This window comes from Saimiri boliviensis, chromosome 11 (assembly GCF_048565385.1).
Source record: "Saimiri boliviensis isolate mSaiBol1 chromosome 11, mSaiBol1.pri, whole genome shotgun sequence".
Lineage (NCBI taxonomy): Eukaryota > Metazoa > Chordata > Mammalia > Primates > Cebidae > Saimiri > Saimiri boliviensis.
Genome location: NC_133459.1, coordinates 111,828,882 through 111,900,970, shown reverse-complemented (window position 1 = coordinate 111,900,970; position 72,089 = coordinate 111,828,882). Strand labels below are relative to the sequence as shown.

Sequence of the window (72,089 nt, the reverse complement as noted above, 5' to 3'; positions counted from 1 at the left end):
ACAACTGGAGATCATTACCTTAAGTGAAATAAGCCAGACACCGAAAGACAAACATCACATGTTCTCATTTACTTGTGAGATCTAAAACTCAAAATAATCAAAGTCTTGGACATAGAGAGTAGAAGTATGTATGCTTATCAGAGTCCGGAAAAGGCAATGCAGTCGGGAGTAGGGGTGGGGTATGCAGAGGAGATTGGGATGATTTATGGACACATGAAAAAATGGACTGAAAGAATGAAAAAGACCTACTATTTGATAGCATAACAGAGTGATGGTCAATAACAATTGTCCATTTAAAACAACTAAATGAGACTGTATCTGGACTGTAATACAAAGGTTAAATACCTGAGGGGATGGATACCCCATTTTCATGATGTGATTATTACACATTGCATCTTGTATTAAAACATCTTATGTACCCTCTAAATATATATACCACTACATGCTCACAAAAAAAAAAAAAAAAAAACCAAAGCAAAAATAGTATAACATACAAAAGGTAAGGCCATTTCTATGCTAAAATGAAAGAAAGAGCAAATTTGTGGTAAATTGTATAGCTTTTGTTCCCCTGGCAATGTTTATTCTGTAATTGGGTCTTTCTTTTATGTATTTTTAAAGTAAGCATCATTAAAAACATTTAATCAAAACATCATGTTTTTGTTTATTTGTAAGAAATTATATTTCAACAGATGTAGGTTAAAGATGTGCTAGTTTGGTTTTATTTTCTTTGTTATTTTATCTTCTTAATTTTCCTTTCAGATCATCCCTCAGCCTTGCTGAATTTTGATTAGAGAAAGAGAGGTCTTTGAGATGGTTTGCAGTGAGTGTTTCATGATTTGTGCAGGCAGGCAGGCAGTATTCTTTTTGTCTTTTTATCTGGCCAAGGACATCTACATGTTATATCAATAGGTGCACAAAAATTTGTCGATGGGGGTGGAACACAAGTTTCATTCTCTCCATAGACACAGCACTAAAAATATCAAATTGAGCACATTTCTACTTGAGAAGGCTCAAGATTTGTCCTTTCCCTGGGTTGTGCATGTTCTTCCTTCTAATATGCTTTAAAAAAAATGCCAGGGGAAATTTAAGCAGTGTTTATTAAAGCAGAAATGTATTGATGACATGTGTTGGAGGTTTTATTTCAATCCCTCGAGTTCTGCAATGAACAGATCTGTTTTACACTCAGCCCAGGCAGCCTGATTTACCCACTGGCCCTTCTGTCGAATACCTGGTGATTTTATTTCTCATCAGTGATATGGTTCTGTTGCCCCCAATAAAAGATACATGTTTAATTGAAACTTTTAAAGAAAATGTGAGAAAATCTTATTTAAAGAAGTTTATCACACATTATAAAGAAATTTTTGAGATAGAAAAAATTTTAAGAGGAAAAAAAGCCTTAATTTTTTAACTGTTTGTAGTGATGTTCAGTGACATTACTTCGATACAGAGAGTGTGATAAGGACTGTTAGCTGACTTTCTGAGATCAACCCATTTTAACGTACTTGTCCAATAATTAACTCAATACTAGACAAAAGCGGTCATCCAAATTCCAACAAAAAGTTCTAATACGAAGCCTGGTATGGGGCATTCAAGCCCATTGCAGCAAACAGGTTTCTGAGTGTGGCTTTTTCTTTCATGCAGAGAAGGGACTGATTAGTTTCCCAAACCATGAAAAGAAAATTATTTTCTTGTTTTTTCTTTCGTTCTTTTTTTTCCTTCGGTTTCTGAAACTGATTACTCTGTTGTCTTCATTATTCACAGATCCGCTTGCCATATTCGGTAACAAAGGCAGGGGCTAAACTTATCTTAGCTGTTGCCCACAATTTATGAAGAGATAATCCAGTTCGTAGGAAATGAGGTACTTCAAGTATTCGAGGAATGGCAAGTATTTGTTTGTCAGGATGGATTCAGCTTCAAATACGTCTCCTACTGATCTCTGGACTACCGCTCTTCGCCACGTTGATCCATGCAGGAATGATTGTGAAGAGTTTCCGGAATTTCTTTTACTATCAGAAAAAAAAAAAAAAAAAAAAAAAAAAAACCCTGGGATCATTTTGCCCATGGTCTATAGTGAAAAAAGCTGTCTGAGCATTTTGAGCTTATAGCTGTGGATAAGGTGTGTAATTTGTTTGGTGCTGAGTTCTGTGACATGAAAAGTAAATTACAACTGGGAAGGGTAGTGGGAAGAGGGATAGTATTATTAAGAGGAAAAAAAAAAAAAGGAAGAAGAAGAAAAGAAAAACTATTTTTTCAGCAGCAATGATTTTTAAGATCTAATTTCCCCCACCACTGAATTTGCTAGCTTGAGCCTACTCATCAGCTTCATTGCTACCCATAAAAGCACACGGATTTTAAGCTGATGAAAAAGGTGAACGTGGTGGGTTAAACCTTTTCCTCTGCCAATGCTATGAAAATATCTTGGTTCACTAGAAGAATTGCTGACAGATAAAAATGAATAGAATATCATTTGTATATTTTGTATTCATACTGGATAACAAATGCCTGTAAAATATTCCTAAAATTGTGCATAACCTTTGACTCAGATAAATCACTTTTAAGTATATAGAAATAATCGTGTGCCTGAGCCAAGGGTTTGCTGCCTAACCATGGCAGATTAAAATGGGTAAACTTAGGAAAAACTTGAATGTCCAATTGTGGTCTGAATGAACATATTGAGGTATACTCTAGTGGTATACAAAAATAGTATAATCTTTAACAGTAAAACATATAAAAGGTAAGTAGGGTGGACTCATAACTTCACAGCAATGGTACACTCTTATGCATTAAAAATGTGATAATACTACTCTAGATTCTGAGCATAAAGAAGTAAGGAAGAAAAACAAGGTCTATGGTCTTATTCAATTTATATTATGTATGGAAGAATTCATAGTGATAGAAAAGTACATTTAATATATGTTTTTAAGGGAAAAATGAGATGTTTAAACCTGGGTTTCCCAGGAAGGAAATCTAATAGCAGATGGTTTATTGCTTTATTAGCGAGTGCAATCCCAGGAAAGAGAAGTGAGAGAGCAGAGGAGTAAGGCAGGGAAGAAAGGGAAAGCCAACGGGTGGAGAAGGCATTATTGATATTGGTCACTGCTGGGTTAAAGTAATTACTGGTTAAGTGAGGCTGAGCCCTCCTCAAGTAGATATGTAAACCATCTCTCTAGACTCTGTGGGGGGTGGGGGCTGGGAGTAGAAAGGGGGAAGATGTGTCCAGTGGTTTCTATATCTATTGGTCAGTGTTTTTTTCTGGGGTGTTAATTCTTCCACACTTCCAGTTTATTCATTTGTGTATGGGCACTGAGTGGATTCTTCTGTGGGCATCTCCAAGGCATTTTAGGTATGCGTGTTTGAAGTAGGTCAGAACCCACACAAGAGATGCTTGGGTGTTTGATGCATATATAACACTGATCAACAGGTTATATAGTATACAATTACTATGATTCTATTTTTGATTTAGAAATACTTAAAATATTAACAATGATTATAATTGGGTTTTGGGAATATGATTTGTATTTATGTTCTTTTTTCTGTCTTTGCATTTTTTTCTTGCAATGAACATGGATTGCTTTTGTATTAAGAAGTTATATTTTTAAAATAAAATTTTGTCATTTTTCATATTTCACAAATTATTTTCTCCAATGTTAATTATTTACTTAACATTTGTCATTCTTCATTTTTAACAAATTATGATTTTTCTCAATATTAATATTATTTTCTCAATAATGTTAATTATTTACTTAAGTTCAGCCTAATTTATCCAAGTATTTTTTTTTTTTTTGAGACAAAATCTATCATCCAGGCTGGAGTGCAGTAGGGTGATGTCAGTTCACTGCAACCTCTGCCTCCTGGGTTCAAGCGATTCACCTGCTGTAGCCTCCCAAGTAGCTGGGATGACAGGCATGCACCACACGCCTGGCTAATTTTTGCATTTTTAGTAGAGATGTGGATTCACCATGTTGGGCAGACTTGGTCTTGAACTCCTGGTCTTATGTAATCCACCCACCTCAGACTCCCAAAGTGCTGGGACTACAGGCATGAGGCACTGCACACTGCCTCAAATATCTTAATAATGTAGACAAAGATGATCAACCCCAGCGAACTGCCAAACTGCCAAATTAATTACTAGCTCTCCATAATGTATATATAAATATAATGCTAATGATGTCATCATCATAGAATATGTCCCTGAATGCTAGGAGCATACAGTATAGCATATCAGAGGGTAAAGAAACATTTTCTATGAGTACATCTGAAGTATGAAGGAGAGATGGAGAATATGGGGGTTAGGATGCAATTTTAGACAGAGTGGTCAAAGAATATTTCATCAAGAGGTTGACATTGGAGAAAGAAGTGAGGGAAATGAGGGAGTGCTGTAGAGATAACTTAGGAGAAGACTATTTGGAGAGAGAGAAAAACAAGTACAGCTCCCTGATGTGGGAGTGTGCCTGGCATGACCAAGGAGCAACAAGGAAGCTGGAGTGGTGAAGCTGAGTGAGAGAGCAGTGGAACCATAATGCTTTACATAGTAGGTGCTCAATAAACATTAGCTGAATTGCATGCATCAGTATAGTTTTAAAATTGAGAAGCTCATAGCTTATATGCCATGTTTCTTCATATGTTTAGGTTTTAGTACAATGTATGGCAAAGAGTAGGTTTGCGGAATTAATAAATCGCTCTCATCTTTGCATTCTCCAAATTGTTAATTTATATTTTAGAACTGTTTTACAATTTTACGGTCTCCTCTATTATTACTTGCTGTGCTTTATTTGGTTTCCTTGGCCAACAATAAGCTGGGAGAGGGCAAGTCTGTGTGTATTTTGCTCAGTAGTGTAGTCCCAGTCTGGCAATACAACTTTTGAGAGAATAACTTGCCACCTTTTTAATGGGAATTGCCAGAATAGGTGAATTCAAGGTATAAATCAGATAATAAGCTGGAAATTAAGTTCACTTTTAAAAAGTTGACCCCATCACTGGTCTTGTAAGCAGAAATGTGCTGAGGTAAATTGTGGGTAGGGAGGAAAAACCATGTCAAAACTGTCTAGATGGCAGCATGATGGAAGGAAGCATACCCAAATAAGTTATGCCCATGTGCTGAGCTGGCAACAGTGGCCAATTTGCAGGAAAGTAATTGATGCTCTTTTTTCACTTGGGTGTATTTCACTCAAATATGCAGAATAAAAATAAACACATTTTTTAAAGGAAAATGGTGTGGCAGCCTGATTTTCTTCCATATTCATAGTTCGTGCCTCCAGGCTTTCAAATGAATTGTTTCTTTTAATCTGAATATTTTCCTCACTTTCTCTCCTTGTGCCAGCTAACCTACTAGGTTTTCAGGTTTCAGACAAATGCCATTTCCACTGAGAAGGCTTGCCTCTCTCCAAGACTAGTTCAGGTCTGCCTTTTTATATGATCTCTTCGCACTCTGATTTCTCCAGGAGAACTTTTAACCCTCCTGTAATTAAATAACAATTAGGAAATTACCTGTTCTGCTCTGCCTTCCCTATAGAAACCTAGTATAGTGTCTGCAGGACAGAGGCTATGTCTGTCTTGGTCATTTCCCTGTCTCCAAAGATTGGCAGGTGTTTTAAACAGATAATGCACTAAAGTTTATACAGATTAAAATTTTTGTTTAGATAAGCATAATTTTAACTAAAGTCACAGAAAAGATTCAGTGCCAGCTATACTTCTGCAGTCTTAATTTAAAAATACAAGGTGAACAGGTAACTCAAGGAAAGTGTTCATAAGTGGGAAGAAAACAAGTTAAATCTCTAGCCGCTGGAAGTACTTTGAGTTACCCTAAAAATATCATCTAGTATCTTATTAATACTCTGTCATGCAGATATGATCGAGTTAACTTACCTTGCAGAAATAATGAGAATCTGTCATATATCAGCTTCTGCTTCAAGTTGTTCTCTGATGCCAACTATGTGTGTCTTTTTAAAGATTATAATTCTTTATTTTTTATATTGGTTCGGTACAAAGTTTATAACAAACTACAGAATCCTATTACAATTACCAAACACCACATAATTTCTGTCTAATTATACAGAACTAATGTGCAACGTCTCTGTATCAATAATAAAGTGATTAACCTAAAATACCAAATTGGTCTGAGTTTCTTGGCTATTCTGTCATTACCACAGCCTGTTCTCCGTTTTGAACAATTGTACACTGTACTTTATAAATGTTAGCTCCAGATCAAGTTTATTTTTACATCAATCACAATAGGCTTAACACTCATCACCTTCAATTTTCTCACCTTTCCCCTTTGCCAGATGTGTATGTGCATGTATGTGAAAGGTGATATCTGCAATAGGAGTTCATTATAAATCAGATGAATTTATGGACAATTAGGAATGATAAGATACATAATATTATATTATCGGAGCCCTCTGAATTTACTTTGCTTCCTTTTTTAATATCAATAGATCTTGTAAGAGACACTTCCATTGTGTCTGACACTTCTGATGCTATGGTGTCAATGGAAGTATGTGTGAAAACCATTACCTTGTCAATTCCATGATGTCAATGGCAACTTGATGTCAATGAAAATGTATAAGGTTCTTCCATTATCATTGTAACAGCTTCTCTAGTCTTTTCAATGTATCAAGAGACACTAGTCTGTAAGAAAGACTAACTATCTGAAATTGCTGCCTGCGTTTCTTGAAATTAAAGCTATGATATTGTATGACTTTCTTCTTACAGCTTAGCATTAGCAAAAATATATAGGAACACCAATAAATAAAATAATAAGCAGTTATTTGGTGGCTAAGAATGTAAGTAGCTCACAGTTTTGAATTTTTAGAATTCAAATAACTGGTGCACATAACTGGGAAAATTCTTATTTACAAATGGAAGTAATGAAGAGAGCTTTAGTTGTAGACAATATATTATGTTGAACATACACTTTGATACACAAAAGCAGGAAGGTCACTGGAAGCAATTACTTTACCTAATATTATGCCCATCAAAAGCAGCAATGTTCCTGTTGTGATGCTGAACTGTTTCATACAGTGATTTCCTAGGAAGAGAGTAATCTTGATGTATCACTAATCTTAGGTAAATAACACTTAGATCCTTATGTAATAAAGTAAGTATGGATTGTATTATGCAATTCACACAGTTCATGTTTCTTTCCCATATGTATAGTGTGCTTTAACAAGGCTCACTTGCTTTGTTTATGACCCTTTAAGCATAAATTTTGGCCCAATTTACTTTGGCAAATATCGAGTATTTTTTAAAATACTCAAATGTATACTTTTGCCATGCAAAATACCTTCTCTCTGTGTGTGTGTGTGTCTGTCTGTTTTGCTCTCTCTCATAGTGGCAACATTTGCTTTACTTCTTATCATTGGAGACAATAGAATTTGAGCATATGCTTATAAAATATTAGGAAGTTGATTATTTTTAGCAGTTTGCTCATTAGTTCTTTGACACATAGAATTTTTAGAATGAGAAGAAATTTGAAAAAATTTAGAAATACATATAATGTATATGTGTGTGTATATGTGTGTGTGTGCATACTTTCAGCTTCAAAGACCTGACATTGTGAAAGTATATAAAGTAAGTTAATAGGTAGATTATACACATTCCAATAGATATGCTTTCATTTTTTAAAGTTATATATCCTGAAGTATTGAGAAACTACCGAAGAGAATTGTGTTATTTGAGCTATCTTAAAATAAACATAGGATTTTTTTAGGTGGAGAATGTGTGAAATGTCATTCCTGATTTGCATGGATGAATTGAATTGATGAAAAAAGTTATCAATATACATGTATATGTATTTGTGTGTCTGTGTATATAATCACATAACCATGTTTTAACTTGATTCATAGCCCATAAAACATACATCTCACTTTTAATTTGAGGCTTAAATATGTTATGTTTATATTATCTAAACCTAAACTTACCACTTTCTCCTAATCCTTTGATGGTTATTATTCTGGCATTTCAGTGTTTTCACAAAGGACAGAAAGTAATTAAAACTTTCAGACTTTAGAAGAATTCATGTACTGCTTGTGAACAATTCTGATGAAAATTTGAAAAGAGGAAGTTGAATTCACTGAATAGAGAAATTTTTTAAAAATTACCTGTGTATTTCAATTAATTGTGCACCTATCCTGACTCCCTATTTGTGGAATAATCACATTTTAAAGCAGATTCTGTGTGTGTGTGTATGTGTGTGTGCACACACGTGCGCATGTATGTGTGTGTAAGCATATTGAAGATTATAAAAACGTTTTAAAATGCTATTTCTATTACATAATAAAAGAAGATACCATTAAAAACTAATTCATCAAGCTCAATAGTCCATTTCAAAGGTGGAATCTCTGTCAGTTAATTCTGATGAATGTATAATGTACTTCTTCATTTTCATCCATATGCAAGGTTAGGAAGTAGGAAGAGAGGGGCTGAAGGGACAGAGAGGATGAACCTGTGTGTGCATCTCTCTCTCTCTCTCATCTCTTTCTGTATCTATCTATCCATCTATCTATCATCTATCTATCCATTATCAGATTCAACTGGGAGCTTGTTAGAAATGCAGAATGTAATGTATAGATGGCGTACATGTGAGAGACCTCATGTACTATAGATATCTCTACCTATCAAGAGATGGAGGGAGAAACTTTTAAAAAACAAGAGAGTAGAGAGGAGAACAAGAAGCTGTTGTTAACTGGAGGAAGCAAAATTAAATATTAGATGGGAATGTCTGTTCTCAACCACGAGGTCTGGTATCTCTCTGGCTGGAGAAGACCCACTTGGAAAACATGCTTTCTTTATCACAGTGCTCTATTTTTGCATTTGTAAATGTGAATAGAAAAAGCTTCACTAAGGAAGATGTTCTCTAAATTTATTTAACAATCTTCCAATTCTGAATTAGGTACATCCTTACACAGCTGAATCTCATGTAGGTAGCATATCATCACACCCCAAATCTAAGACCTTGTAGGAAATTCAGACAATATATTCATTAGAAAGACCAAATAGTAACATTGAAAAGAAACCAGACTTGCTCACCTCAGCATACGAGTCAAACTGTGCAGGGCTGGGGGTTAAAAATATCCCCAAAGCCTGGCTTGATTTTCCCTAGGAGGGGAGGTCGTCACTGGTTCCCTAGCATGAATAGTCTGGGTAAAGCTGGGAAACTTTTCTTGCATTAACTCATTGTCTGCTTTCCTAATCTCTGTTTTGTTGTTGTCAAAAGGCCAAGATGCTGAAAGACAACACATTGTAAACTAAATGCTGGCTTCCCCAGCTAAGTCAAGTGTTATTCCCCCAGGTCAAGGACTGTCGGAATCAATAGCACACCATTCTACGTAGTCAAGTATAAATGGTGAGTCAGTTCACATAATCCAAATTCATGTCAGCTGCAGAGGAACTACTTAAAAGTACCTTGCTGTCATCTATTTCTTAAAACTGATTAGCAGCAAATTACTGGAGACCATTCTGTCAATGCATCAAGATATCTTGATGCACTAGTGATTTGGGAGGGAGTTGTTTTTCTTCATATTTAGCTGCTTATCAGGTACTTTTTGATCCATATATATTTATTTTCAAGCACCATTTAGAAAATATTAACTAGAGTTGCTGCATCCACAGAAATTTTAAGTCACTTATTTTGTTTCCAATTAACAAATGTATTTCAAAGGCGGTGAAAACTGATTTAAAAAATCTGCCAGCCACTTTATAATACAAAATAATTTATCTCAAATGAAATTTAAAATTAAAAAATAGACTGTTTGCCAAGCATATAATAGTTAATACAGCTTTGGTTTTCTTTTTAAAAAGCATTCGTTAAATCTTTGACATATTCTACACAAACTAAATTTCAACTTAAGAATAATTTATATTGAGCTTAGTGTATCAAATTACTATCCCAACATTATCAGAAACTTAGGGTGTCACAGGGGCTATTTGATGTTATTTTATGTAGACTTAATAAACATTCTATGAAGTAGATATCATTATATTATTATATCCATTTTATGGATGAGAAGATTGACATGAAATTGAATAAATGGTCCTAAAATTTCCTGGCTATGAAGAGCTATGATTAGAATGCACATCCAGTTCAGTGTAATTACACAGTCAGTGTATGTTCAACAATTTCATTCTTTCTCAGAATTAGAAAACTGTGGAATCAAAGAAATACTCCTTTTATCGTGTTTTTGTATTCTGTGTAAATCTGATTCATTCTAGATTGTAGATTTTTTTTAAACTATTAATGTAAGCAGGAGAATGAAAATGGGGGAATCTTAGAGAAGTGGGAAAGAAAGGTAGCAAAGAACGTCAGATAATGGCATTAGTGGGGTTATATTTAGGAGTATAGTCCTTGTTTGAATAGCAAGTGTGGTCTAGGAGTCAGTAACATCAAATTCAACTGGGAGTTTATTAGAAATGCAGAATCTCATCCCTGCTTCAGACCTACCCAATTAGAATCTGCATTTTCACCAGATCGCCAGGTGATTAATGGGCACATTAAATTTTGAGAGCACTAGTTTAGGTGACTGATTTACTGAATAGAAGCTGAGTTGGTATTTTTACTTACTTTGGAGAGCTTGAGTTGACCTGCCGTGCTGTCTATAAACCTGGGGCTCAGTACTCTAATGAAGAAGGAGACTGTTAGGAGGGGTTGCCATGGGATTTAGAGCGGCTAAGGCACCAGCAATCTTTCTAGCCAGACTCAGGGGAAATCACATCAAAATAGTAGAGACTTGGCAAGCTGCCAACATTATCACAATAGCTTCTTTATCTTTCTTTTTCTCTTTCTGTCTAGACCTGTGTCTCATGCCCATATATGCTTTTGCTTCAGCTCCAGTCTGGGCATGAAGGGAACACAGTTGGATGATGTCAAAAGAGCGAATGCACAATGATAAAATAACAGGCAAGAGAAATTTTAAAAATAAGCAACCTTGGTGAAGTAGTGAACAAGTGTTTCATAAAGGAAGACAGAGGGAGATAGAAGGATAGAGTTAGTGAGAGAGAACATGCATGGGTGAAAATTTAAGAGAATTACCAAGACCTCTGAGAATTAATGTCTGTTTGGAATCTAAATTTAATATCTAATTTTGTCGCTCAAGCCATGAGGTTACTTTTTACTTCAATAGATAATTTTTATGCCATCAAGAGAAAGAAAAGACTTGGCTTGAGTAAATCTTTACTAGTAAAATATTTCTAATATATTAATAACTTTTATTGAATTAAAAGGGTGTGACATTAAATTATAACCTTAACTGTCATAATGATATGGCATAATAGCATAATTATGATTAAATTATTATCACTATTACATCTGTCACGGATGAATCTCCTAGATAGATGAAAAAATCTAGCATGTTCATTATTTTACCTTCCCAGCAAGTGTCCTACGGTGGTGTCACAAATTCACATAATGTCCTTGAAAGCTGGATTTTCTGTTAGAAATTCAGAGTTACACGGAAGTATGCAAAAATCCACAGATGGCAGAGTAGAATTCCTACTGAATATATATTTGATGAGATTATGTGTCTCATTTATTCCAGCCACAAATGAAATATTTTGCACTTGTGAACTGTGCCACAGTCAAACTTGTTTTGGTGGCAGTGTGTGAATAATGATGAACTGGCTTGAAGACTTTAAAGCTTAGCAAAGCCTTGCCCTTTTTACTCTGTAAACACAGATACTCTGCTACCCCTTGAAGCACACTGCTCTTGATGAGGTACCTTCTCTTTTCCTTTTCTCTTTTAAGTTTAGAGAATACACATTATAATCAAATATATGCCAAGGTCATCATTAATGATTTAAAAAAAAGGAAAGGAGCCGGGCGCGGTGGCTCAAGCCTGTAATCCCAGCACTTTGGGAGGCCGAGGTGGGTGGATCACGAGGTCAAGAGATCGAGACCATCCTGGTCAACATGGTGAAACCCCGTCTCTACTAAAAATACAAAAAATTAGCTGGGCATAGTGGCGCTTGCCTGTAATCCCAGCTACTCAGGAGGCTGAGGCAGGAGAATTGCCTGAACCCAGGAGGCGGAGGTTGCGGTGAGCCGAGATCGCGCCATTGCACTCCAGCCTGGGTAACAAGAGCTAAACTCCGTCTCAAAAAAAAAAAAAAAAAAAGGAAAGGAAAGAAGGCTTACACATTTATGGCATATACACAGAGAAAAAATTACTTCTACATGTGTTACATTTCATTTAATCCTTAAAACAATTTTTAAACTATGTATTAGGATGATGATTTGGAGATGAGAAATTCCAGCTGAGAACAATTAAATGATTTGCTCAATGCCACAGAGCACAATGCCACTTTTCCTGATAAATCAAGGTAGTACTTCACCTGGATCTTACTCAGTTTATTTTTAATATTTTCATTGATTTACTAAAATTTACTGACTACCTATTCTGTTCTAAATATTGTACTACATACTAGTGTACAATGATGAGCAAAGACAGACAGTATTTTTCATTTCTTGAAGCTTATTGTCTAATGAAAGGAGATGTGGGTGCAGGAAGTCAATTAGATACTCAGAAACAGAAAATGGAAAACCAAGTTATTCTCTAAAGGAAAGCTCAAGCCAGAGGATGCTGATGTAGACCTGGAGTCATCAGTATCTCCCTTCAAAATAAGCCTCACTTTTGTGAAATAGAAGGTGAGTGTGTGTGTGAAAAGGGTGTGGGCATTGGGGGGCGGAATGTTGTTAAACCGTGGGAGCAGCATAGCATGAATCAAAACCCCAGTAAAACAAGGAGCTTGACATTTTTGAATTAAAATATGATCAGGCTGGGTGTGGGCTCACGCCTGTAATCCTAGCACTTTGGGAGGCTGAGGCAGGTAGATCACTTGCGCTCAGGAGTTTGAGACCAACCTGGCCAACATGGCAAAACTCGGTCTCTGCTAAAAATACAAAAAATTAGCTGGGTGTGGTGGCGCATGCCTGTCGATTCACTTACTTGGGAGGCTCAAGTATGAGAGTCACTAGAACCCGGGAGATGGAGGTTGCAGTGAGCCAAGACTGTGCCACTGCACTCCAGCCTAGGCCACAGAGCAAGACTCTGCCTAAACAAACAAACAACAACAACAACAACAACAAAATCATGGTCAGTGTGGCTGAAGCATTAAAGGTAAGGGGAAGAGTAGAGCGAGGAGGAGTGGGAAGGAGGAAGAAACTTTTCTATGCATGGCCTCCCAAGCCTGTGAAAGGTCAAAGGCAGTGAGAATCCCCTGAAAAGCTCCATAGAGTTTAGAAGTTGGATAAAGATGACAAGATTTGCATTTTGAAAACTCACTGGAGCTGACGTGTAGAATGAATAGAAAGGCAGGCAGTGGTGAAGATCAAGAAAAATGAGATTTGAGACAGAACTGGACTAGGACTTTTAGATTTCCAAAAATCTTTTTATTTTTAAAATTTTAATTAGATAAATTTTTAGCTACAATTAAATTTTTAATTTTTAACTTTTTAATGTTAGCATTACCACCATATTTGTAAATATTTATATCATACATTTTCTTGATTTATTTATTATTTATTATTGACTTGCTGCTCTGGTTTCTGAAAATTTGTATCTTCTATTTTATTTTCTGCTCTTTTCCCATTTTAATAATATAATAATTTTGGTTGTCAGTGATTGCATTTTTACTTGATTATAAACATTCTCTGATGATTCACATAATGAATTCCGATTACAGTGTTTATTTCACGCAACTTTTTGCTTTCTATGATAAGTAACTTTTTGTTTTTCATTTACTTAGATTTCTATACACTTACTTTTATAATTTGACAAATGTTTCTATGCATATCTTTAGCTTTTTATTTTTTTTTCCATATTCTCAAATACATCAAATGATCCAGCGGTTCAATTTCCCCTTCCTCCATCCAGGAACTTCCCTGTGATAGAACCCCATTTCCTCATCCCACTTGTGTTGATTGCTCTCTAGGACAGCTGCGTAGATACTGAGGTGGGGTCTTCCTTCACTCTATGGAATTGCTTTCTCTTCTCTGCTCTGGGAAGTCCCTTACCATTCTGACTTCTCCATGTCAGATGCACTATTTTTTCCCCTCTTTGGAAGCTTTTAGTATCTCATCTGATTGCTGGTATTTTGAAACTCTATGATTATAAGACTATCTGCTATAAAAGTGTTATTATATATTTTTGAGTAAATTGCAGATGCTTTCAATGTATAAGTTCAAATTTCCCTAATACTATTTTTTAATAACTCTCCCTTCTGTTCCCTCTGATCTCTGCATTTAGACTGCTATTAGGTGGATGTTCCTCAGGAGCTCAACATTAAGCCTCTATTTTACTTATTTAACTAAGTTTCTCATTGTCTTATCTTTTCACTTCTATTTTCTATATGTCTTAATTTTTGTTCTTTTGTGAGAGTTCCTGACTTTTAAAATTTTATCCTTTGTATTAATTTGATTACTGTGTGGCTGATTTCAGGGATCTTTTTCATTTTCTCTGATTTGCTTTGATTTATACCTTCAATGTTATTGGATATAATGCCTTGTTATTTCTTTATATCTCAGAGAAAATAAGTTAGAGACTTTTAATTAAAGTAGTATCTGTTTTCTCTGTGCCCCATCCTCCACTTCACTTTTGATTATGTTTGATTCTATATCTCAAACAAAAAGCTTCCCTCAATTATCTTCTAATCTGAAACATTCATCCCTATTGCAGAGCGAGTTACTGGTCTCATATCTGTAATGGTAGCCTAGGTGATTTGGATTAACCCTTATGTTAAGAACAGCCATAAAAAGGGACATTTCAAACTAATAGAAGTTTCAATTGCAAGGACTTAGAGTAATTCTTATTTTAGATTAATATAATCACATTACCTAATATATTAAAAATTTAAACAATTAGAAGAAAAATAGACTAGACAAAAATCAAAGTAAACAAAATTTATCACCTCTATAAGTAATGAGAGAAAAGGCAGACAAAAAATCAGAAAGATTGAGTTTGGAGGAATATAGATTTTTAGCAAGTATACATAATAGGATTTCAATAGCATGATTAAAATTGGTTATATATATCACTAAAATAGCATGATTAAACTAAATATGTGTATGTCTGTGTGTATATACGTGTGTGTGTGTGTGTGTGTGTGTGTGTGTGTGTGTGGTATATATTTCCTGACAGCTACAAAATACATTTTTTTCAAGTACACAAAGAATATTCACAGAAATCAACAACGTACTGGGCCATAAATATAGTCTCAGCAAAATTGAAATTATATAGAATATATAAACTTATAATAAAATTAAGGTAGAAATTAATAAGAGAACAACTGGAAAAAATTCCTCATTATTAAGAAAATGAAAAAATAAAAATAGCTTTAGCTGAATCATAATAAATTACATGCCAAAATGGAAAATTTATCTGAAGTCTTGATTAAATAAACGTGCACAGCCTTAAATTCATAAGATACCAAAGAAGAACACTAGTGATATAAGCATAAAATTTAAGAAGTCAGCAAAAGAACAACAAATTAAACATGAAGAAGAAAAAAGGAAAAGAAGATTACAAAAATAGAAACAAATATACAGTAGAGCATCAACAAACCCCAAAGTTAGTTTTTGCTTTGTTTTACAGATAAACAAAATTAATAAACCCCTCCAAGACCAATGAATAAATATTGAAAGATGATGAAAAAGCTAATGTCAGGAATGACAAAGGGACATCATTCCTCAATTAAAAGGTATCATAAACAACTTTATAAAAATAAAATAAAACGTTAGGTAATGTGGACAGATGTCTGCTTCTGGCCAAAGGGCTAGGATTTACTCTCTCACCTTAAACAGCTGGGAAACCAGACAAAATCAATGAAATGACAGTTTGCAGACATTAGAAAACAGATCATGCCAGATCATGATTTCCGAGGAAAGGAAAAACAAATTGAGCCCTGTAACAGATTACTGCCTACAAGCAGTTAACAGGTTGAAGTGCAAGGAGAGGGAATTCAAACAGCATGTGCCTGTGAATTGATATGGAAGAGATTGAATTTGACGAGGTCAAAGTGGCTAGAATTTGTCGAGCTGAGTACAGTGAGTAAGTATCTGTCCAGACAGAGACATCCAGAGAGATGCAGAGGCGTTCTCTCAAGTCTCTGGCTGAGTACTGACTGGTACATTTTTGAGAGGAGATAGTATTAGGATGGGAAAGATCTGACAGAGAGGAAGAAGGAGAATCATTTCTAGAGCTCATACTGGATTGGGAATTGTTCATGTTCCCACTGCCCTGAGTGGAAAGAATTAATGGGATGCCAGAAAGGAATCTGATAGTATTTAAAGAAACACAATCTAAAACTAAAACGGCAAAATTGACAGTATTTGGGATCCTATTAAAAATTACCAGGCATCCGAGAAGCTGAAAAACATGACTCATAAGCCAGAGAAGAAACAACCAATAGAAACACACCCAGAAATTACTGATAGTGGGATTAGCAGAAAAGAACAGTAATACAGATATAAATATGTCCATGTGTTCAAGAAGTATAAGAAAATATGAACATATTGTGGTGAGAAAGAGAAGATTTAAGAAAGACTGAAATTAAATATCTAGAATTGAAAAAATATAACAAATTTGAAATATCCTGGGTGAAATAAAAGCATATCAGACATTGAAGAAGATGATGTAAGTATTAAGACACACTAATAGAAAGTAACCAAGATGAAGTCCACAGGTTAAAAAGATTTGGAAAAAAAAAATCAACAGAGCAACAGTGACCTCTGGAATAATATCAAGTGATATGACATACATTTAATTAAAATCCCAAGATGTGAGAGTAGGAGTATGAGATAAAAAATATTTGAAAAAATAATGGCCCCAAATGTTCTAAATTTAAGGAAAACTATAAACATACATAACTCGTATTTTTATTGTAGCTGAAACAGATTACCACAAATTAGCGGTTTAAGGAAGCAAAAATGTGTATCTTACAATTCCAGAGTTCAGAAGTTGACTAAAGGTCTCACTGGGCTAAAATTAAGGTACAGCCTTAGCTGTGTTTCTTTCTGAAAGCTCTAGATGAGAATTAATCTTCTTGTCTTTTCTAGATTCCAGAAGCTTCCTGCATTGCAGTGGCTTGCTGAGTCTTTCTCACATGGCATCACTCTGACATTGACTCTCTTGTTTCTCTCTTTAACTTACAAGGACCCTTGTGATTACATCAGGCCCACTTGAATAATCCTGAGTAGTCTCATCTCAATGTCATCTGATTAGCAGGTTAAATTGTTCAATTCTACCTGCCTCAATTCCTCTTTGCTGTTATATAACATATTCACATGTACTACAGATGAAAATGGACATATTAGGGGTATAGTATTCTTCCTACAAACTACATATCCAAGAAGTTGAATGATGCCATCTAAGAATAAGCATAAAGACAACTCTATCAATGTATGTTACAAAACAATTATTGAAAATAAGTGATGAAAAAATATTCAAAGCAGCCAGAGAAGAAAAGACACCTTATGTTCAGAAAAACAAAAATATAAATAAGAGTACACTTTTAAACACAATCTCTGAAAACCAAAAGATTATGGAAAGAATTTATATCTAAAGACATAGAAAAATAAAAGAATAAAAGAAGACATACCCTGCAAACTCTAATCACAAAAGCTGGAGTACCTATGTTAATGTCAGACAAGGTGTACTTCAGAACAAAGAATATTACCAGGGATAACTAGACACTTCATGAAGTTAAAGGGTTACCAATTCATCAAAAGGACATAAGGTTTTAAATGTGTATTAGCATAATAATAGACCTTTAAAACACATGAAGCAAAAACTGATCAAACTGAAAGGACAAGCAATCAATACACACATATAGTTGGAGATTTCAACACTTTCAATAATTAATAGAATAAGTAAATGAAAGATCAATTAAGAAATAAAATAACTAAACAGTACTATTACCCAACTTGACCTAATTGACATTTATAGACCACTTCATCAATCACAGCAAAATATACATTCAATTGTGTTGAAAACATTCGGCAAGGCAGATCATACAATAAAGCAAGTCTTAATTTTAAGAGAGTTGAAATTATAGGAGGGTTGGATTTTAAAAGGGTTGGTGGCTTTTAAGACTACCTTAAAATTACAGTAGAAATAACAGAATAATGTGGAAAGTACCAATATTTAGAATTTAAACAATAATTTCTAAATAACTCAGAGGTCAAAGAAAAAAACACATGGAAATTTAGAAAATATTTTGGACTCAGTGAAAGTATAAACATACCATATCAAAATTTCTGGGATATAAAACCATGCCAAAGGGAATGTTAGCAAATTATATTCTTAGAAAAGTAGAAAGATCTCAAATTAACAACCTAGGATTCACATTATGAAAGTAGAAAAAGAAGAATAATTTAAATGGTTAAAGTGGGGAAATTATATAAAAATACTTAATTTTAACACCATATATAAACATATACACACGCACATATACATATATAGGTATATATATATTTACCAAAACTGACAGAAGAAGAAATTATGAATGTTAGTAATTTTATCATGTTTAGAGACATTAACCTTGTAATTTCAAACCTCTTCACAAAGAAATGTCAGGCAAAGATGACTTTTCAAGTGAATTCTGCCATGTATTTTTACAATCTCTTCTGGAGAAGAGAAATGCAATGAATGTCCTCTAACTCATTCTACAATCCAAGTTTAATCTTGATTTGAAAACTTGACAAGGACATTCAAGAAATGATTAATACAGCCTAATCTCATAAGTATAGACACAAAATAGCAAACACAATTATCAAACTATATCCAGCAGTATGTATACTAAGTGGTAAAACACCACCAAATTGCATTTACTCAGGAATGAAAAGTTGTCTTAATATTTAAATGTCAGTCTATATAATTAATCACATTAACAGAAGAAAGGAGAAGCTTTTAACTGAATAGATGCAGAAAAATAACTTCCAAAAATTTAATGCCTATTTATGCTAAAAGTACATTTAGGAAAGTAAGAATAGATCAATCTAGGAAATAATCTACAACTAACATCATAAGAGCAAAACGTTGACATCTTTTCAACTGAGATAATGAAGACACATAAAGTAGTCAGTGTTTACAACTTCTATTCAACATTTTAACAATGGTAGCCTGTGCAGTGAGGCAAGAGAAAAAAAAAATAAGAGGACAGTAGTCTCTTTTTATCGTGTTTTTACTTTCCACAGTTTCAGTTGCTCACAGCCAACTGTGGTCCAAAAATACTAAAAGGAAAATTCCAGAAATAAACGATCCATAAATTTTAAATTGTGCACCATTCTTAGTAGGGTGGTAAAAATCTCATGTTGTCCTGCTCTGTTGAGCCCTGAATAGGAATCATTTATTTGTCCTGAGTATCCATGCTGTGTGTACCACCTGTCTGTTAGTCATTAACATCATCTGCTGCTGATATCCAACCATTAGTATCATGGCTCAATGATCCAGGATCACCTCAATCAGATGATCCTTTTTTTAACACAACATCAGAAGGTCAATAATAGTGCAACACTGTATCACATGCCTATGTCATTCATCTCACTTTATCTCACCACAGAGGCATTTTGTCATCTCACACCATCACAAGAAGAGTGAATATGCTACAATAAGATATTTTGAAGGGGGAGACAGACTGCAGCCACATAACTTTTATTGTGGTATATTGTTATAATTGGTATAATTTTATTATTAGATATTGTTAATCTCATACTGTGCCTGATTTATAAATTAAACTTCATCATAGGTATGTATGCATGCATGTATGTATGTATGTATGTATAGGGAAAACATAGTATATATAGGATTTAGTATTAACTGCAGTTTCAGGTACCCATTTGGGTCCTTGAAATGTATGTCCCACAGATAAGCAGGGATTACTGTATAATTAGCATCAATGAATTAGTCTAGCAAGTTTTTTGCACACAGATTCAATATCCAAAAATTGTATTTCTCTACACAAGGAATAAACAATTCCAAAATGAAGCACAAAAAGATGGCATTTATAGTACACCAAATAATCCATGAAACTAATTCTAAAAGAAAAGATACACAATTATTGTAGAAAAATCTATAAAATATTATGGAGAGAAATTAAAGACCTAAACAAATAAAGCGATATGTAATTTTTATGCATGGGAAGACTATGTTGAAGTAATTGTAGTTATTTACCATATTGATCTATAAATGCCAGGCAATCTCAAATGATATTCCATTTATTATCTATTTAACAGAAAATACATTAATTTTAACATTTATTTGGAAATGCAAATGGTCAAAGATAGCCAAGGCATTCTTAAATAAAAGTAAAACAAGATAGAAGGATTTATTCTACTATTTATCAAAAATTTTATGAATCTATAGTAACTAAAACAATTTGATATTATTTCAAGAATATAAAACAGACTAGTGGACATAATTTTTAAGATCTAGAAACAGACTTGAGCAATAGTAAAATCTTGACTTACAAAAAAACAGTTCTTCTGAGCAATGGTGAAAGGAAAGTATTTTCAAAAATGGTCTAGGATCAATTGGATATCCACATTTTATAAAGAGAAACTTGGCCCTTTCTTTGTAGCATACATAAAAATTATGTTCATATGAATTGTAGATATATATGATTGATAAAATAATAAAGCTACAAGGGTAATTTATTAATTTTATGAGTCCAAGAATAGGATTCCACTTCAATATAATTTCTTTTTTTATAATGCTATGTATTTTATTTTATTTGCTTAATTATTCTGAGAGGTACTCACAGTCTTCCTCAGTCTCTCAATAGGAACTGTTGATAAAAAAGTTCATGAATTACTATAGGTCAATACAAAAATATAGTTAAGATATTGGGTTAGGGAAAACTTTGTTAAATAAAACTCAAAAAGCAGAAACCATTAAATGCAAACTAATTAATGGACTCTATTAAAACTTAGGTACTCTTTTTTTTATCAAAAGGCATCATTAGGAGAGTAAAAATGCAAGCCACAGATTGGCATGCATAACTGTTAGAAACTGTTATTTAGGATATATAACATATTCCTTTAAATTAATAAGAAAATGACATATCAATAGAATGTTGAGCAATAATCTGACCAGACATTTTGCATAAGATCTAAACTCATTACCTATCAGGGAAATACATGTTAAAACAAAAATGAGGTACTAATACAAACCCTCAAATATTATTGATGGTAGTGTAAATTATTACAACTGGCTTTGAAAACTAGCATTGTGTATAAAGCTCAACATATACATACCTGATAACCAGCACAGGCACACCAATAGACATGTATAATAATGTTTATAATAACAATACTTGAATCATGAGGTAAGAGGGCCAATTAGAAGCAGCTGCAGTCCACAGCACTCACAGAGAGGAGGGAAAAGGGGAGCATGAATTCAGCACCTTCAACTAAAATATCCAGGTTCTCACATTGGGACTGACTAGGCACACAACTTGTCCCATGGAAACAAAGAAAAATGGGGTAGTAGGGTGATGGCCCACTTGGGAGCAGCACAGACAAAGGAAAATGTGGTACACATTCACCATGGAATACAATGCAGCCACAAAAAGGAATGAGGTGATGTACTTTACAGAGATGTGGATAAAGTTGGAAGACATTATCATCAGCACGCTAATGCAGGAAGAGTAAACCAAACACCACATGTTCTCATTTACAAGTGGGAGCTGAATAAAGAGAACACGTGGACGCATGGTCGGGAATGACACACATTGGGCAACTGTGGGGGCTGAGGGAAGGGAGAGCATCAGGAAGAATAGCTAATGGATGCTGGGCTTAATCCAAGGTGATGGCATGATCTGTGCAGCAGACCACCATGGCGAGTGTTTACGTATGTAACCACCTGCATGTCCTGCACGTGTACTCCTAAACTAAAAATAAAAGTTGAAAAACATTTTAAAAAGGGAAAGGTCAAACAAGAGGAATGCAGAACCTGGGATCATTTTATTTTCATATATAATACACATATTACTGTATATAATTTATGGTCCTAGTTTTCACATGGGAAAGTATCATGAAAAATGTGCTGTCTTCATTTTCAACCTGACAGTGTTTAGGCTTGTGTGCTTCCTAGTCAAGTGTTTATGTTTGTTCTTGTATGTACTAGCAAACAGGGTATCAAATGCTTTGTAGCTGTTTGTGCTGAAAAAAAAAAAAAAGAAAGAAAAGAAAAAACAATGCTCATCCCCAAATCCAAACATCTCTCAAAGATCAAATGGATAGCGTGAATGAAATTTAAATGTGAATGAAGGAACCGCTATGCTGGATGAATCTCACAAATATATTGAGGGAAAGAAGCCAGACACAAAGTAATACATAATATTTAATCCCACTTACAAAAAAGTTTAAAAATAGATAGAGATAAAGCTAATCTATAGTTTTTACAGTTAGGATAATGGTTAACTTTGAGAAGGAGGGAATGGCTCAGGAGGGGGTACCAGCAGCACTTCTGGGATCCTGGCAATGATTCATTTCTTAATTCGGAGGTAGTTACTAGGTTTCCTCATTTGGCATAATTCAGTGAGTCACACACTTAAGTTTGTGTACTTTCTATATGTGCATCATAATTTAATTAAAATGTTTTAAAATGTGCTAAGAAGCTGACTGGAAACAGTGCATAAAAATAGAGCTTGTCAATCAGTAAGCTTTACTGCAGGTGAGTATTCATAGTTGTTTTTAAATAGGGACACCCCAAATGTCAACAATTGAAAAACTTGTTTTAGGAGGAAATTAATGAGAATAAATTTGCAATAGAACCATTTCCAAAAGCTGCAGGTAGATTAGACAGGTGTGGAGGGGGTTCCACAGTTGGCATGACATGGGAGAGTGGAGGCTTAGTAAATATAAACATTTGCCTTGCTCCATGGTGAGTGAATGGGTCAGGATTTATAAAAGAGACTCAAAAGGAAGGTAGAAAATATAGCACTATACAACAGAACTTCCCTGGAGGAATTCTGGGGAGATGTAAAGAAATACATTAAAAGAGGCCCAATTTAAAATACTCATGGATTATTTTTTTTAAAACATAACAATTTCTATGAAAGGTATATCAGTATGGCCCTAGTCTGCTCCTATTTGAGTATTCATAACATATAAACTTTTAATCAAATAGAAAACATATATTCTAAAACTTGCTTTTACTTAAAAATATATATATTTTATGTTTTTCCTACATAAATACATGCCTCAGTGATTTGATGTGGTATGTAGTTTTCTTTTTTTTTCTTTCTTTCTTTTCTTTTCATTTTTTTTTTTTTTTTCTGAGACAGGATCTTGTTCTGTTGCCCAGGCTGGAGTGCAGTGGCACGTTCTTGACTCACTGCAACCTCCGTCTACTGTATTCAAGCAATTCTCCTGCCTCAGCCACCTGAGTAGCTGGAATTACAGGCATGTGCCACCACATCTGGCTAATTTTTGTATTCTTGGTAGAGACAGGGTTTCATCATGTTGGCTAGGCTGGTGTCCAACTCTTGACCTTGTGATCTGCCTGCCTCGGCCTCCTGAAGTTCTGGGATTACAGGCATGAGCCACTGCCCCTGGCCCAGGTATATAATTTTAAATTGCATCAGAGTATTTTAATTCTTTTAAATAATCTATTAACAGATATTTCATTCATTTGTTCATGTATATATTTCTTCATCCATGTAAAAACACTTCCTCAATTTAGGAATAGATCTGAGTGACTGGAAAATAGTTTGAATAACCACTGTTATTTTACACATGTGCACAACTATTGTGGATAAGCCAGGAATGTTAATAACGTGAAACCAAGCAATGACTTAGAATTGAGAAAAAATATTGTATTTCAAAGAGGAGATATACCAGAGACTTACTCTGTGGGTGACACTCTTGTGGGAACTGTCTATAGTGATAAAACTTCCCCTTCTTGTGATATGATAGGGGTGTGGGATGTAGAAGCCATCGTGGTAAGGGAAGTATAGCCTTTCTAGCCTTCACCTTTTTACATATACCTGGGCATTCTAAGCAGCAGTTCTACAAGGGGTTGACTGCTCCCTTTCCAATAAAAAAGACACAAAATAAAGAAAAGCCACCCAGATTAAGATATAGAATATGATCAGTAGTGCTCCTTCTTCCTTCGTGCTCTCTTTTTCATCTATCTCGACCCGTAGAAATAATTACTTTCCTTGATTTTACGTTTATTACTCCCTTGTCTTTAAAATATATTCTTATCAGACATTTTTAAACAATATATCATTTATAGTATCTTGCTTTTGAAATTTATAGAAAGGATAAGAAATGATACATTGTATTAAGTTTCCTGTGGCTTAGTTTTTAAATAAAATTTTTTTTCTGAGATTCATCTATGTTGTTACATGTTGCTATAGTTTATTATACAAAACTACATTGTGTACAGATGTCATAATTTATTTATACATTCTCCTGTTGCTGAATATTTGTGTTGTTTTTATTTTCCATTTAATAAACACTACTGCTATGAATATATATATGTGTGTATATATATATATGCATACATACACACACACACACATATATATAGATATATAGATATATATATAAATGAACGTGTGAAAGAGTTTCTCTAAGATGTATTTCTAGGGATATGGGATGGGTGGCCAGCTGTGAAATGAATGAATGGTCACAGCAGATCTGCAGGTAGGAAGGAGTCTCAGTAAATATGAATATAGAACTATTTGGTGAAAATTTCAAGGACAGAGTGAATATTTTCCACTTTCTCAGAGATATTAGAGTCTGGTGATACTGGAAAGTTCAAGTAGCCCAGGATGGAGTGCAGTGTGTGATTTCGGCTCACCGCAACCTCCACCTCCCAGGTTCCATAGTAACATGGGTTGTGTTGGCAGTATGGCAGTTTCAAAAAATTAAACATGGAATTACTATTTGATCCAACAATTCCACTACTGGGTATCTATTCAGAAGAATTGAAATCAAAAAATTAAATATATATTTGTACACCAACATTCATAGTAGCATGTTCACAATAGCCAAAAGATGAAAATTACCCAAAGGTCCATCAGTGAATGAGTGGATAAGTAGAATGTGGTATACATGTAATAGAATATTATTCAGTCTTGAAAAAGAAAGGCTGGCACATGCTACAACATGGAAGAATCTCAAAGGCATGCTAAGTGAAGTAAGGCAGAAACAAAAGAACAAATGCTGTATGAATTCACTTATATGAGATAGCTAGAGTACTTAAATTTATAGAGATGGAGAGTAGAATGGTAATTGCCAGAGGCTGAAGAAACTCTGTACCAATTTAAAAAACTGTTTTTTAATTGGTGCAGAGTTTCAGTTTGTGAAGATTTTCATCTTCTGGAGGGAGATGGTGCTGATGGTTGCACAACAGTGTAAATATACTTAATATTGCTGAACTGTACACCAAAAACTGGGTTAAATGGTAAATTTTATTTATATTTTAGTACAACAAAAATAAGTTGCATGACACTAAAATAACTCTAACTTATAACCATATTTACAAAATCAGCAGTAACTTTAATTTTTGTTGTTCTTCTCCACTGTTCAAATGTGGTTAAGTATGTGAGTAAAATTTGTAAAAAAGTATAACCAAATATATGTGTGTATATGTGCATGTGTTGTGTACACACACACGCGCACACACACACACACACACACACACACACATATTCTCAATACCTGCCAGAGTTCCTTATAAGAAACTGTGAATAGGATAGACAATAACATTTCTAGTTATATTTGTATTTTGCATGAGCTTGTTTGCACACACATATAACCTAATTCAAAAACATAACCTGAAGATCAATTCAGTGAAAAAAAATAGTCAAACTTACTCTAACTTATTATTTATTGATTAGCCAGACATCCCAAGATGATAGTGCCATAGCTAAAAAGAAATATTACTCTGTATCAGGTAACACAACTTTAATCAAAGAACATAAAGCCCACTGCTTCCTTTATAAGCATATTGCAGGGTTCAATATTGCAAAAGCCAGAAATTATTTTCCTTATGTCTATGTTAAACAGTTTTGTTTTGAATTAGGCATCCTTATTAGTAAGCATTAATTTTTATAAAGTAGAATATAATTTGAGGCAGCTTTTGTCAATAGTTCACTGCCCTCTCCATCTCATTAGATAATTTCTTTGTCATCAGTTTGCGTTTGTAACACTACCCAGTCAGTCTCATCAATGACTTTCATTAAGAACTTGTTTACTTCTCTTTCCAAATCATTAATAATGTTGTTAAATAAAAACAAACCAAACAAAGGACTTCTTGGCAGCCTATCCAACACCAAATCTGAACTGAAAATAGAACCATCTTTTATTCTTTGCTTATAGACTTTCATCCTTTATTCCATCCATTTGATGGTACTTTTATATAGGTCAATTAGAATTAATTTTGTTAGTTGCATTTCATGATGTTGTGAACTCCCATCTCATTTAATATAACAATTTTCCCAGAGTAGGGCTCTGGGAGGTAGCAGTGCACGAAGAGAGAAAATGCTCCATTTTAGAAGGGCAACATGTTTCAATGCTATATAAATTCATTATAGATCAGGTAGACGTTGAAGGAGTAAAGAATACACGTGACTTCCTCAGACTAAATGTTGTGATGAATAATTTGATGGCAAAATAAGGGCATTACAGAGGTAGAATTAGGGAAATGGACAACAGTTGAGGGAGATTATCATTATCGTAAGCAGATACTTTTAGATAGAATATTATTGGCTCTAGGTTATTGATGACCCAAAGAACTTTTGTAATTATGGAAAGATTCTGTAATCTGCACTGTTCAGTAGAAGGGAGTAGCTTGTTTATGATTCTCAAGGATTGTCCTGGGAGAGCTACAATTAAAGATGTGAAGTTTTAATTTTATCAAACTTTAATTCATTTAAACTGATGTAGCAGATGCACACAGTGGCTCATACCTGTAATCCCAGCATTTCGGGAGGCCAAGGCAGAATGATCACTTTAGGCCAGGAGTTTGAGACCAGCTGGGGAAATACAGCAAGCCTCCATCTCTACCAAAAAGAAACAAACAAACAAACAAGAAATTAGCTGGGTATGGTGACATGCACATCTATACTCCCAGTTACTCAGGAGGCTGAGATAGGAGGATCACTTGAGCCCAAGTGGTCTAGGCTGTAGTTAGCAATGTTCACTCCTGTAATCTCTAAAAAAAAATTACTTAAATAGCCACATATGACTAGTGGCTACCATGTTGGACAGCACAATTCTAGAGCTTTAGAGCAGCTACATTACAGGCCAAAGAGGAGAAAACAGGGACTTCCTGGTAGAAGATAGTTCTAATGTAAACCCCAGAATAAGAGCAGCCAGGTAAAGAGTTCTTTAGCTTTCTTCCTCTATGATACAATCATAGTCAATAAATGAATTGGAAGCAAGCATTTGCTCTGCTCCCAGTGTGGTGAAGTGCAACTCCCTTCATACCAAACTCATCAGAAACTGAATAATGGTAAATGGAGCAAAGAAAATGAGAAATTTTCTTCAAGTAATGATTAAAAATATCCTGAAATCAATGATTAGTCACCATGTTTTGTATGTACCTACTAATATTTAAATTATGTTTGAAAAATATATGCCCATCACACCTTTCTTCTAGATTGCATGCATTCTTTCATATTTATTGTAAAATATTACACTAATATATATTATTGCTTTTAAGTAGTGTTCATTTTTTATTACTGTCCAGATGTCTTTTATTTGTTTCCTAATAATTTAAATCAGATTCTTGTTTCCTTTCTCTTTCCCAATTCTGTTCTTAACCGTGCTGCTATGGTGCTGTGATTTCATCTACACCTCCTCAAAAATAGCAGATCCCTTAAGCTTTTTATTTATTAAGGGAGTGCAATTAGTGTAATATGCATGAATTACAAAAGACTTTGCACCCAACTGAAAGTTTTATAGAAGAGCTTATAAAAAATTATTGCAATTGTTATATTGCAGAGGCAATTGCTTTCCACGGGGAATAATCAGAGGCCTTATATTACTAAACATTTTTATCTCTGGCTACACAATAGAGTTTACAAGGCAAATGACAATGGACAATTTGAGTTTATATCTGGTCATTTCTGCTATCTAGAATTTGTGGCTGTGATTCTAAACACGTACATGAAAATGTTTATATGTCCATAAACTGTCTTTTCCTTTGGATAAACAGGTAGGAATAGAATTGCTGGGTATAAGTGTACACTTAAATTTATAAGAAACTACAAAACTTTTTCTAAAATTTCTGTATTACTTTTCATTACCATCAGTAATGTATGAGAGTCCGCATAGCTCTGCCTCTTCAGCCGTACTTGGTGTCGTCAGCTTTTAAGTTTAGCTAATGAGCCTATTGTGATACCTCACTGTGGATTTAATTTGCATTTTCATGTGATGAATGATGTTAGCATCTTTTCATGCCATCAATATCTCTTTTGTGAAGTGTCTCTTGAAATATTTTGCCAACATTTTAAATTGGGTGATTTGTTATCCTATTCTCACTTTATGAGAGTTTTTTTTTTATGTATTATGACTAAAAGTTCTTTTTCAATCATGTGCTTGCAAATATTTTCTCCTAATCTGTGCTTTGCCTTTTTATTTTCTTAATAGTGTCTTTTGAAGAGCAGTTTTTGTTTTTATGGTTCCAATTTACCAGTTTTTTAATGAATTGTGATTTTTCTGTCCTCTCTAAAATACTTTGCCTAATTTAAAGACCTTTGACAAAATTCAACAGCCCTTTATGTTAAAAACCCTCAATAAACTAGGGATTGATGGATTGTATCTCAAAATATTAAGAGCTATTTATGACAAATCCACAGCCAATGTCATATCGAATGGGCAAAAACTGGAAGCATTCCCTTTAAAAAATAGCACTAGACAAGAATGCCCTCTCTCACCATTCCTATTAAACATAGTATTGGAAGTTTTGGCTAGGGCCATCAGGCAAGAGAAAGAAATAAAGGGTATTTGAATAGGAAGAGAAAACATCAAATTGTCCCTGTTTGCAGATGACATGCTTGTATATTTAGAAAACCCCATTGTCTCAGCCCAAAATCTTCTTAAGCTGATAAGCAACTTCAGCAAGGTCTCAGGATACAAAACCAATGTGCAAAAATTTCAAGCATTCCTATACACCAATAAGAGACAAACAGAGAGCCAAATCATGAATGAACTCCCATTCACAGTTGCTACAGAGAGAATAAAATACCTAGGAATACAACTAACAGGGGACGTGAAGGACTTCTTCAAGGAGAGCTGCAAACCACTGCTCAAGAAAATAAGAGAAGACACAAACAGATGGAAAAACATTCCATGCTCATGGTTAGGGAGAATCAGTATTGTGAAAATGGCCATACTGTCCAAAGTAATTACAGATTCAATGCTATCCCCATCAAGCTACCAGTAACTTTCTTCACAGAATTGGAAAAAACCACCTTAAACTTCATGTGGAACCAAATAAAAGCCTGCATAGCCAAGACAATCCTAAGCAAAAAAGCTGGAGGCATCATAGTACCTGGCTTCAAACTATATTACAAGGCTACAGTAATCAAAACAGCATGGTACTGGTACCAAAACAGAGATATAGACCAATGGAACAGAACAGAGTCCTCAGAAAGAATGCCACACAACTACAACCATCTGATCTTTGACAAACCACAAAAACAAGCAATGGAGAAAGGATTCCCTGTTTAATAAATGTATTGGGAAAACTGGCTAGCCATATGCAGAAAGCTGCAACTGGATCCCTTCCTTATACCTTATACAAAAATTAACTCCAGATAAATTAAATATTTAAACATGAGGCCTAACCCCATAAAAACTCTAGAAGAAAACCTAGACAATACCATTCAGGACATAGGTATGGGCAAGGACTTCACTACACCAAAAGCAATGACAACAAAAGCCAAAATAGACAAATGGGATCTAATTAAACTTAAGAGCTTCTGCACGGCAAAAGAAACTGTCAATAGAGTGAACCAGCAACCAACAGAATGGGAAAAAAATTTTGCAAGCTATCCATCTGACAAAGGGCTAATATCCAGAATCTACAGAGAACTTTAACAAATTTGCAAGAAAAATACAACCCCATCAAAAAGTGGGCAAAGGATATGAACAGACAATTTTCAAAAGAAGACATTTATGTGGCCAACAAGCATATACTAAAAAGCTCATTATCACTGTTCATTAGAGAAATGCAAATCAAAACCACATTGAGATACCATCTCACAACAGTTTGAATGGTGATCATTAAAAAACCAGGAGACAACAGATGCTGGAGAGGATGTGGAGAAATAGGAATGCTTTTACACTGTTGGTGAGAGTGTGAATTAATTCAACTATTTTGGAAGACAGTGTGGCAATTCCTTAAGGATCTAGAAATAGAAATATCATTTGACCCAGCAATCCCATTACTGGGCATTTACTCAAAGGAGTATAAATCATTATATTATAAAGACACATGCACACTTATGTTTATTGTGGCACTGTTCACAATAGCGAAGACTTGGAAACAACCCATATCTCCATCAAGGATAGACTGGATAAAGAAAATGTGGCACATATACATCATGGAATACTATGCAGCCATAAAACAGGATGTGTTCATGTCCTTTGCAGGGACATGGACAAATCTGGAAACCATCATTCTCAGCAAACTGACACAAGAACAGAAAACCAAATACTGCATGTTCTCACTCATAAGTGGGTGTTACACAATGAAAACACACAGACACAGGGAGGGGAACATCACACATCAGGGCCTGGGGGATGGGGATGAGGGGAGGAATAGCAGGGGGTGAGGGAATTGGGGAGGGATAGCATTAGGAGAAATACCTAATGTAGATGACGGGGCAATGGATGCAGCAAACCACCACCATGGCACCTGCATACATTTGACACAAAACTGCATGATCTGCATACGTACTCCAGAAGTTAAATTATAATAAATGTTTTAAAAAAGAAAATAAATCTCTTCTCACCAGAAAAAAATATATTAACCAAATGGCTTTTATACAAATATTTTCTTTTGTGCTCTAGTTTTCTTTTTTTTTTATAAACATTTTAAAATAATTTTACTTATTTTCATGTAAAAGAATTTTCCTTTAAGACTAAAAACATGTCGCTAAAAAAATATGAAAAATTTAAGACATAGTTGTCAAAAGCATAAGATAGTAGTTTAAAGTATAGGTTTCAATTTGCTGTATAAAGACTATATAAAACTTTTATCTGAGCTTTAAAATATGATTATGTCTTTGCTCGAAAAAAAAATCACAAAGATTCTCCTATGTTTTATCTTAAAAGTTTTGGCTTTTACATAAAAGTTTATAATTCATTTTGAGTTCATTTGTAAACATGAGTAATTAAATACTTTATAAAAAATGCATGCTTAATTGTCCTGACACCATTTTTGGAAAGGTCATTATACATTGAATTGCCCTGGCAACTTTAATAATCAATCTATCATATCTGTTTGGGTCTATTTCTGGATTCCATTTTGTTCAATTGTTCTATGTACCAATGCTTTACAGTTTTACAGTAAATCTGGAAATGAAGTAGAGTAGGTTCTTCATCTTTATTCCTTTATTTTTTCTTAAATTGCCTCCATTATTCTAGGTTCTTTCCTTTTTGCATTCAAATTTTAGAATCAGCTTATTGATTTTTACAAAAAAATTTCCAAACAACCAAACCAAAACAAAACAAAACAAAATGATCTGTTTGAGATTTTGATTTGGATTGCATTCAATCTATAGATTAAATCAGAGAGAATTGAAATCTTATGAATACTGTTTTCTGATTAATGAACATAGTATTCACTTCATTTACTTAGGGCTTTGATTTATTTAAATCAATATTTTATGGTTTTCAGTATAACAAATTTTGTATTTATTTTGTCAGATGTATCCTCAGATTATCCCATTAAATACCTAAGTTATTAATGTTTTTGATACTATTATATTTATATTTATTGCATTAATTTTTATATAAGCATACTATCAATTTTTTCACATATTGAATCTTATCCAGTGACATTTAGGAATTATTTGTCTTTTTTATGAACTTACCCATTTATCATTATGTAATGTCCCTCTTTATCCCTGGTAATACAGCTTGTCGTGAAGTTTATTTCATCTGATGTTAATATTATCACTCTAGCTTTTAAAAATCATTATTTACAAAATTTTTAATCCCTTTACTTTTAACTTATATTTGCCTTTATATTTAATATGAATTTTTTATAGAAAACATATAGTTGGATTTTCCTTTATCAGTCAATCTTGAAAATCTCTGCATTTTGATTAGAGTGATTAGAAATTTACACTTAGTATGATTATTGATATCATTGAATTTAAATTTACTACCTTACTAATTGCTTTTTATTAATTCCTTTGATTTTTTTTGTTACTTCTATCTTATTTTAAATTAGACATTTAAAAAATGCTTCTGTTTCCATTATTAGCTAATTACTTATATCCCTCCCACATCTCTTAGTTGTTGTTCCCTAGGGGTTAGTACGCATATTTACCTTATGAGAGACTACTTTCAAGTAATAATATAGGCAGGTTGCTGTGGCTCACACTTGTAATCTCAGCACTTTAGGAAGCCAAGATGGGTGGACTGCTAGAGCCCAGGAGTTTGAGACCTACGTTGACAACATAGTGATAACCCATCTCTACAAAAAAAAAAAAAAAAAAAAAAAAATCCAGACATGGTGGTGTATGCCTGTAGTTCCATCTATTCAGGAGGCTAAGGCAGGAGGACAGCATGAGTCTGAGATGTTGAGGTGCAGTGAGCTGTGATTATACCACTGCACTCCAACCTGGGTGACAGAACAAGACCCTGTCTCAAAAAAAAAAAATTACATATTCGTTATAAATAGTATCAGAACCTTACAATAGAATATTTCCAAATCCTCTCTCCCATCCTTTGTGATATCATTGTCACATATTTTAATTTTTATAGAGTTTAAACTCCTTAATATTGTCATAAATTTTGCATTGAAAAGTCAAATATTTTGAAGTGATTAAAAATGAGGAAAATGTGTCTTTTACATTTACCTTCATTGACATAGTTAACACCAATCTTCGTTTCTTTGTGTAGATTCAGTTCTAATGTGGATGACTTACTCTGCCTAAATACTTCTGTTTAGTATTTCTTACACTGCAGTTTTACTGGCATAAATTCTTTCAGGCTTTGTTTGACTGAAAAAACAAAGTATTTATTTTGCCTCCATTTTAAAAAGTATTTTTCCTGGGTGCAGAATTCTGGGTTCATAGTTGTTTTGTTTTGTTTTGTTTGTCTTTCAGTACTTTAAAGATGTAACATCCCTTGACCTCTTACTTGCATAATAAGGGTAAATATCCGTCTTGGCTTATGCTGGAATTATTACACCTGTGGTTTGATGTCTTCACTCATTTTTGAGAAACTCTTGGTCATAGTTCCTTCTGTCTAGGACTTCAAATTCACTTACATTAGATCATTCAGTATTGTATCACAGTTTTTGAATTCTGTCTCTTCACCCACAGACACATGCACACAGACATACATACACACACACACACAAATACACACACACACAAACACACACACACACAATCTTTACTCTTTTCTGCTTTAAGTTTAAGTAATCAACCTATCTTCAAGTTTATTGAGTAATTGCTTATCTTTGTCAGATCTACTGAGGAGCCCACCAGAGGAATACATCATCTCTGATATGATGTTCATTATATTTCACTTTACTCTTTCTTATATTTTCTATTTCTATGCTGGGATTTTTTTCATCTAGTCACTCATGTTGTTCTCCTTTTCCATTAGGTTCTTTAACCTATTAATTAGTTATTTCAGTCTCTGTATCACAGTTTCAATATATGAGTCATCTCTGAGTCCTGTTCTCCTGATTGCTTTATCTATTGACAATGACAATGACCCTCTGCCACCTTGTATTTTGTGTGTCTCAAAATTTTTAATTTGATTACACACATCATGAGTACAGCAAAAGATGAGAAGGTAAATATTAGGCTGGTACAAATTTACCTGTGGTTTTTGCTATTACTGCAATTACTTTTGCATCAACCAAATATTTGCCCCAAGAAATACGTGTATATCTTCTTTCAGGCTTACAATTTGAAGAATCAAATCAATCAACTCCTTACTAGTCAGGAGTTGGACTCAGTTTGGGTTATGTTCATGTTATTATTACATTCAATGCCCTGCAATCTCATAATCCTTTAGCAGTGAGCTGCTAATACTATGCACTTAAATGGTGTGCTACAGTTCTCAGTGTTTATGCTGTACCTTCATCTTCAGCCATCCCTGCATACCTGTGCCTCAGAAGGGTATATACCAATCTTCATTGGTATACACACACCTACATATAGACGTGTGTGGGTGTATGTGTGTGTATACAAATGAAGTTGTGTGTATGTGTGTGTATACTAATGAAGTGTGTGTGTGTGTGTGTGTGTGTATTCGTATGTATGCATGCTGCTGCTTCTCCCCCAACAGTTAAATGCTGTTGATTGCTATTCAGTGTTGGGTTCATGGTGGAGGTGGAAGGCATCTCTTTTGCCCTACTCCATCCTCATTCTTAAAAAAGGTACTTTGCAACTGGGCATTGGGGGTGACACCCTCTTAACATTTCTGATCCTTCACCCACCTCCTTGGAGCCAAAATATGTCTTGTGTCTGCGACTGCATATGGGCAGGCAGAATTTCCCATCCTCCCTTAGAAATATCAAGCCTGTTTATATCAATATAGCAGCTTAAGCAGCTCTGGATTTTTTTTTTTTTTTTTGCATTTACCCTGAAAGAGTGTTTTTCTTCTACCCTCTGGTTATTCCAGGTTGAGATGTTAGCCCAAACTTGACTTTGAACCACTTGTCAAGATTTAGGTAATTTTTTTTGTACCCACGTTAATGGTGGTTGCCCCTTCCTTCTGTGCTCTGCCACAGGTGAGATGGTTCTTGTGTTTTGTCTCTCCTTGGTGAGGTTTGCCTTTTTTTGGAATTCAGGTTTCCTGGTTGCCTTGACACCTCAAATCTCTGAGAAACCAAAAAATATTTATAATTTCATAGTTTCCTGACGTTTTTCTTATTTTTAGTGGGAGCATGACTCTTTTTTTCACATTTCTACATCTTATGAGGAAGGAGATTCTACATTATTCTGAAGAACTGAGTTTTGTGTAAAAGTTGGTCAAAGCAAATTATTTGTTTTGTTTTTGTTTTGCTGTTGAGTTGTTTGAGTTCCTTAATATTCTGTATATTAAGTCCTCGTCAGATTCATAGCCTGCAAAGACTATCTTCCATTCTGTAGGTTTGTCTCTTTATTGATTGCCTACTTTGTGGTACAGTAGCTTTTCATTTAATATAATCCTATTCGTCTATTTTTACTTTTGTTCCCCGTGTTTCTGAGGTCTTACTTTAAAAGCCCTTGCCTAGTCTAACTCATGAAGGATTTCCCCTAGGTTTTCTTCTAGTAGTTTCATAGTTTTGAAGATTACATTTTAGTCTTTAATCTATTTATAGTTTACTTTTGTACTGGGTGAAAATAGGGGCATAATTTCATTCTTTTGCATGTGGATATCCAGTTTTCACAGTACTATTTATTGAAAACTGTCCTTCTCTCTCTGTGTGTTTTTGGTGACCTTGCTGAAAATCAGTTGGCTGTAAATGTATGGATTTCTCTCTGGGTCTCTGCTATGTTCCATCAGCCTATGCATCTGTTTTAATGCCAGTATTATGCTATTTCGGTTATTATGACTTTGTACTATATTTTGAACTCAGGTAGTGTGACGCCTTCAGATTTGTTCTTTTTGCTCATGATTGCTTTAACTGTTTGACATCTTTTGCATTTGCATATGAATTTAAGATAGTTCTTGTCCGTTTATGTGAAAAATGTCATTAGTATTTTGATAAGGATTGCACTGAATTTGTGTATCATTTTTGGTAATATGGACATTTTAACAATATTCATTCTTCCAATCTATAAACATGGGATATCTTTTCATTTATTTGTGTTCCCTTCAATTTATTTTATCACCCAATAGCAACAACAACAACAAAAAAGAACAAAAAACCTCAAATAATCCAATTAAAAATGTGCAAAAAGCTTAAATAGACATTTTTCAAAAGAAGACATGCAAATGGCTGACAGATATATGAAAAAATAGTCAACATCACTAATCATCAGGGAAATGCAAGTCAAAACCACAATGAGATTTCTCCTTACTATGCTGTCAAGGATGTGAAGAAAAGGGAACTCTCATATACTGTTGATGGGAATGTAAATTACTACAGCCATTATGCAAAATAATACGAGGTTCCTCAAAAAATTAAATATAGAACTACCATATGATCCAGCAATCCCATGTATTGGGTATACATCCAAAGAAAATGAAATTAGTGTGTTGAAGAGACAGCTGCACGGCCAAATTTGTTGCAGCACTGCAGTACTATTAAAAATAGCCAAGCTATTGAATCAACATTAATGCTCATCCACAGATGAAACGATAAAGAAAATGTAGTGTGCACACACACACACACACACACTCATGTACGTGCACAATAAAGTATTATTCAGCTATAACACAAAATAAAATTTGTTGATATTTGTGGCAACATGGATGAAACTAGAGGATATGATATTAAGTGAAATAAGCCACAAACAGAAGGACAAACACTGTGGACTCTAAAATAGTTGTTTTTTTTTTTTTTTTTTTTTTTTTTTTGTTAATAAAAGTAGAGAGTAGAGCAATGATTTCAGGGCTGGGAGGGTAGGGATGAGCAGGAGGAACCAGGAGAGTTTGTTCAATAGGTGCAGAGCTATAGTTAGACAGGAATAATACATTCTGTTGTTCTACTACAAAGTAGGATGAATATAGCTGATGTGGTTTGGCTGTGTCTCCACCCAAATCCCATATATTATGGGAGGGACCCAGGGGAAGAGAATTGAATCATGGGAGACAGTCTTTCTTGAGCTGTTCTCATGATAGTGAATAAGTCTCATGAGATTGGATGGTTTTAAAAAGGTGAGTTTCCCTGCACAAGCCCTCTTTTCTTCTCTGCCACCATGTGAGATATGCCTTTCACCTTTCACCATGATTGTGAGACCTCCCAATCACATGGAACTGTGAGTTTGTTAAACCTCTTTCTTTTGTAAATTGCCCAGTCTCTTGTATGTCTTTATCAGCAGTGCGAAAACAGACTAATACAGTACATTGGTACCAGTAGAGTGGGGCACTGCTGAAAAGATACCCGAAAATGTGGAAGCAACTTTGGAACTGGGCAACAGAGGTTGGAACAGTTTGGAGGGCTCAGAAGAAGACAGGAAAATGTGGGACAGTTTGGAACTTCCTAGAGACTTGTTGAATGTCTTTGCCCAAAATGCTGATAATGGTATGAACAATAGAGTTCAGGCTCAGGTGATCTCAGATGGAAATGAGAAACTTGTTGGGAACTGGAGCAAAGGTGACTCTTGCTACACTTAGCAAAGAGACTGGTGGCATTTTGTCCCTTCCCCAGAGATTTGTAAAACTTTGAATTTGAGAGAGAAGATTTAGCATATTTGGCAGAAAAATTTTTGAAGAAACAAAACATTCAAGATGTGACTTGGTTGTTGTTAAAGACATTCAGTTTTATAAGGGAAGCATAATATGAAAGTTGAGAACATTTGCAGCCAGACAATGCAATAGAAAAGAAAATTCCATTTCCTGAGAAGAAATTCAAGGTGGCTGCAGAAATTTGCGTAAGTAATGAGGAGACAAATGCTAATCTCCAAGACAACAGGTAAAATGTTTCCAGGGCATGCCAGAGGTCTTCACAGCAGCTCTTCCCATCAGGTCCTGAGGCCTAGAAGGAAAAAATGGTTTTGAGGGCTGGGCTCAGGGTCCCTGTGCTGTCTGCAGTCTAGGGACTTGATGTCCTGCCTCCAAGCCAGTCCAGAAGTGGTGAAAGGGGCCAACATAGAGCTTGGACCATGGCTTTAGAGGGTGTAGATCCCAAGCCTTGGCAGTTTCCACATAGTATTGAGCCTACAAGTGCACAGAAGTCAAAAATTGGGGTTTGGGAACCTCTGCCTAGAATTCACAGGATGTATGGAAATGCCTGGATGCCCAGGCAGAATTTTGCTGCTGGGGCAGGGCCCTCATGGATAACCTCTTAAAGGGCAGTGCAGAAGGGAAATGTAGGGTCAGAGCCCCAACACAAAGTCCCTACTGAGGAATCGCCTAGTGGAGTTGTGAGAAGAGAGCCACCATCCTCCAGACCCCAGAATGGTAAATCCACTGACAGCTTGCACTCATGCAGAAAACCCACAGACACTCAATGCAAGCCCATTAAAGCACCTGGAGGGAAGCTGTACCCTGCAAAGCCACAGAGGCAGAGCTGCCCAAGACAATGGGAACCCATCATTTGTAACAGCATGACCTGGATGTGAGATATGGAGTCAAAGAAGATCATTTTGGAGCTATAAGATTTGACTGCCCTGCTGGATTTTGGACTCACATTAGGCCTGTAACCTCTTTGTTTTGACCAATTTCTCCCCTTTGGAATGGGTGTATTTATGCAATTTCTATACCCCCATTGTATCTGGGAAGTAACTATCTTGCTTTTGATTTTGCAGGCTTATAGGCAGAAGAGACTTGCCTTGTCTCAGTTGAGACTTTGTATGGTGGACTTCTGAGTTAATGCTGAAATGATTTAAGACTTTAGGGGACTGTTGGGAAGGCATGATTGGTTGTGAAATGTGAAAACATGAGATTTGGGAGGGGCCAGGGGTGAAATGATATGGTTTGGCTGTGTCTCTACCCAAATCTCATCTTGAATTCCCATGTGTTGTAAGTGGGACCCGGTAGGAGGTAAATGAATCATGAGGGAAAGTCTTTCCTATACTGTTCTCTTGATAGTGAATAAGTCTCATGAGATCTGATGGTTTTAAAAAGGGGAGTTTCCTTGCACAAGCTCTCTTGTCATCTGCCACCATGTGAGACCTGCCTTTAACCCTCTGCAATGAGGGTAAGACCTCCACAGCCACATGAAACTGTTAGTCCATTAAATCTCTTTTGTTTGTAAATTGTCCAGTCACAGGTGTGCCTTATCAACGCATGAAAACTAATACAATAGCAAATAATAATGCAGTGTATATTCAAGGCAGCTAGAAGATGTTCAATGTTGTCACCACAAAGAAATTATAAAAGTTTAAAATAACACATATGTAATTACTCTGATTTGGTCATTATACAATTTACACATGTATTGAAACATCACGCTCCACCCCATAAGTATGCATAATTATTGTGTGTCAATATAAATAGAAATTAATTAAAAATAAAATTGATCATGGTGCATAAGAGTTAAAGGGGATCTTGTGAAAATAGTTACAGCTGTAATGTAGATAATAACAATAATATTAATAAAGCAGATGAACATATCATAGCCATCTATTTCAATATTTTTAAAAGTTTTATTCTTTATCTATAAATACAAATTTAATTAGCTAATATGTTTCCATTTTCATTTCATGCAGAGGACCTTAGTCATAACTAGATGTGTAATTCAGTATCTGATAGATTAAATTTTTTTGAAGGAAATGATGACTCAATGACATAAAAGTCTTGACCTTTCACTTTCCCAGGGTGGTATCTTTTTATGCATATATAGCATCATGGAAGAGGGTTTTCTGGCTCATGTCCACCCTCTGGTGTTTTCTGTGATTGTGGTGTACTTTGCTTCAATTGACTGCTATCATCATATGCTAACAGGTGTGCTGAGGTTCACAGTTCTGCCATGGCCTTCAGCTATTAGGTCTAAGTAAACTGATTCTTCCTCTTTATCTGTATGCAGTTCTGCCAGTCTTCTCTTAGTATTACATTATGCTTCCCTACCATTCTTTGAAGGAAACTGGGATATGTCTCAGGTTCAGCTATTGCTACTCTGTTGATCTGACATCACAAGGGAAGTGGGGCTTTAATAAAGTAATTAGTGTATTCCCCATGGCTATTACATAGAAAGCAAGGCATATGTTCTCTCTGTTCTCTCATCACAAGACTAACTTAAAATCTCTATTTCCCTCTCTATCTCATGGTAACCAAGGATAAGAAAGATAGAGCTAGGGACCCTCAAAGGAGATCGCCTATGTTTTATATAATTGCTCTCCTCTACCAATTCACTTCTTGTTTCATGTATCTTGTTGACTGCTTTTTTTCCGGAAAGAAAATTATCTTCGGTTCTACATTATCATGCATTCTTACTCTGTCTGTCTGTGTGTGTGTGTGTGTGTGTGTGTGTGTGTGTGTGTGTAATTTTATGGTTTGTCTCTGATATTTTAGGTTAATCTTGGAATTCAAAATAACTCAAGCCCATTGTTTTCAAGACTATAAATAGCATCCAGAAGCTCAATAGATTTAATTGTTTAGCCTATATCTACTTTCTCTCTGAGAATGTTATTATTCATAAGAAACTGTTTAAATAAAGTGAGTGAAAATCTATAACAGCACAGGGAATGAAGTTAGGGATTTTATTTAACATCCCAAATATTGAGTATTAATCTTACTAAAAATTTCTATGCATCCAACACTATACCTTGTGTTTTATAGAAGTTATTTTACTTATTTCTAAAAAAAAACTAATGATGCAATTTATATTCTTTTAGAAACAGAGTTAAATAGCTTATTAAGGGAGAACTACACCAAGTCTTTCATTTTGTAGATAAGAACACTGAGATTTCGAATGTTAGATTAATTTAAATAAGAATATGCTGCTTGTCAATGAAAAACTAGGACTAGAACCTGATTCCAGATGCTGTCTCGGCTTTATATTAATCAGATAGTTAGGTGTCACATATATCCACTTTAGTTTGAATGAAGTTATTAGCCTCTTTGGAGACAGGCCTCCAATTCAAGGTGAGTTTCACAACCTAGTTATGTGATCCCTGAAAGAAATAAGCATGGTATTGGTACAAAAACAGACACATAGATAACCGGAACAGACTAGAGAACCCAGAAATAAAACCACACACTTACAAACATCTGGTCTTAGACAAACTAAACAAAAATAAGCAATGGGGAATAGACTTCTTATTCAATAAATGTTGCTGGGATAACTGGCTATCAATATGCGGAAGAATGAAATCAGACCCCTAACTATCACCATACATAGAAATTAACTCAAGATGGATTAGAGACTTAAATGTAAGATGTAAAACTATAAAACTCCTAGAATAAAACTTGGGCAATACACTTTTTTTTTATTGTACTTTAGGTTCTGGGGTACATATGCAGATCACCCAGGATTGTTGCATAGGTACATACATGGCAAGGTGGTTTGCTGCCTTCATCCCCCCATCACCTGTATCTGGTATTTCTCCCCCTTATTATCCCTCCTCACCCTCCTGACACCTCACTGACCCTCCCCTAGCCCCCCACAACTGACTGCAGTGTGTGATGCTCCCCTCCCTTTGTCCATGTGTTCTAATTGCTCACCACCCACCTGTGAGTGCTAACATGCAATGTTTGGTTTTCTGTTCTTGTGTCAGTTTGCTGAGAATGATGGTTTCCAGATACATCCATGTCCCTGTGAAGGACACAAACTCATCGTTTTTTATGGCTGCATAGTAATCCATGGTGTATATGTGCCACATTTTCTTTATCCAGTCAATCGTTGATAGACCTTTGGCTTGGTTCCAGGTCTTTGCTATTGTAAACAGTGTCCCAATGAACATATGTGTGCATGTGTCTTTATAATAGAACAATTTATAATTATTTAGATATATACCCAGTAATGGGATTGCTGGGTCAAATGGAATTTCTATTTCTAGGTCCTTGGAATCGTCACACTGTCTTCCACAATTATTGAACTAATTTACACTCCCACCAACAGTGTAAAAGTGTTCCTGTTTCTCCACATCTTCTCCAGCATCTGTTGTCTCCAGATTTTTTAATGATCGCCATTCTAACTGGCATGAGACGGTATCTCAATGTAGTTTTGATTTGCATTTCTCTAATGACCAGTGTTGATGAGCATTTTTTCATATGTTTCTTGGCTGCAAAGATGTCTTCTTTTGAAAAGTTTCTGTTCATATCCTTTGCCCACTTTTAAATGGGTTTGTTTTTTTTCTTATAAATCTATTTTAGTTCTTGGTAGATTCTGGATATTAGCCCTTTGTCAGACAGGTAGAGTGCAAAAATTTTTTCCCATTCTGTTGGTTGCCGGTTTGCTCTAATGATTGTTTCTTTTGCTGTGCAGAAGCTCTTAAGTGTAATTAGATCCCATTTGTCTATTTTGGCTTTTGTTGCCAATGCTTTTGGTGTTTTAGTCATGAAGTCCTTGCCTATGCCTATGTCCTGAATGGTTTTGCCTAGGTTTTCTTCTACGGTTTTTTATGGTGTTAGGTCTTATGTTTAGATCTTTAATCCATCTGGAGTTAATTTTAGTGTAAGGTTTCAGTACACTTTTTGATATCAGCCTTGGCAAATAATTTATGGCTAAGTCCTCAAAAGCAATTGTATCAAAAACAAAAATTATCAATAGAGGTTTTGCACAGCAAGAGAAACTATCAATATCAAAGGAGTAAACCGACAACCTACTTCACAAACTATGCATGCATAAAGATCTAATATCCAGGGAGCGGGGCGAAGTGGGCCGAGCCGTGGGCCAGGCCGGGCCTGGCAGGGCCGGGGCGCGGGCCGGCGGGAAGACGGCGAACGTGGGGCTGCAGTTCCAGGGGCTGCTGCTCGGGCAGCTGCACCACCTGCACCGCGTGCCCTGGAGCCACATCCGCGGGAAGCTGCAGCCCCGGGTCACCGAGGAGGTCTGGCAGGCCGCCCTGAGCACCCTCAACCCCAACCCCACGGACAGCTGTCCCCTCTACCTGAACTACGCCACCGTGGCTGCCCTGCCCTGCAGGGTGAGCCGGCACAACAGCCCCTCGGCTGCCCACTTCACCACGCGGCTGGCGCGGACTCACCTGCCGCCCGGAGTGCATCGCTGCACTGTGATGGTCTACGAGCAGCCTGAGGTCTTCGCCTCCGCCTGTGCCCGGGCCCGGGCCTTCCCGCTGTTCACCCACCGCTCAGGTGCCTCTCTGCGCCTGGAGAAGACGGTCACTGTGGAGTTTTTCCTGGTGGGACAAGACGACGGGCCAGTGGAGGTGTCCACACTGCAGTGCTTAGCAAATGCTACAGAAGGCGTGCGGCCAGCAGCCCGCATCGTGGACACACCTTGCAACGAGATGAACACCAACACCTTCCTTGAGGAGATTAACACAGTTGGAACAGAGCTGGGGATTGTCCCAACCATCATCCGGGATGAGGAACCGAAGACCAGAGGATTTGGAGGAATCTATGGGGTTGGCAAAGCCGCCCTGCACCCCCCAGCCCTGGCAGTCCTCAGCCATACCCCAGAGGGAGCCACGCAGACCATTGCCTGGGTGGGCAAAGGCATCGTCTATGACACTGGGGGCCTCGGCATCAAAGGGAAGGATAAGTAATGGAGATAGGCGAATTGGAAGCTTTTATGTGTATGATTAAAGCGCAACGGTAGCCACGGCAATTTTTAAAACTTCAATGAACAACAGGTTTTTGGAGGAGGATTATGTTATCGTTGACATTGTTCAGAGACACCAGCACACCGTGGTAATAAGCAAACTGACTTTTAGTCGCTTTACTGTGATTCCTAGATTCGCCACAGATAATGCACCCCCTAATGCCTGCACCTGGTACTGTCTGCCCCCACCCTCGCACCCTCAGTACCCACAGTCTCCCTAGAAGCCGCTACATTCCGGCTGGTAGAGTCACGGACCCTCATCTCCTTGGATCAGATGCTTGTTTTTGATGTCGGCTTGTTGTGGATCAGTGTGAGAAGCTGGACTTCCTGGGAATTCATTCTCTTGCTTGTGGCACTAACTCTGGTCACTTAGGGAAAATGTCGTTGCACCCGATTTCATCTCATGTGGCCGTGGGTGCACCTGTGCAGTAAGGCAGCTCCTGGCCTGGAAATTAACACAAAGGAGAAACCTGACCACACAGGCCTTCCCTAGAGGCCACAGCGGCACAGCCTCCAGGGAAGCCATGGTCTGAGGGTGGCTGGTAGAGCTGCCAGAGAGTAGGGGATTTTCCATGGTTCCAAACCACCTTCTGAAAACGAGACCATAGGCCCTGCCTATTCCCCGGGGTCCACCTGGTCTGCAGACCCCATAATACATGGAATAGCTGGGCGTTCTGGCACCAGCAAAACAATACCTGTTTTTCTATTTTAAACCCACCCATCTTCCCTGCTGTGTTTGGAACTGTTCTATGTGGATTTGGGATCAACCAACAGGCCTTTCCTGAGCTGTTACTGTGTGGAGTGGGCACTGAGGCCCAGCCATTGATGGAAAGACCCAAATCCTGACCTGAAGGCGCTCAGAGTCTCACCCAAGGGCCTGGTGTGACACAGGAACGCAGCGAGCATTCTCCCCAGTGGCTGCCTCGAGAGAAGATTGTGCAGAAGTGGTCACTCCTTAAAAAGCAAGCTGGGTGGAGCCAGCCAGGCTCCCAGTTTCGCAAGAAAAATTACAGCTCCATTTCCAAAGATTTCAAGGGCAGATCAAGATCAGCCTGGACTGATCCGCAGGCCTCAAATGCATTATTGGGGTCCCCTTTCCACTCTTTACAAGTATCAGCCCCAAGAAGGCTTTGTGTATGAGTGATGTCTACTGATATTTACTTTACTTGAAATGAAAGTGAGAAATTTGTAACATATGTATAATTCATTAAAAATAACATATAAATCCACTGCATGTTACCATAAACAATGTAGTTTTACAAAGATAACTATTTTCCAAAATGCAAAAACATTTACTGAGAGTGTAGCATTGTTGTATATTTTCGTAAATCCTGTCAGTGGCTGGCTTAATAGAAGACTTATATCTGCTTCTGATTTAGTCTATGGAAATATGCTGTTTCAGTTGAACTGTATCAAGAAAATCTGGCCTCACACATTTTATAGTTGGAACAGGCAAAAGGATTTTATAGTACCTTTTTCACTAACTATGAACATTCTGTGTTATTATACCAAAACTCACCAAGTGGTAGTTTCTTAAAGGCTGGTGATAACGTGGAATCTGAAGCCTCACGAGTAGACTTTTGTATCCCATGGCAGTTAAATCTACTGTTCTCTCTCGAACTGTGAACATGTGCTTTTTGTAATATGTATGTTCATGAGAAATATTGGTTCACAGAGTTCTGCAGAAATTCAAATTTTTGACACTTTTCATTATATAGTATCAAAAAAACCACTAATATCACCATTCATCTCATCAGAAAAGTCACTGAGTATGAGGAAGTTGCCATGGTGACAGGAGAAAGTTTTTCAAAATTCTGACTTTTGCTTAAAAGCTCAAATGTATACCATTGGCAATAAATAATGTCAGCTGTTTCTGGGAAAGAAAAAAAAATCTAATATCCAGAATCCATAAAGATCTTAAAGCAATAATCAAAAAAGAAATATATTAAATCTTGGTAGCTGAAAAGGCAAGGCACCTTTCACCCTATACTTTATCAGGACTCTTCCCATTATTCTTTGAATTTTACCCTTGCATATAAATTTGATATGTTTGTCTAGGTTTTTGAAAAACTCTCTTTTAATTGTAGTTAAAAATTATTTAAAGCCGTGAAAAATATTTAAAATCAGGGAAACCTGACATCTTAAAATACTGAATTATCCTATTTAAAAAGATGGTATCTCATTTTTTAGGTATTCTGAAGTGGTTTTCATAATTCTATGTATTTTTTTCTGGATAGATTGTACACAGCTTTTACTATGTTTTTCATTTACATTTATTGCTATTGTTTATAATAAATATTACATTTTAAAAATCATATTTTCTAAATGTATGCTTTGTATATTTGTATATATTGATTATATATCCAGAAAACTTACTAAATTTCTAAACTTATTTCTGGATAGATGTTCCATATGCCCTTGAAAAGACTGTTTTGGGTATTTCCAATATTAGGTGGAGTGTTCTTTAAATATGAGTTAGATCATGCTGTGTCTACTTGTTCTATCAGTTGTTTAGAGAATGATAACAAAATCTCTGACTTTAACTATAGATTTCTTAATCCTTGCAAGCTGCATCAGTTTATACTTCAGGTATCATGAAGTTTTGTTATTAGGTGTATGTATTGGTTCATTTTCACACTGCTATAAAGAACTGCCTGAGACTGGGTAATTCATAAAGAAAAAAGGTTTAATTGACTCAAAGTTCCATACGGCTGGGGAGGCCTCAGAAAACTTAGAATTATGGAGAGAGAGAAAGAGGAAGAGGCATGTCTTACATGGTGGTAGGCAAGAGAGAGAGTGTGTGTAGGAGGAAATATCAAACACTTATAAATCTGTCAGATCTCTTAAGAATTCACTCACTATCATGAGAACAGCATGGGGGAAACCACCCCCATGACCTAATCACCTGCCACCAGGTCCTGCCCTCAACACATTGGGATTATGGGAATTACAGTTTGAGATGAGATTTGGGTGGGGAAACAGAACTAAACCATATCAATGTATAAAATGTTAGAATTATTATATTATCTTAATTGACCTTATCTTCATTATTAAATTATTCATTCTATTCCTGATAATCTGTTGTTGTGAACCCTATTTTGCCTAATATTAGTACAGTTATTACAACTTTCTTTAGATTAGTGTTGACAAAGTGTATCTTTTTCATTCTTTGACTTTAAATCAGTTTCTTTATACTTAAAATGGGTTTCCTGTAGGCAATATAAATTTGAATCTTAAAAAATACAATTTAACAATATTTTATATTTTTGGGCTATTTAGACCATTTATATTTAATATATTTATTAGTATGGTTGGGTATAAATCTGACAGCTTTCCATTTGTTTTCTGTCTGTCACATTTGTTCTTTGTTCTTTTTTTCTCCTTTTCAGGCTTCTTTTGAATTTAGCACTTTTTACTCTTTTATTATTCCATTTTAGCTTCTATGTTTGCTTACTCAATTTTTTATCGGTTTTTGTAAAATGTATACAGTGTACAATTTTACACAATTTGTCTTCAATTAATATTATATGAAATCATATTTTGTAGAACTTTACAATAATATGGTTTTATATCTTCACTTTAATTTTTCAGGCTGTGATGTCAGGTATTTTTACTTTTACATATATTATAAACCCCACAGTTCATTGTTATTATTTTTGTTGAACATTTAATTATATTTTATGGGATTTTAAAATTTAAATTTAAAAAAATCTACCCACTTATTTACCATTTTAGGTACTCCATATTCCTTTCTGTGGATTCATATTTATACCTGGTATCATTTTCTTCCTGCTTGTAGGATATTTCTTAACAATATTTATAGTATAGCTTTATTGGTGATGAATTATTTTGACTTCGTATATCTACAAATGTTTTCATTTAACCTTAATATTTGAAAGATATTTTTGTAAGATGACAGTATCTTTTTTCTTTCATCACTTTAAAGATGTTCACCCACAGTCTTTTGGTTTGGCTTTGTTTCCAACAAGAAATCTGCTGTCATTCCTGCTAAGAATGCTTCTGTCACAAGAAACATTCTTTGTACTTGTCAAAGATGAGTACACATACAAAGAATGAGACAGCTATGCATGGGCATCAGAAAACTCAATAGACAAAATAAACACGTGCAAAAACTTGATATATAGTATCAAACATAGACTATCAACCACAGATTAAAATAGTAAATTATCTGATTAAGAATGAAAAGAAAACCAAGTTTGAAAATTATAGCAGGAAACTGAAATTGTATAGACTAAAATAACAAATTTGAAAAACAGGAATTCCAGGAATAAAAATACAATAATCAAAATTAAAAACTCAGTGGATAATTTTAATAGCAGCATAGATACAGCCAAAGAGAGCATTGGTGAAATGGATGATAGGAAGAAATTATGAAATATGCAGCTGGAGAGACAAGGGATGGAAAATAGAAAAGAGTGGAAGAAATTTTGTTTTTCCAAAAATTAAAATTCTGAAATATTTCCAGGGATATTGCCATGATCTCCAGGGAGCACTGACAGTGCTCTGTCTTCTGGGGTGCATGTAGCACATTGGGTAGGTTCAGTGGCCTTTTTATCAGAAAGACAATATTCCAAGGAAATCCATGAACAACATTGGATATGATATCAGATTGTACCAAAGTTGCAGTCCAAGTATACAGAAAGAATTTGTAGTAAATACCCTGACAAAAATAACCCTAATATAGCATCAGATTGTAAGAAAGTTTTGCTCTGGGCACACTTGAGCACAAGGGTGAAATGGGAGCCAGGAGTTTGTTCACAAAAATACCTAAAGTGTTTTTATAAGTTGGTATTTTATAAAAAGTAGAGATGTTCATCCACTTTAACTGAGAGTGGATGAACCCAGACCACAGGGTAAAAACTACATGACAATTTATATTATATGACAATTTATAAATAATTTCAAAACAATATTTTGGTATTTACTTCCACTTTTGCATTAGAAAATGATAAAACTTTTAGCCAGATGTACCTAAGGGAATTGTTTCTGTTCTGGTTCTAACTAGGTCTCTCTTCATTCAGAGTGGTGCCTAAATTCCATGCATGTCAAAGACCTTTGCTCTTATGGTTGTTTCCTTATACTGAAATTTTGTTAATAATATTTATTTATTTAATCAAACAATTAAATAAATAAATATTATTAACAATTCTGGATCTGCTATGATAGTTCAAATGTTGTTTTCTAATTGTCATCCGTATAGTCTCTAAGCCCCTCATATTAACCTGTATTACAAAGATCAAGAATGGAAAATACATTGAGATAGTTTATGGAATAAGTCTACCATTATCTAATCTATATAAAGTGAATCTTTTAAAAATTTGATTGTCATCAAATGGATTCTAAGTATTTCCTAGATTAAAACTCTTTGAAGGCAGGGATCATATTAAGCTCATTGTTTTGCATTGTTAATACCAAGTTTAGTGTAATACATAGAAGAGGTACTCAGTGTTGAATAAGCAAGAATGAATAAATGAAAAAATGTTTTATGAACTTTAAAATGTATAATTATCATGCTTATGTATGCTATTTTTTCCTATATGTACATAAGACGGAGGCTTATTCAGTGTTTCCAAAAGGTATTTTGTTATTAATGTGCCCTATAAAAATATTTAGATATTAAAATTTCTACATATGGACATGTGTGGTTACAGGTTTGGTAGGGAGTTGTGTCAGCTCACTTACATATGTCTCATTATCTTTTATGTAGTGAGAATCACATTAAGAAATCTCATCTCTGTTTTCTTAGCTTAGGACACAGATATGATATGGATGAGGTCCACTTCATTAACTGCTGCTTTTCAAACCTAAGTAATTTTTTTCTTGTGTTTAGTTCAAAAAGAGTTTCAACAAAATAGAAAAATACTGATTTAAGTTTACTTTTTAATTTAAATTGAAACTAATCTAAACCAGACTTCTGTTTGGGGTTTCATTCAACTCCCAGCTCAAGGATAAATACTAATTTTAGTCAGTAATTTTGAATGGAATTTCAGATAGAAAGCAATTTCAAAGTATTTGTCTGAGGATTTTTTTGCATAAATATGCTTTTTCCTTATTTCTTTTTTTCAGTAAGCATAGGTGAAAATTCTTTATAATCTCTAGCATTCCCTGTATATTTCAATGAATTTTCTTCTACTTAGAATATGTATTGATTTCTTTAGAACACAATTTTCAGCTTTTGTGTGAGCGATAAAGGAGATTCAACATTACATTTTATAAATGATTTCTGAAGGCTGGTCGAAAGATCATATATCGAAGATATGTTCTTGCACTATGATCTGGAAAAAACTGAATATAATCCTTTGTAGATGTTCTTCTTTAGAAAGCACTTTCTCTGAGATTTCTAAAAAATATTTTATAGGAATAAAATAAAATGGCCATCTGCATTGATGAACAATTTCTATAGTTCTCAAATAGATTGCTCCTGATATATTTTTAAGAACCTTTGTTGCTTATTCTGTGACTGCATTATTTTATTTTAATTTAGTACTATCATGTGAATAACAAGCAGTCAAGGCTAAAAATTTCCTACTTTGCAATTCTCTGAATGTTAATAATTATACTAATTAGCAATTCACAACAAACAGGTCTCAGTCACAGTGAATCATTTCTGCCACATTCACCACAATTTTAAGATCATGAGTAAATTTCAAGCTACTCTTGTTGTTTTAGAATTTCTCTTCTGTGAACAAAACTCCTCCCTAAATCCGTTCAGGTCTAAAAGAATGCACAGATCACTGAGGATGTAAACAAAAACAAAAATTACCTTATTTTAAGGAATGCATTTCTATACTCAGTTAAGTGAGTTAAGCCTTTCATGTTGTTTTAATGCAGATAATTTAGCAATCTATAATGCATAAAATAATCATTCCTTAAAAATTCAATGGCACATATTATTTTTGGTAGACAATTCCATATGGCTGGGAAGGCCCAATGGCCAAATGATTTAGTCTTCACTATCAACAGCTAAAATGTTAAATAGCTGGGATGCATGTTCTTCCCTTGCTTGCATCTGGGTAACCCCTATTTGTCCTAAGCAGCATAGCAACTGTCATTAGGTCTTAAAAAAGTTGTTATCTGGCGGGCCTGGTGGCGGTGGCTCATGACTGTAATCCCAGCACTTTGAGAGGCCGAGGTGGGCAGATCACCTGAGGTCTTGAGTTCAACATCAGCCTGACCAACATGGTGAAACTCCATCTCTACTAAAAATTCAAAATTATATGGGTGTGGTGTTGCATGCCTATAATCCTAGCTACTCGGGAGGCTGAGGCAGAAGAATCACTTGAACCAGGGAAGCGGAGGTTTCAGTGAGCTGAGATCACACCACTGCACTCCAGCCTGGGCCACAAGAGCGAAACTAAGTCTCAAAAAAAGTAAAGTTGTTAACCACCCTAGGCTTAGCTAATGCCCTGTTTTCTCCCCATCCCAAATCACATAGGAAGTTATATTTATGCCTTCTTCGCCACTTACCTTATCACATTTATAAATCTTGACTTTTCCTTTTCTTTTGAGTCTTGAGCTCTTTGAGACCTGTCTGTGTATTTTCAGCACCCAGAAAATCTCCAGGTATAAACACACAATAAATAATGTTGAATAAATAAACTGGTAACTGAACATAGCTATAAGTATTTCTTCCATTATTTAATTCATTATCATTCATTGCGCACATATTTGAGTGCCTACTACATGCCAAAAGGATATTGTGCTACATACTGATAGCAACACGAAGGGCTGGTTTTGTTAACTAAGTGATATGTCAATTTTGAAAGAATAAATATTTCTACCTTTTGATCTTTTCCGTTCAGTATAATGCCCACTATATCCTCTAACATGCATACCTAAGTTTAAATTTTTTAAATGGGCAGAGTGCACCTAATTTCATTGCACTTATTTAATCAGAGCTTTAATATCAATTAAAAGTTGTAATGCAGTACTTCCCTCCCTGACCTCTCAGTCCATTGATACTGTCTGTATTCATCAGCAGATTTTCTAAGTACTCACCATGGGTTAGACTCTCAATGTGTTTGGTGGTCAGGAAGAGCAGAGAAAGGAATGTAGTTTATTACTGGCCTTATGAGAGATACAGTCTAGCGGGAGAGGCAAGTGTTTTCCAAATAACTATTTAATGACTATTGTGATTAATATTACAAAGAAGAATAAAATACTTTGAGAACATAAAATATGAGTGAATTTAGAAGAAAGGTGGAGTCTTTGTGTTGTTTCCTGTACCTAGAAAGCTCTTCCCACTATCATTTCTCTAGTTTATTTTTCAGATCTCACTCTAACAGCTACTTTTCAGAGACCTCCTTAACCTCTTCTTCCACCATAGCTCGAGCTCATCTAAATTAGATCTTTATTTTTTTTTATCTCATAGCATTCCATTGTGTCCCTTCAAACCAGTTATCATATTTGTTATATGTAAATTTATGTACTTATCCATTGTATTTTCTGTTGAGTCTTAAGCTCCATGAAAGTGAGAGCTGCATTTCTTTCGTTCACATACTCAAGGTTTAACACAGTGCCTGGATTTATCATGTGTTCAATAAATACAAATGGCATAAATGAATGGAGGAAGAAATGAATCAGCCAATGTATAAATGAATGAACTGATATTGAAGCTAGATTCTCAGCAACAATGAGTTGGAAGTAGCCACACAGAAAATAGAATAGCCTTCCAGACAGATGAAACAGCATGTTTGAAAGTGCCTGAAATGCCAGAGAGATATAGGTTCATTTTTGAAGCAATTTCTGAATATCAGAAAGCAAGGAGTAAACAGAAAAGGGGCACAATATGAGGCTGGAGGCATTGGAACAGCTCATATCTTCCAGAGCTTTTTACACCCTGTTAATATGTTCAAATTATATTTACTATTATGTATTATGTTTGTTTGTGTGCATGTGTATACTCAATTGATACTGAATCACTACACTATATTTCAGGCCCCCAGATAAGGAAAACAATATTTTTGGACCCGCAAACTGTCAAGATGAATATTTATTAATTCTGCTATTTGAAACACTGTTTTAAAATCACATCGCTATTGGAGATTGCAGAGTAGGCAAACTCAGCACAGAAGAAACAATGGTGCACAGCACATTCAGATTCAGTCAGACCCTCCACGTGCCCAAAGAGCCTGTTGGGAAACAGCTGTATAATGAGAGCTGGCTGCTCCCTGCCCTTCTTCAAGTTTGCTCGAGAACTATGGCTTAGTGTTTGTGTGTATGTATGTTTTCTCCTATGATTACCCAAAATCAGGAATGCAGTTAACAAATAGTAATGATATACTGGAAATAAAATTTTTCACCTAACGCTTCACCTAACTAGTTGGTCTCTTTTTCAGAAAGCTTGAACACACATACAGTCACACACATTGTCTATACAATTACTTTCAAAGACAAATGAGATTTGAGATTACATTACGCTGTGTCTAGACCCTGATGTTCAAAGTCAGAAAATTATACTTTAGAGTACAAGTGACTCAGTACATTTCGAGTTCGGCCTTAGGCAGGAATGTGCTACACGTAAACCATCGGCTGCAACTGTGAATGAAGAAAGGTGATATAAACACAAGGATTGGCATTTCAGGTTTTCCTTTTCTTAAAGTCCGATTATGAGTTCTCATAGGTCATTTTGTTAAGGCGTAAACTGTGTTTTCTCCATTTTGAATCTGTAAGAGAACAAGGAGCTTTTTATTTGGTGAACTCTTGCAAAGAAGCAAACCCCTGGACATCTAAAGCGTCTCTCGTTCATTAGATACAGTCAGACAGAGGTTTGTGCTTCCAGTGACCTCGCTACCACACTCTAGCTTCCTGGAGCGATGCTGGAGTGTATTCCTTTCTAGGTTGGAATCTTTCGCATGACAGGCTCTGAACACATTCATTGAATATGTTAAAGAACTCAGATCCTTCCTGGGCATGACCTTATTTATTGTAAATACTCTCCAGGGAGGGTAATAATTGTTCCCAGTCCCTGGAATACTCCTAATTTGTGGTATAATGCTAGCTGATGCCAGATAGCATTTATTAAAGACTTATTTTGTTCCATTAGTTTTCATATATTAAATCATTTATTTATTACAACAAACCTAGAAGGTAAACACAGATGAGGTTCACAGAGTTTATCCAAAGTCACATAACTATGACTCATAAAGCTGAAATTTGGACACAAGCAGTCTGACTTCCTCTATGTTAATGTCTAGGCCATGTTGCTACTGATGTGGCATGATATGGCTTTTTAGATGACACATTGATGAACAGTTTTTATTTTAATAGTGTTTATTTTAATTACATTAGAGATATGCAATTTGCACATCAACATCAAAGTTATGATTTCATGGATACTGCTCAGGATAGAGCTAAGCCAGAGGTGATTCCATTTAAATTTATTATATAAAATATTAAATAAAAAACTAGTAATACATAGATACGACTAAAATACGTGGCAAAGTAATGACTAAAATTGTGTAGCATATCCCTAATATACTAAAGTACAGACAGAATCCGTTTGATTTGCAGGAGGATGTACCACACCACAAAGTTGATGCTTTTCTACAGTTTAGGGTGCTGTTATTTAGATATACCGTAGTTATTACGCTTCATGCTCTGTTATTCCCCAACAGTATGACAATTACAGGTGTATGTTTTACTGAAAGCCAGAAAGGTGAAAATATTTTTCAAATTAGACATAGCTTTCAAATTTTCCAGGAGAGTATTATTTATTGTTGAGTTTTAATGTTTTCAGTAATCTAGTGCGATTTGATTAACAACTTACAAATTACAATATTGCTCGTGATGACTAAATACTCCTTGGGGGCAGGGCTTGTAGCTACAAATCTGTACTCCACACCTAGTAGGGTGCCTGTTGGATTGGATTCATGAATTCCTTTCTAACACCTGCAGAGCAGAGAATTATCTGTTTCTAACCCATACACCTCCTCACAGCAAAAGATACTAGATAGCCTCAAATCCTTATTTCTCCATATTTGCTGTTTTATTTGAAGCTTCTAGAAACCAGCAACTTATCAAGCACCCATAAATCAAGGCAATATTTTCTCTAAACATAGAGCTAAAGGCAATTCGTAATAAAATAATTTTTTTTCTATACTGCTGTAGTCGTTACATAGGGAATAAATTAAAGGCTAGAAGAGCTATAAAAATTTAGATTTTCATACTTATCAAAAGACAGGGATGATCTTCAGGGCTAAAAGAATAAAGTTGTAATTTGATTCTGCAATATTCCCTATCTGAAAAAGGCCCCCAGCTGTACTACCTGCTCTTGTTTAGCCAATACTTGTTCCCATCCTACTTCTAAAGCCTTTCTTCAAATTACCTCCTTTATGAAGTTCACCCATGGAATAAGACGAGTGACTTGGATCAAGTTATAAGAGAGGTTCCTGTAATCTCCTTCCAAAAATTCCAAATGATGGTCACAGAGTCAGAAATTTATTTATTAGGGATTTATTTCTCCACATTAAGTAATTGTGTTTTCAGAAATTCCCTGTCAAAATAATAATGCAAGTAATACAAACAACAGTATAATTGGCTGCTAAGATCTTGATGTTTCTCTTGGACAGCTAGCAACTACTGTTAAGTCAATAAGGAAACTGCAAATTCTTTTAAAAAAATCTTTTTTCCCTTTACAAAGCAAGACACATTCCTTCTAGATAACTCGGAAAATACTACTAAACAAAAGAAAATTATCCAAAATTCCATAATTCCTGGTAATATTACATTATATTTCATATATATCCTTCTAAACTTAAATATACATTTATGCATTTATTATTCCATATTTTTCTCAAATATTTTGAATTTCTTAATAGTCTTCTACAGCATATTATACTATGCTTTTCCTTGTATGTACTATTTTATAATCAATCTCCTCTTTTTGAAAATTAATTTGAGTCCATATTTTTGATAATATAAACAGTATTGCATTGAAATTTTTAAATAATTAACTCTGAGTTTTTATGATCCTTAGAATAAATTGGAATGAATTATGAGGTAATTTTTGAAAAGTTGATGCCTAGGTGGGATGTCAGTCTGAGTGAAGGAAGGACCATTGGTAGCGACATATGACATGATGTCAATGACAAACTGCCCCTTTGGCAATTTCACCAAAGAATTCCTCATCCCTTATTGAGCAGTGTGCACAGTTAAAGTACGTGTGCTCTGCTCTACAGAGCTTTCCTTTAGTCCTCTTTTGGCATTCCATAGGGACTTCTTTACTCCTTCTTATTGGACTGTAAGCAACTTAATGGCCAGAGGATGTTATTACCAAATAAAGACGTCATATTTTCAGAGAAGCAGTGACTTATCAAATATTTAACTCAGAGAGTTATCTTTGCTAGAATTCTCAATGAGAAGCTGTTCTTTAAGCTGAGGTTGCTTTATTCTAACAAATCAAAATGATTTTTGTCTGCTATTGACCCTGCCGTTGGCACGATGTTAACTTTTAATAATCATTACTATTTCAAAAGGAAGGCTAATGTGTTATGATAGAAATACACACGGAGAAATAAGTAATGTGACTTACATTTGTTAAAAGGGCTTTTACTTCAGTAAATATTTTCATGAAGACGTCATGGAGGTGTATAATATTTCTGTGAAACATAATATAAAATTGCCAAGAAACCTAAATTACTGAATCTGTAGGTAGCTTTTTCCTATACAGGATCACTAACTCAATAGACACCTGTAGCCATGGTGCTAACCTGTTCCGTGAAACGGAATAAATAAAATGCTCTGTGCACAATGGATTTTCAGATATTTGAAGAGTTCATCATGACTACACTGATGGGACAGTTTCAATTTAAGCTCTATGAAATTCCTGAGGGAAGAGAGAATCTTAAAGGATTCTAAGACATTGCCTAAAAACTTGCAAATGTATGCCAACCTGTTGGCATTGTCTATCTTTATTTTTGAGAGGAAGGAATACTGGGAAGCAATGTGTTTGCAGCATAGTCCCAAGGTACAGGCTTAGTTCAATAATTCAAATCTGTGAACGAAAAGCAGAGCTTTTTCTTGGTACATTAATTATACTTTCACTAGACTTTAAAATGGAGGAGTTATGTAGACTTCTCTCCTTAATTCAACAACTTTCTAAGAGGTCACTGAGTGCTTTGTCTTTCTTACAGTATTTTTGAGGGGAAAAATGTGTTTTAATAAGTAAAATTATTTCTCAAGAGCTTGAGGACTTGACACTGATAGACCAGAGCTGAAGATGCTCAGCTCTGCCAAAACCTTTTGCATTAGTTCATATCCTCAGGAGTTTTGGACTGTCACTGCTGAAGGGTTTGAAATTGGGAAATATATTACTCAAGTTTGCCCATTAAAATATTGGAGGAAAAAAGTACCGAAGTTGCAGCCAGCGTGACATGCAGTATATGACACTGGAAAAATACTGTGAATTTCAGGGGTTGTCTGAGCATAGAATCATGTGACGTGACAAGTGCAGCAATGCTTTTTTTTTTTGTGAACAGCTGATTTAACAGGAAGAGAAAACTCCATGGAAAACCATCAGTGCATAAACTCCTTCTTCCCTAAACTCAATGCTATTAATTCTTTGATTCCAAGAGTCAAATTTTGTCAGAAAAATGAAATACACTCTGACATTCTCTGCCAAATGGATAGACACCAAAAAAATGACATTAAATGATGTTTATGTTCAGATCAACTTACTAAAGCAAGGCTATGAAGAATTACTATCGGCATAGGACTTTCCTGTTTAAAGTTCAACAAACTTTATTGTTGCAGTCACCTATTTTGCTACTTGAACTATTTACCATCCCTTATATTGAACAAACCATCATTTATATTGAACAAATCATTCTAACATATTATCCTATTTGATATGATAAATAGGCGGGGAAAAAACTTAAACTTTCAGAGAAGACGATGATGATGATAGTGATTTCACTTCATACAAATGGATGTAGAATTGACAAGAATAATAATCCTGTCAAACCAAATACATATATGGAGTAGTTTCAGTGGTTTTTTAATGCACTCAATAGATAAAAGAACTTTATAATGATACAAAGCATAACACTTATAGCCAGGAAACTTGAAGTGTTTCCTGAACAGTAATCTCAGTTTTTCCCTATTTATCAGAAAATAGAAAAGAGCTACTCCTTGCCTTTCTTTTATTGTCTTTTAATATCCAGTTGCCTCTGGACTTTGTGGGAAAATCACTAACAGACTGACACCCACCCAGAAGCCTGTACGACTGCGTGTGTGTTAAGATTTCTTTAAATATCTCCTAAAAGACAAAGCAAAAAGTGACACAAGAGATTCTGAGAACATGCAATTCCATCCCTCTGAGCATTCCCCAAGGACATTCTCTTGCACCTCTTTCACTTGTGGTCCAGATAAATTTCTCTTCCTTCTAGGATATCCCTAATGGAATGCCCTTGTTGAATTAACTATTTCTTATGTTTGCATTGACGTTTATAAATAATTTTTGCATATGTTTTCTCATTTGATCTCACAATGATGAATTAAGCAGGTAGACCAGATAATAATACTCCAACCCAGTACCCACGTCTTCTGATTCCCAGGGCAGGTGTCCCATCTCACCTCCAAACTGGAGGTTAGAAAATTGAGAAGACTGTTTGAAATGTCATGGTAGTACTTCATGGTGGTACTCATCAGAGAGCGTAATTCAAATTATCTGCTAGCCAGCTTCTGTCAAAAGTCTGGCTGAGATGGTGAGAGAATAAGTTTCTGGAGATAATTTGGCAGTATGTGACAAAAGATTTAAAAATGCTCCAACACTTCAACACAGAAATTCAATTTTTTGTAATTTATCAGAAATGTCTACAAAGATATATGTATGATGATGGTAAGGACCTTATTTTTTATGGGAAATTTAAAACCTAAATATCTAAATTTAAAAAATTGGTTACAATACTTTGATATATATTTACAGTGCAATGTGAAACTGAAATTTTAAATTATGTTTATAATGCTATCCATTGATTAAGAATAGTGTTCCTGATACATCCATAAATGAAGTATTAGACAATAAAACAGTGTTTAAAGTATCATTAGATCTTTGGGAAAAATACATTTTATGTGTGAAAAATTATTGGCTGAAAACACGCAACAATGTGTAAACAGTTTTCTGGGTAGTAGGATTAGCAGTGGTTTATTTCACTTTTTGCTTCATCTGTCTCTCTCTCTCTGTGTGTGTGTGTGTGTGTGTGTGTGTGTGTGTGTGTTCCCACTGGACATGTATTACCTCTTTAATTAAGGTTAAAATGTCTATGCAAAAAGAAAGCCTGGCTGAGAGAACTGATGCCTGTGGAAGATAGCATAAGAAACATGTTCAGCCTTTCCTTTAATCATTCTAGGTTCTAAACTTATATCAAAATAGAGAACATAAAGACAACATAAAAAATGCTAGTTTAGCCTCTCTAACCATCACCTCCCATTTACAGTGTCTTTTGTACAATTAATTTGAAGTTGTTATTTGTTATGTTCTTCAAAGTCCTTTTTATATATTTGCAAATGATAAATTATTTTTTGAATATAGTAATGGAAAAGAATTTTTCTTTCAGATTTGTAATGTTTGCATCTATGTTCTAGAATATAAGGGGAAATTTCATAAACCTGTTTGATTCTCTCTTCCAATCAATATATACAAAATATTAAAATAAGTCACAGTAAGTCTATAATTCTTGTGGTTAGCATATTTTATTTCTCCCCTTCATGTTGTTTTTGTTTTTAAAAAATTTAATTTGGATAATATTATTAGATATATACTTTTTTTTATAATCCTTCCTGTTTTTTTAAAAAGTTATAAATTATGAAATAAATAATATCCCCAGGGACCATTCTTCTTACTAGACATCTGAAAAAATTAGAAACGATGCTTAATTACATGGCTTTCATGGTACAGTGGAAATTTTAGAGGATAGGGTCAAAACCTTGATTTAAGTTCATAGGACACTACATGCTCCCTTTGTGACAACAGACAAGTCACAATCTCTCTGGACCTGTGATGTTATCTAAAAACTTTTATGTAATACCTAGGAGCGAAGGAGACCATTGTCTTGCCTCTAAGAGCTATTCCTAACCTCCTTTGTCCCTGTCCTGTCTCCCAGCAGACGGAGTGTAAAAGGTCAACTTATTACCTTCCCAGTCTCTTCAGTTGCTAAGTGTGGCCATGTGACTCACACATAACCCTTGATAAGATTTTTGGGAAAGGTTTTTGGGAAAGATTATTTTTCTCCCAGATAGATAAGTAAATTCTGTTTTTTTCACTCTTTTTTCAACACTTCTCCCAACTACATGCTTCTGGCTTTGTTTTGCCCATAGCTGTGAAAAATAATTTTCAAACACAAGATGACAAACTGAAGAATGGAAAGTCAACATGTATCAAATGATGGAGGGGAACGATGGAAGAAGCCTGAGTTCTTGATGGTGTCACTGAACCCTCCATGAAAGGCCAGCCACCATACTGTCATTAACTGAACCCAGATGTATTATTACGTTCAAGGAATAAACCCTTATCTGATTAAATAACTGCCATCTATGTTTTCCATTACTTGCAGTTGGGTCATCCTGATGCTCAATATCATAGAATTATTCTGAAAGTTAAATAAAATAGCATGCACAACTGCTTAATATTTAAAGAGGCAATATATAGCGATGGAAAAGGCACTGGACTTGAACTCTGACTAATTTAGGTTGGAATCCAACAAGTCACCTTATTAGATTTTCTTCATAGAAAAATGTAAACAATCTCTCTGTGTGTCAGTCATGTCATCTCTAAAATAAAATTAATTAGCATCTTGGAGGATTGTTGTAAAGGGTAAAGGAGATAAGATATGGGAAAGCTCATGGCATGGGTTGATACATCTTGATCAATAAATGTGAGTTAGAGAGAAAAATTAGCAAGTAGTAGTGATGCGTGGTCTGCCCCAAGCGAAGGCACTTCCTTTTTCTGAGTCAGATTACACTGCCCCTGAACATTTACAACAAAGTTTAGAACACTAGGAGATACTTCAGGATGTCCTATTAATAAAAGTAGTAGAAGGATAGTTTTTTCTAATTCTATGAAGAATGTTGACGGTAGTTTAATAAGACTAGCATTGAATCTGTAAATTACTTTGGAAAGTATGGTCATTTTCACTATATTGATCTTCCTATCCATGAGCATGGAACGTTTTTCCATTTGTTTTTGTGCTCTATGATTTTTCTAAGGAGCGGGTTGTAGTTCTCTTTGAAAAGGTCCCTTACTTCCCTTGTTAGTTGTATTCCTAGGTATCTTAATTTTTTTTTGGCAGCAGTTTTGAATGGGAATTCATTCATGATGCGTCTCTCTGCTTACCTGTTCTTGGTGTATAGGAATGCTAGTGATTTTTGCACATTAATTTTGTATCCTGAGGCTTTGCTGAAGTTGCTTATCAGCTTAAGAAGCTTTTGAGCTGAGAAAATGGGGTTTTTCTAGATATATGATCAAGTCATTTGCAAACAAAGATAATTTGACTTCCTCTCTTTTTATTTGGATACCCTTTATTTCTTTCTCTTGCTCTGGTCAGAACTTCCAAAACTATGTTAAATAGGAGTGGTTAAAGAGAGCATCCTTGTCGTCTACCAGTTTAAGAGCCATATGGAATCAAAAACGAGCCCAAATAGCCAAGACAATCCTAAGCCAAAAGAACATACCTGGAGGCATGTTCTATCTAATCTTTGACACACCTGACAAAAACAAGCAATGGGGAAAGGACTCCCTACTTAATAAATGGTGCTGGGAGAATCGGATAGCCATATGCAGAAAATAGAAACTGGATCCCTTCCTTACACCTTATACAAAAATTAAGATGGATTGAATACTTAAATGTTAATGTAGTTTGGCTCTGTGTCCCCACCCAAATCTCACCTTGAATTGCAATCCCCAAAATCCCCATGTGTCAGGGCAGGACAGGGTGGAGGTAATTTGAATCATGGTGTGGTTTTCCCCATGCTGTTCTCATGATGGTGAGTGAGTTCTCATGAGATCTGATGGTTTTGTAAGAGGCTTTTTTCCCTTTGCTCAGCACTTCTCCTTACTGTCACCTTGTGAAGAAACTGCCTTGCTTCCCATTCACCTTCCACCATGATTTTAAGTTTGCTGAGGCTTTCCCAGCCATGCTGAACTGTGAGTCAATTAAACCTCTTTCCTTTCTAGTAATAAATACCCAATCTTGGCAAATCTTTACAGCAATATGAAAACAGACTAATACAAATTTTAAAGCCCAAACTATAAAAACCCTAGAAGAAAATCCAGTCAATATCTTTCATGACACAGGCACAGGCAAAGATTTCAGGACATAAAATGCAAAAGCAATTGCAATGAAAACAAAAATTGACAAATGGAATCTAATTAAAATAAAGAGCTTTTGCACAGCAAAAGAAACTATCATCAGAGTGAACAAACTACAGAACTGGAGAAAATTTTTGCAATCTAGTCATTTGACAAAGGTCTAATATCCAGAGTAGACAAAGAACTTAATCAAATTTATAAGAAAAACACAAATAACCCCATTAAAATGTGGGAAAAGGATATGAACAGACGCTTCTCAAAAGAAGACATGCATGGAGTAGCAAACATGAACAAAGTTCAACATCACTGGTCTTTAGAAAAATGCAAATCAAAACCACAGTGAGATACCCTCTCACACCAGTGAGAATGGTAGTTATTAAAAAGTCCAAAATAACATGCTGGCAATGTTGTGGAGAAAAAGGAATGCTTTTACATGGCTGGTGGGAATGTAAATTAGTTCAACCACTGTGGAAGACAGTGTGGCAATTCCTAAGACTTAGAGACATAAATGCCATTTGACCCAGCAATCCCATTACTGGGTATATACCCAAAGGAATATAAATAATCCCATTATAAAGATACATACACGTGTGTGCTCGTTGTAGCACTATTTACAGTAGCAAAGACAGGGACTCAACCTAAATGTCCGTCAATAATCAACTGGATAAAGAAAATGTGGTACACATACACCAGAGGATACTATGCAGCCATAAAAAGGAACAAGATAATGTCCTATGCAGGGACATGGATGGAGCTGGAAGCTGTTATCCTCAGCAAACTAATGCAGGAACAGAAAACCAAACATTGCATGTGCTCACTTACAAGTGAGAGCTGAATGATGAGAACACATGGACACATACACGGGAATAACACCTACTGGGGCCCACTGGTGCTTGGATTAAGAGGAAGGAGAGCATTGGGAATAACAGGTCATGGATGCTGGGCTTAGTGCCTAGGTGATGGGATGATCTGTGCAGCAAACCACCGTGGCTCATGCTTTACCTATGTAACAAACCTGCCCATTGTGCACATGTACCCCTGAACTTAGGAAGAAAGTCGAAGAAAATAAGCAGCAGAAAGAATTTTATTATTTTATTAAGTGTTATATAGATCTAGGCACCATTTAAAGAACTTCATGTATACTAATTTAATCCTCATGAAAGTTTATGTGGTAGGTGTTATCATTTGATTCATTATACAGATGAGGAAAATGCAGTACAGAGAGCAGAGAGTTAAGATATTAACCCCGAACTAAATACCTAATATCTTGAGCAGCCAGAATTCAAACTCAGGCAGTCTAGCTCCAGAGCTTGTCCTCTTAATCTCTGCCTTATGTTTTCTTCTAACAAAATTACTAACACTTCTGGTCATGAAGAAGTTTGGATTCAAGCTATCCCTGCTTATAGGCTTGGATTGTTTGCAAAGGACAAGGTAGAGCTGCTTCTCATAGTTAGCTTTTGGAAAAAAAAAAGTGTATGTTGAACCTGATATAGTTTGAATATTTGTCTTCTCAAATCTCATGTTGAAATGTAATCCCCAGTGTTGGAGGTAGGGCCTGGTGGGAGGTGATCATGAGGTCAGATCCTGAATGGCTACCATCATCCCCTTGGTGATAAGTGAGATCTGGTTTTTACAAGTGTGTGGCACCTCCCACTCTCTCTCTCTCCCTCTCTCCTGCCATGTGAGATGGCTGACTTCCTTCTTTACCTTCTGCCGTAATTGAAAGCTCTCTGAGGCTTTACCAGAAGCCAAGCAGCTGCTGGCACCATGCTTCTTATGCAGCCTATAGAACTGTAAGCCAATTAAGTCTCTTTTCTTTATAAATAACCCAGCTTCAGGTATTCTTTTACAGCAGTACAAAAATGGTCTAACAAAGGGCCATTCCATCTATTTTAGTTTCTGGCGAGTTGAGACGACAGAAGATTCTAAATCCCCATTGGACGTCATTACAATAGGCCTGGCTGAGCAAAATTTCAAGTCGAGGCTTTATTAGGCTTTTAAATAAAGGAATAAGCTGCTCCCTAAATAAAGGAGCATAGAGGGAACCAACAGAAGACCTGGAACTTGTCTATGCTAGTTATTTTTCCTGAGCATAAACTTGCAGATACCTTAATAAATAAAACTTGCTAGCATTTTGGCACACTATCCTAGGAAAATTTAAACATTTATTAATGTTCTCTATTCCTACAAAAATGAAATTTTATTTATGGAGATATGGGTGACATGAGACTTATATTGCCATAAGGATGCCCAGAAAATACCCCAGAGTAAGCAGGCTTCTTAGCCAGGCATAAATCTATGTAAGAGTATAAGAGTGAGAGTGAGTGTGGGCTTACTTAAAATAGATACGGTGGTTTCACTCCCCTAGCATGTCTCCCTGTATTGTAGAAACTAAAAGCTTAAATTATATCATTCCCAGACTTTATTGCAGCTAAAGTTACAGACATAAATTAGCTTCTGCCAATTAAATCCATTCACATGCTATTGAGAACACGGATATGTGGAGGAGGAGCTCTGCAGGCCACCTGAGTGTTTCAGCTGGCTAGTGTGATGGTTTGCACCAGGGAAGCTGAGTGGGAATGAGACAGCTAGGTCATATGCTGCCCATTCTGGGACTTTGGTGGCTTCAAAGATTTTCCAGGATCAACCTATAGGATAATTACATCAAAGCAAACTTTACAGACAGCAAGATAAGATAGAGAGTAAGCCAGATTTATTTCTTAGTTTTTATAAATAAAAAAGGCTCAGATGGTTCTATAGGAATGTGTAGACGGGATATGGTTGAGGGCTTGTGATTTTTCCCTTGAAGTATACCAGGGTACCAGGTAATTCAGCTACAGAAGATCTGGGATGAGAAGTTTCAGGAAGAAGATGGATAGGGGTTATAATAGATGTTACAAAAAGTCTACAGAGTCTTCCAGAACCAAGGTGTCTAATCAAGAGGGAATATAACTGAATCCTAGTCACCTGAGAGAAAAATATGGATCACAGATATATAACCCTAAGCATATTATAGTGTGAGAAGCCAACAGAAGTTCTGAGTTAGTGCTAATCAATTTCAGCAGGTCCATGGGAAATCTAGATTGGCTTGTCTTGAGGTGAGTGAGGTTACAAAGCTTGATGCAAGTTCCTGGGCTCCCAAGTCCCATTGTTGCTCTCACCAATGCTGTATACCTCACCCATATCCCAAGAGAGCAGAAGAGGGCTCCAGAAGACTAGAAGACTGTGCATTTTAACCTAGAACTTCCAAATATCACCTACAGGGAATACTTAAATAATTGTATCTGACAAAGTTTACCAGAAGGCTAAAATTTAGATTTTCCTTTTCACCTGTTTCCCAGTAGGTGGATTATTACAATGATCAGATCAGATGAAGAGTATAAAGCTTTCACGTTTTTTTCAGTGTGAGGGAAAAAAAAATGAGTATCTTTCAAACTCTCCTGCATAGACTATATTTAGTTCATTCTTACTACCTGCAGCCATAATTACCTGTCCCCAATTCAAGAAATATGAAGTCCACAAAAGTGGAAATTTTTCATAGATTAAGTATGTTGCTTCCTTATGAGGGAAGAGTTCTGAGCAGAGAAACATGGCAAATTTTCAGCTTTCCCTGTTAAGATATAATGACGTCATTTTATTATTTGTTTTAACATTGTAGAATACTTAGAACCTCAGATTAAGCCATATATTCAAATTTATGTGCAATGACAATAAGGTTAAATCTACATTGATTTTTGAATAAATTGTGACATGACTCATCAGGATCAATATGGATAATCGGCAGCTCCCTGTATGTTCTTTGGGTGTCCCTCGTCCACCCTTTCCTGCTCCCAACACCTCCGTCATAATGGCTGCAGGATTCTTGTAAAAGACTATCTGTGGTTCACAGATTTTCCTGGGATGGGTAAGCATTAAATGTACCCTTTGTCAGCTAACATAAGGCTCATTCATACAGTTCGGCTTCCTTCCCAGCATCCCAAGTATGCAGTATAATCCCCCTTTCCTCCTTATTTATTTTTTAAGATTTCCTATAATGCACATACATATGTTCTTTTCTTAATGTAATGATTATTTTTCAGATCAAAAAAGAAAAAGTTTTTAATTTCTGGATCACCATAAAACTCACTAATCTTTTTGTTACATAAATGTGTTTACATGTGTATCTTTGTCTTAGTTTTAGCATTTCTCTCCTTATTCATTTTAATATCTGTTAAAAAGTGACTCCTATTTTTTTCTTTTGACTTGCAAATAGCTTTGATTACTTTTTCTTTTCTTATGTTAGTGAACTCCATAAAGAGGTCATCATGCATAGGCACCTGTACCATGTTTAGGGACATTCAGCTATTAGTCAATTCGCCTACAGTCTCATGAGTATTTATAGTACTTGTAATACGGTGAAATCACGTGTAGTTAGAGCTGGTGAGCATGAATCATCCCTTACCCTAACTTTGAAACCCACTTTCCTGATGTGGCAGGCGTTTCAGTACTGACTGAGTGGTTAAGTTAGATATTGAAAGCTAAAAATTCCAGGGCCCTTATGCAAAGGCTGGAGTGTAACAAAAGCTCACAGAGAGTTTAGCCTAGGCCTTTCCTTGGCCTCAAGGCATGACACAAAAAACGAAGGAATTCTTAACAGGATCTATTTAGCATTAAAAAGTTTTACTGAGGGTCTGAAGAAACTCCCCAGGCCTCCACAAACAAATTTATTGGGAGTCTGAAGGAATCCCCAAACCTCTGTGATTCAGCAGGAGACAAAATAAGGGTAATCACCCCTGGCCCCTGGCCCCATTTGAATTAAGTAAATTTACTGAGGTGCCAGAGGAAAGTCTTTAGGACTCAGACCTTATAGGTTAAAATAAGTTAGTCATGTCTTTAGATAAATGCACACTTACACATGGACTTATAGTTTAGAAGGTATATAAGCTCTGGAAAACTTTGTGTTTTGAGTTGGTCTGGTGATAATTTCCAGGCCTTCTCCCTGTAACCGGGTTACAGAAATAAAACTCTTCCTCCTCAGTTCGTCTGCATCTTGCTATTGGGCTCCGAGAAATAGCAGTCTGATGCTCAGTTTAGTTCAGGAACACTGGGACTCTGTTTTGAAAGAGTATTGTGGAAAATCTCATCTTTTGTGGAAGAGTTATTTAAAAATAATCAACCAAATGAAAATTACTTAAGAGAAATGTGTTTTGAAGACCCACCTCCCTACATCCCTAGTAATAGTGGGATTTTGTTGACATGCTTGGAAATGTCAGAGAAAGGTTGGTACTTGTATCATATCCTCTATGGTTGTGTTGGTCCTACCACTGCCAACATGGTACAAGTCGTGGGCACTCTGCATTTGCCCAAAGGATTGATTGAATTCTTCATTAATTTAGTCAGTCAGTCTGCAAACAACGATGACCTCCTGGGTTTTATCCAGAACTCACGCTAAGCACTCTAGGACCGAATATAGAGCAATGAATCCTGTAGCTTTAGTTCTCAAAAAACTCTGGAGTCTAATGGTATAAGCAAACACACTAAGGGTCTCCAAATCTAGTTGTGCATATGTATAAGTCGTACTAATCTATCCATTAGAAGTAAGATTTCTACTTATATTTTTATCTAAAAATGAAGATACATGTTAATTCACTGATAGTCAATAGTCACACTTCACTAAGGCACAAGTTTCCTTAAGAAAGAGTGGAACTTCTATAATATGGAGAGACTTGAGGCTTGTATTCTCACCTGTTTATTCCTGTTCAATTTGCTTTTGTGCCTGTAGGCAGAGAACAAATTATAAAGTGACTTGCATCATATGGATTTACACTGATGATTTTAAGGAGTCCTGAAAGAAATTTACATAACAATGAAAAGTTATCAAATTTGTGTTCGGAACTTTCTGTAACAGTGTCACGAAGGGCATTTTGGAGTATGGGAACAAGATGAACCATGAGAAAGCTACAGGACTCTGTTTTACTAAAGTTCTATAGCACTTAGAACAACTTACATTTGTTGTATTTTATTTTTGTTTTCTGGTTTTTGCCTGCTTTCTTTACTAATGGCAGACTCCACGAAGGTAGGAACAAACTACTCTGTGTTGTTCTCGTGTATATTAGGAGATACACCTAGCACAAAGTCTGGGGCCAAGAAATGGTTAAATCAATATTTGCAGAATGAATAGATGAGGTGGAGAGAGAAGATATTTGAGAGATATTTAGGATATGTAAACATATGCATTGCATATGATATCTTTGAGACACTTGTCTTCAAGTGGGTAGAGCAATTGTGACCTCAGTGAGGTGTTTGAAGAAGATTAAGTAAAACCACATAGGTAAAGATCCCAGCAGAATGTAGGACACCGTCATTTTTTTCAGCTCACTACTATTTTTTTCCAAAACACATTTCAAACAGCTCCAAATATTATGTAAGTGGAGTGACCATACAAATTTGTTGTCTAAACTGTAACTCCTTTGAGAAAATAAACTGCCAAAGTAGGAAGGACAGTGAGATTAGTCTCAATCATAATTGAGACTGTTTGGTTCAGAATTCATGGTCATCCTATGGATAAAGGACAATCAATTCAAAAGAACTTCTGCTCTTCCAAATTGATAATACTGTGAGTCATACTGTTGATTAGAAAAAGGTTAACATGTTTTATGGGTGTACCTTGTTGAAAGTATAATCTAAACATGCCAAATAAATGTGAAACAAAGGGATTAGTGGAGTTATTAATGCTGCACTAAGAATAATACTTTCACATACTTTGTTCTTCATAATAATTACTACAATTTGCTGTGTATTTCCCACTTACTTGTTTAAAGTTTTTGTTCCCACAGAGCTGGAAGCACCGTGAACACAGGGAGCATGTCCATTTAGTTTACCACAGGTCCCAGTAATGGTATACAAAATAAAATATCAGTTGAGTGAGCAGAAAGATTCACTATAAGGTTTTTTTCCTAACAGTGGTTCTGCACCTATGGACTTTGAGATTCTGGAAAGTTACTTCAACTCTCTGAGCCTCATTTCCTTTATATGCAAAATGGGGATAAATTGTCCATCATGCTGTTATAAGGATTAAATTAAAACAATGCTTAAAACACGAATCCTAGCGCAGCCGCATAATGTATGTTCAATAAATGTTATCTGCTAATAGGGCCTGTTTGAGTAAGTCAAATGAAAATTAAGAAAGAGTTTTGCAGAATGTGTGTATTTGCAAGGGGTTTTCAGAAACATAACGAAAACACGATTGCCTCACTTGGAGTTGGGATTCTGACTTGCAGCTTTGTGCTAGTGACTTTTCGTGTACAATGTATTCATTAGAGACAAATTACCTCTGACTTCAGTTGGACAGAGTAGGGGGCTCCACAGTGGTGGGGATCAATAGATGGGGGTGGCCAGAGGCTTTAGTGCTGGGCCGATTTAATGGGTCTTGGAAAGAGTTGTATTAAAAGCTTTTAGGGGAATGCTCCCTGTTGCTGCTTTTTGTGCTCTGTCTAGTACTTTAATGAATGCTGCTATAAAGAGTGTTTTATCTCTGCATTATGAGCCCAGGTTTGACTCTTCAGGCTCTCAGAAGGATTTTAGCTGTCTCGGGATAAGATTTTATGAAGGGAAGAAAAGCTAATATAGAAATATGATTTTCATAATGAGTACTAATCTGAAGAAATTAACGGCAATCACTGGTATTAAATCCCCAAATCAGAAATTTTGGACTGATTAAAAATATGCACCAATCAAACAACAGAATTTCACACCAGATTTTGATAATATACTTATTTTTGTACCAGTATTAACACTTTGGGTGAATTATGAATTTGTTCTCCATGATATGTAAAAAAGCTTTGGGAACTTAAAACACTAGTAAAATTCTTTGTTTTCTTTAATTTAAGGTCACTCATATCTTTAAAATTCCAATGCTTACCCTTTACATGTGATATGTTATTGACTATTAATTCAGTTTTAAAAATACGAGGGTAACATTTGTACCAAGCGTACATTAGCATAACTTGCCTGTCTTCTAGAGTGGAATGACATTCCAAAATAGCAAAGCAGAAGGCACTTCCTTTACATGTATCTAAACCTTACAGTGTCATACATACAGTACGCAATTTACTTTTTAAGAATTTTTCTATTTTGTCTTAGATTTTTCTCCTGGGTTTTAAAAATTATTTATATGTGGAGTTAGCACTTTAGCAGAGATTTACAGCCCCTTTGATACCTGCTCATGCTGAAGCTTAATAAGACTAGGAAAGGAAGTGTACTATTAAATGTATTCAATCCATTGAAAATGTTCCCCCTCTCCTTTTCTGTGAGCTATTTCTAAAAGCATAAGATCAAGAGCCATTAGTAGGTGCAACACAGTTAAATTCTTTGGTTGAAATGGATTATAGGAGGATGACTTCTGAAGATTTTACCGATAAATTGAAATTCTCAAACTAAGTTAAAGTATATTATTACAGTCTGCTTTCAAAAATAGCCTGTACAGACCAGGCCCAGGGGCTCATGCTTGTAATCCTAGCACTTTCAGGGGCCAAGACAAGGGGATCACCAAGAGTTCAAGACCATCCTGGCCAACATAGTAAAAAGCTGTCTATATTAAAAATTCAAAAATTAGTTGGGTATGCTGGCCTGTGCCTATAGTTCCAGCTACTTGGGAGGCTGAGGCAGAAGAATTGCTTCAACCAGAAAGGCTGAGATTGCAGTGAGCCAAAAACCCATTACTGCACTCCAGCATGAGTGACAGAGCGAGACTCTGCCATTAAAAAAAAAAAAATTAGCCTGTACAAATGTAAACCATATAGAGTTGATGATTGTATCTCAAAATATTATTTATTTGAAAAGATGAATTTCTGAAATGTTTGCTTTTCAGACTATTATGGTAGTAAATTTTAATTCATTGATTCATTTCATTTTCCTTTCTCAATTATCATTTTTCTGTAGAAAGTTGATAACATCATTTTAAAATTTACTTGCTAATGTTATTTATTCATTCACTAGGATACACATCATTCTATTGAGCATTTATTATGAGCTTTGAGACCATCAAAATGAATAAAACAATGAGTACTTTCTGTTTTTTTTATTATACTTTAAGTTCTGGAGTACATGTGCAGATCTTGCAGGATTGTTACATAGGTATACACCTGTCATAGTGGTTTGCTGCCTCCATCCCCCCATCACCTACATTAGCTATTTCTCCTAATTTTATCCCTCCCCAACATCCCCACCTTCTGCTATTGCTCCACTAGACCCCCACCCTTCAACAGACCCCAGTATGTGATGTTCCTCTCCCTGTGTCCATGTGTTCTCATTGTTTAAAACCCACTTATGAGTGAGAACATTCAGTGTTTGGTTTTCTGTTCTTGTGTTAGTTTGCTGAGAATGATGGTTTCTAGATTTATCCACATCCCTGCAAAGGACATGAATTCATCCTCTTTTATGGCTGCATAATATACCATGGTGCATATGTGCCACATTTTCTTTATCCAGTCTATCCTTGATGGGCATTTGGGTTGGTTTCAAGTCTTTGCTATTGTGAACAGTGCCACAATAAACATACTTGTGCATACATCTTTATAATATTATGATTTATAATTTGATTGCTGGGTCAAATGGTATTTCTATTTCTAGATCCTTGAGGAATCACCACACTGTCTTCCACAATGGTCAAATTAATTTAGGCTCCCACCAACAATGTAAAAATGTTCTTATTTCTCCACATCCTCTCCAGTATCTGTTGTCTCCAGATTTTTTAATGATCACCATTCTAACTGGCTTGAGATGGTATCTCAATGTGGTTTTGATTTGCATTTCTCTAATGACCAATGACGATGAGCATTTTTCATACGTTTCTTGGCCACATAAATGTCTTCTTTTGAAAAGTGTCTATTTGTATCCTTTGCCCACTTTTTGATGGTGTTTTATGTTTTTTTTTCCTTGTAAATTTGTTATAGTTCTTTGTAGATTTTGAATATTAGCCCTTTGTCAGATGGGTAGCTTGCAAAAATTTTTCCCATTCTATTGGTTGCCAATTCACTCTAATGATTATTTCTTTTGCTGTGCAGAAGCTCTGAAGTTTAATTAGATTCAATCTGTCTAATTTGGCTTTTGTTGCCATTGCTTTTGGTGTTTTAGTCATGAAGTCCTTGCCCATGCCTGTGTCCTGAATGGTAGGTTTTCTTCTAGGGTTTTTATGGCGTTACGTCTTATGTTTAAATCTTTAATCCATCTGGAGTTAATTTTTGTAGAAGGTGTAAGGAATGGGT

General features: G+C 35.5%; 1 protein-coding gene and 2 long non-coding RNA genes across 4 annotated transcripts in view; 2 read left to right on the top strand and 1 right to left on the bottom strand.

Moving 5' to 3' along the window:
• The window catches only part of LOC141580338 (uncharacterized), a 304,648-nt gene extending 301,098 nt beyond the window's left edge, over positions 1 to 3,550 (top strand). For both annotated transcript variants that reach the window (XR_012512572.1, XR_012512570.1), the window contains one exon: positions 1,762 to 3,550. This is a non-coding gene — a long non-coding RNA (uncharacterized LOC141580338). The remainder of the gene's footprint in view (positions 1 to 1,761) is intronic.
• LOC141580340 (uncharacterized) overlaps positions 1 to 27,074 on the bottom strand; it is a 60,407-nt gene extending 33,333 nt beyond the window's left edge. Inside the window, exon 1 of the long non-coding RNA XR_012512575.1 lies at positions 26,911 to 27,074. This is a non-coding gene — a long non-coding RNA (uncharacterized LOC141580340). The remainder of the gene's footprint in view (positions 1 to 26,910) is intronic.
• Positions 27,075 to 42,573: 15,499 nt separating this feature from the next.
• On the top strand, positions 42,574 to 43,937 carry LOC101050456 (putative aminopeptidase NPEPL1). The gene has a single exon (XM_003933323.4). It carries the CDS (start codon positions 42,574 to 42,576, stop codon positions 43,459 to 43,461), a length of 888 nt encoding a protein of 295 aa, XP_003933372.2. The 3' UTR covers positions 43,462 to 43,937.
• The last annotated feature ends 28,152 nt before the right edge of the window (positions 43,938 to 72,089 follow it).

Bases quoted from the DNA above. Each gene is read 5' to 3' on its own strand.
- LOC101050456 (XM_003933323.4), top strand. From the start codon at position 42,574: ATGCATAAAGATCTAATATCCAGGGAGCGGGGCGAAGTGGGCCGAGCC.